Raw genomic sequence first — 61605 nt, 5'->3', positions numbered from 1 at the left:
AGCCAAGCCCCCCACTCCCCCATTGCTCCGGGTGCTGTTCCCGGGCACCCCATGGAGCCCCCCGATTCTCTCGGGGCCAGGTGTGCCCATGGCAGAGGGGCACACCCGGCACACACCCGTGTGCGGGCTCGGCCATGAGCTCTGCAGCGTTTCCCGTCGCAGGGAAAGTTTTCCCGACGGCTCCTCCGGCAGCTGTTTGGTGAAGGCAGCCCCGGCTGCCTCCCGGCTCCTCCCAGGGATCCCTCCCTCTGCTGCGATCACACTGAGGAAAACTTCACTGCAGAAGCAAAATGCGCTTCTGGAACACAATTTGACATAAAGGCGTGTTCTTCTTCTGGCCTGATCCTAGCACAGGCACACACCTGGAGGTGCATCCTGGGATCCACAAGAGCCAGGCTAGGGATTCATTTGCCTTTCCCTGCTTCCTTGCTGGAGCCTCCATTGCCTGGCCCTCAGAGCTCAGCAATTGCTTCCTTCACCTTGCAGAAGCACTGTGGTCTCTAAAATGAAAATTCCCTCCTGAGGAAGAAACTTAAGAGAAGGGGGAAAAGCAAACCAGCCCGCATTAGGTAGAACTTGGATGAATGGCAAGAACCCCTCCCATCCTCCTCCACGGCAAGAGCCACATGGAAAACAAGGGCTCTGCAGAGCTCTGAGGGTCACAGGAAAGGGTTCAAGAGGTTTGTGGGGGTGGCAAGCCAGGGGGGCCCTCACCACCCCAGCTGCAGAATAACTCCCAGCAGCAGCAGAGCAAGCGCTGGGTGGGCAGGAAGGGGGAGCAGCTGCCTCCTGCTGGCTTTGTGAGCTTTTCACGTCCTTTTCTTCGCTGAATCATCGAGATCCTCTCTCATTTCCAGTGCTTCACCTGAGGCTGCTTTTCTCCCTGTGCCCCATGCCTGACCCCATACTGTCCCCTACCCTGATACCAGTGCTGGGCCTGGCCCTGCTGCACTGCCAGGAGCGCTGCCTGCAGCTCCCAGGGCATCCCCACTCCTGCTGGGGGCTCAGGACAAAGAGACCCCAAAATCCCATGGGAAGATGAAAGCAGCTCCAGCAGAGACTGGATCTCAGCCTCCCCTGTGCTGCCTGGCTGCTCATGGGGGCTCCCAGCATGGTTTTAAATCTTCTTGAAGCCGTGCTAGGACTTGGCGGGTCCAGGGGGTCCAGCTCAACAATTTTGGCTCCTTCCCTGCACATGGGGCTGGGCTGTCTCTGGAAAACTCCTCCTAGCACATCTGCAGGGGATGCTCTACAGAAACAGCGCTTGGAGGGGCCAGGGGCTGCGGTAGGGAGAGATGCAGCAGGAGGGGCTGTGCCCAGAGCATCACTCAGGGGGCTTTGGGGGCCGCCTTGTCTCAGAGGAGAGAGCCCGTGGCTCTGGGCAGGGATTTCCGCTCCTGCACCGCCACGGGCACGGCCAGGAGCAGGCGCAGAGAGAGGCAGCTCAGCTCACCCCCTGCCTCCGTGGCCTGCGCTGTGCCTGGTCATGTTTTACACCATTTACCTTAGGCTTAGTCATTTAATTGTAGGAAAGACAGTGATTCTGACAAGTGTATCTTGGACTTGTGTTTTATTTAGGAAGCTCAACTTGAACAATTAAAATTACCTTTTTTTTTTTTTTTTCCCTGCTCCCTTCATAAATTACTGACAAATCCAGCCCTGATGGGCCCTGTGCACTGCCTGGGGATTCATTATCGTCACTTTTAGGGCTGTCACTCCATCCCCCTCCAGTCAGGAATGTGAGGAGCGAAGTGTTAATGATGCTTTCAGGGATGCCAAAGTCACCCCTGGGCTGCGCTCGCTGCACACGGAGGCAGCGATCCGCGAGGGAGTCGGAGAGGTTCCTAATTAGGTGCTTTTGGTGCTCGGAGCCTCCTGTCACATGAGCGGCAGCTCACACGCGGCCGGGGCAGCTCCAGCACTGAGGTGTGGCCGAGCTTCCAGCAGCTTCTCCTGAGGGACAGCGGGATTTGCCATCCACTTTCCTCCCTTTGCTCCCTGGGGGCTCACACCCGCTTTGGTCCTTGCCCAGCCTCACAAACAGCCGTGCCAGGGCGCAGATGAAGCTCTGGTGTCTCCCTGCAGTGTTTCTCACTGTGCTGGGTGCAGGTGGCAGCCGTGGGGCTGGTGGGGGTCGGTGCTGCCCGTCCTGCTCTGGAGGAGGCATCTCATGGGCTGACGAACCTGAGATTGACCCTGATGTTTCACCATTCTCAGGTTAGACAGTCCTCGAGGTGCCCCTCGCTGGGGCAGCTGCCGGACCCCCTGCCTTGTGCCTTGTGCCTCACACCGTGTACTTGCCCAACCTCTGAAGAATTTGGAGGCAACAAAGAAGCAGCCCGTTGGCTCTGCTTTTATGGTGGGGTTGTCTGTGGGACCCACCCAAACATCCTCACATTGTCCTGCATGCTCCCAGGGAATCGAGGAATCACAGAACTATTTGGATTGGAAAAGCCCTCTGAGATCACCAAGCCCAACCATTCCCTCAGCATGGCCAGAACCATCACTAAATCATGTCCCCAAGTGCCACATCCACACTTTTAAATCCCTTCAGGGATGGTGACCCCACTAGTGCCCTGTGCAGCCTGCTCCAGTGCTGGGCAATTCTTGTGGTGAAGAAGTTTTCTCTAATATCCAATATAAACCCTTCCCAGGTGCAGTTTGAGGCTGTTTCCTCTCACCCTGTCACTTGTTACCTGGGAGAGGAGACCACCCCACCTGGCTACACCCTCCTTTCAGGGAGTTGAAGGAAAAAATGAATGTTAAAAGCTTATCAATCAAAATGAATGAACTTAGTACGAAACTGAAAGGAAAGCTTTTCCCACTGACAAGCTCCGTGCAAGAAGTGAGCGAGCTTGGGAAGCTGTCACAAAAATCACAGTGAAAGGAATCTGTAACCTGTTTTCAGCTCCTTTCTGGATTTCTTACTTTGGGTCCAAACATCCTCCCACTTCTGTGGTGGGGACTGAGCCAGATGCAGCTCTGAGTACTCCACACACAACCGAGAGTATTCAATAGAGGCACTCTGGATTTCCTTCAGAGAAAAGGAAGAAAAATCTTTCTGACAGGAGCAAGGGAATTGTAGAACCGCTACCCAGCTTTACCTTCTCTGATACCTCCACTGGAAATCTGAGCAGCTTTGGGGGATTTTAAGGTTGGTACTATGGCCTTGCAAAGATGAAAAAGGAGAGGTAAAAGACAATTAGAATTAGTTTTTTTCCAAACAAGGTGAAGTTTTAGTAAGTTTCATACAGAGAATAAAGTATGGCAGAATCCTCTCAACTGGCCCCAAGAAGAGTGGAAAATACTTCCAAAAATAGTCAGGAATCATTTGCAGAAGGAATAAAAAGAGGGTGCAGGTCAGTGCCTGCCTTACCTGTGAACGTAGGACCAGGTCCCCTGCACCGCTGGCAGCCCTGGCTCCTCTGGCCTGCTCTCCTCCCCCTGCCACCCCCATGCTCTCTTTTATAGCCTTTCTTGTCCCCTGGCTGAGCTGAGCTGGGCCACAGCGAGCTGCCGCGCTCTCTGCTGGCTTCCTGTTTGCTCATCGAGCGCCTGCGGTAAAATTTCCATTACACGCTGGACAGGCAGGGTGGCAGAGAGAAGTGAGGCAAGAAATGGAACCCCAGCACGTATCGATGTTTCAGTGGTTCTCTCAAATCTTTTGAAAATGAGAAAGTGCTGTTAGATGGAGGCAGAAGTGAAAAGGGGTGTCCTGGCTGTGTGGGAACAGAAGGCCGTCCTGCAGTCTCGGTCCAGCTGCTCTGGGTTCCCCCTCCTTGCCCCCAAGGGGATAGAGAAGTCCTGCTCCTCAGTTCAGCAAGAAGATCCTCCTTCCCACCCACCACCCCAAAAAAGTGTTTCCCAAATGCTGCCTCACTGAATGGAACCACAAGACAAAGCTCTGTCCTGCTCTGACCAGAGGTTGTGGGGCTGTCGCCATCCCCCTTCACTCTGTCTCAGCCAGCAGATGCTCCAGCGATTAATAACCCAGAGAGGAAAGATCGGGATGAGAGCAATTCATTTCAATCTTTCATTTATCCTTAGTGTGTGCAGAAGAACAATTTTGGCTGTAAAACAGAGGAGGGCAAAGGGAAAGGAGGAAAGCTGCCTGCCATGAAAATATGGAACCTGTCAAAGTATCCATGCCCATCTGGAACAGCGTGTCTTGGTCTGGAGTGGAAAGACCCCATGGTTGGAACGAGATGAGCTTTAAAGTCCCTTCCAGCTCCTTGTGGGAGTCTATAATTCAACAAACTGAAAATTCACTGCAATGGGCAGGGACACCTTCCACTATCCCAGGTTACTCCCAGCCACACCCAACCTGGCCGTGAACACTTCCAGTTATGGGGCAGCCACAGCTTCTCTGGGCAGCCTGTGCCAGGGCCTTGCCCCTGTGACAAGGAAGTATTTCTTCCCAATGTCCAATATAACCCTGCCCTCTGTCAGTTTGGAGCCATTCTCACTTGGTCCTGTCATCTCATGCCCTTGTTCAAAGGCACTGAGGTCAAATAAAGCTTTTTAAATATCTTTGATGTTTCTGGATGCCTCTGTGAGTGAGTTTAGCCAAGGATGACTCTAAGCAGCAGATGGCTTAGATAAGTTTGATTTAGGGTGCTGCTGAAAAAGTTTCCAGTGGCACCAGGCAGACACTTTCATGTGTGACCTGTCGGATATATCGGCTGATCACTGTGCACAACACTGCTCACTCAACAGCTTCAAAATGCCCCATTTTTTACCACTGTTTCGATATCGACTTCTGAAAACCGCCTCTGCTAACGGAGCAGGGTGTTTGAAGCCAGCCCTGACAAATCTCCTCGTTTATAATACATGGAAATTCAGCATTTTTTAGCAATCGGCCAAGATTGTGCCCTGCAGAGCCATGGGCTGGACATGCCAGCTCTTGAAGGTCTGGAGAGCTGTGACACACTGCTCACCCAGACCAGGTCTGGGAGGTGACCTTCACGGCACAGCCCACTCCTGCAATGAATTGCCAAGTTCTCAGATGAGTGCTGGGGCCAGCACACCGGTTTCAGCCCGCAAGATCTGTTTCTGTACAAATAAGAATCAAGCTGATAATGAGCTCAAAAGGAAATTGAATTTGTCTTCTGACCCATTGTTCCCCTGGTTACTTTCCAGCCCCGAGAAGCCCACAAGGGGGGCAGCCCCCAGCACTGGAGCCCCGCATGCCATTACCTCAGGCGAGGAGAGATTTCATCTGTTTCAGAGAAAAGCGAGCCCATCTGCTGCAGAAAGAGAAAACACAACCCGAAAGTCCTCGTCTCAGGTGTTCCTGCTCAAAATGACTGTGGTTGCTCTTTGATGGTCAAGCAGACATTGTTCTCCTTTTTTCTGTTGGCTTTTTTTTTTCCTGTTGGCTTTTTCTTTCTGTTGGCTTTTTTTTTTTTTTTTTAACCGCTCGGATCTATTTTTAGCCATGAGGGGATGGCGCTCAAGAGGCTCTGCCATGGGTCACCTCAGTGTGGGTTTGGGTCACTCTGGATGCCAGGCAGGAGGGGAAGCACAGCTGCTCCTGGTGGCCCTGCCATGGGCACTGGGACCGTGAAGATGGTGGGGGGCTGCAGGTGCTGCTGAGAGCAGGGGTCCCACACTGGGGGTTTGGGATTGTGATGATGGCAGGTGGATGAAATGGGGCTCCTGCCATGGGAGGTGGAACCCAGCGATAGCAGGATGCTGCAGCTGAGCCCACGGGCACCTCGTGATAGCAATAAATCTAATACTTTTTTTTTGTCTGATTTAATGAGACACCTGGAACTGTGGTTTGCAATGAGAAAAAAGGGGTTTTTTTTCTTTTTCAGTCCTTTTTTCCAGTGTCTCCATGTTATGGAGGAGGCATTAGGGAGTGTCGCCATGTGTCACACACTCCTGGCTGGGCTGTCCGACAGCAGGTAGGGGCTGGAGCAGCACCCATTCTAGTCAGAGTCTGTGCAGGGCTGGGCTCAGCCATGCTCAAAACTCCCCACTTTTGCCCTTTTTACAGCTTGAAACATGGCGTGACCCTGGTGGCGCGGTTTGCGCTGGTGCACAAACCTGCTGCATCCGCCACGCTGCCATGATAAAGCCTCATGGCCGGGGCTGCTCAGAAAGCCTTAGACCAATAGTTTGGCAAGAACAGAGTGGTTTTTGCTGTGTTCCACCACCCCAGCCTGTGGCCAGCGTGGCCTCAGAGCCTGTGGCTGGGGGGGCAGTGAGGCACAGGCAGAGGGGAGGGAGGGAGGGAGCCACCTGCCGCCCACACAGTGTTTCCGACGTGGTAGCTACCAACAGTTTGTCACAAACAAACCAAATTCTGTCTTGTAGCCCTGAATCTAAATTAGGTCTGATAGCGCTGGTGATGGCGGCGGGAGGGAGAGGAAGGTGGCGGGCTGACAGGGAGTGTGAGGGATCCAAGATGGCGGCATGGCGTGAGGGCAATGGTGGCAGCGGGGGCAGAACTCACCAGAAACAGCGTTTGAGGATGGATCGGCCATGGCTGCCTCAAGCAGGTGCAGTGTGGGAGCAGAGAGGATGGCTCCATGTATTCCAGTGGCAGGAGAAGCCCACAGGGCGGGAAGGGAGGTGATGGCTCCATGTTTGCCAGTGGCAGGAGCAGTTGCCCAGTGGGAGCTGGGATAGGCACAGGGCAGGTTTGCTGAAGCAAAATAATCAGAGAAGCACAGAATATGCTGAATTGACCCATCAGGATCATTGAGTGCAACTCCTGGCCATGCACAGGACAAAAAGTCCCACCATGTGGTCAAGAGCCTTATCCAAACCCTTCTCGAATTCAGACAGACTGGGTTGTGCAGATCTGAGCAAAACCATGGCTCTATTGGGGGAAGTGTAGATCTGAGGCAAAAGAAGGATCTACTAAAGAAAAATGGTGACTCCACTACTGCTCTGGGCTGTCTGTTGCAAAGTCTGGGCATCCTTTCAGTGAAGAAATTTTCTGTAATATGCATTCTAAACCTCCCCAGTACAATTGTTTCCTCCTGTCCTGTCACATGTTACCTGAAGGCAGACACCAACAATGCTGGGGGAGAGGACGTGCTTTGCCCCCCAGAGTAAGTGATACGTGGATATCCCATCCCTAGAAGCATTCAAGGCCAGTTTGGATGGGGCTGGGATCAACCTGGTCTAGTGAAGACGTCCCTGTCCATACCATGGACCCAGTGACCCACTGCTGCTGACCTGCTGCTCCAGCTGAAGCCCCCCCATGCCTGCCTGTCCTCTCGTGTTTGTGCTCATGAGCTCTCCTTCCACCCACACAGGGAACTATTTTTAGCAGACACTAATCAAGTGTCAGTGTTGGCTCTGAGTGTGGCTTTCAGTGGAGGGCTCCTTCTTTCACCAAGTGCTGGCAGGAACTGGGGTGTGTTTTCTTTTAAATCTGGTTGAGAATTTGCACAATGTGCTGCAGAGCAGTGGCGGTTATTTCGGGCTCGTCACACCCAAGCCCACACTGAGTGATCACCAGGTGACTCCATTTTGGTGAGGGCTTGGCAGAGCATCCCCCTCCTGATCCTGCGCTGCCAGCAGCACCTGCTGGCCTTGCCTGACCCCTCAGGAGCCAGCTCCAAGTCAGGGAAGCCCAGACAAGAGGTAGCTTTGCTCCTCTTGGGACGTTTGTCTCCTGCACAAAGGTGTTGGGTTGGAACTTTGAATCCTGCAGGTAAGGAAAACTCTCCATGCTCAGCCCTGAAGGTTACAGCCTCCTCTGGCTGAGCCCCCCCCCCATGTGGGGCCAGCTCCCCTTCCACTGAGGTCACCCTGCTCTGTGACAGGTCACATCCTGTTTGCTGTGGCCTGGGTCAGACACAGGACCTGCTCCTCACTATGCCTCGAGCAGCTCTGATTCAGTAAGAGCTGTGGTTGGGGTGAGCTCTGTTTCACTTTGGCTGCTGAACTCACAACAGGCACTTGGTGCTTCTTCATGATCCGAGCTGAACCTCATAGAATCACCTGAGTTAGAAGAGACCCACAAGGATCATCGAGTCCAGCTCCTGGCCCTGCACAGGACAACCCAACAATCCCATCATGTGCCTCATATTCTTGTCTAAATATTCCTTGAGCTCTGGCAGCCTTGGGACTGTGACCACTGCCATGGGGATCTTGTTTAGTGCCCAACCACCCTCTGGGGGGAAGAACCTTTTCCTAATATCCAACCTAAAACATCCCATGACACAGCTCCAGATGTTCCCTCAGGTCCTGTACCTGGTCATATGCAGAGATCAGGGACTGCCCCTCCACCTCCCTCAGGAGGAAGCTGCAGATCATGACAGTTTCTCCCCTCAGTCTCCTCCATTCTGAACAAACCAAGTGACCTCAGCTGCTCCCCATATGGCTTTCCCTCCAGATCCTTCATCATCCTTGTGCAGCTCCTTTGGGCACTTCAGAAGAGCTTTGGTTTCCCTTCAGGCAGGAGGAACTGCCTCTGGCACCAAGTCTTCCTTTGGATTGAAGGTGTGGTATTCTTGACCTCCCACCACTGCTCATGGCATCTCCCCTCCCAGGACTGAAGTCTTGAAGGGTCACAAATACCTCTAGTCACCCATGGGAAATAACAAAGAATGGCTCAGTTCAAGAAAACCAGAGAAAAAATTTATTATTGTTCTTTATAAAATATCTCCAATAAGTTATATAGGCAAATATTTAAATTAAAATAAATTAACTCCGCTCTATGCTGGGACACGCAACTGCCCATAAAGTCAAACTAGGATTTACGTTTCTCTGAAAAAATATGCCCTAGATCTCCGATGTAAGATTTGAAAAAAATATCTATGCTTGGTGAGAGGAAGGAGAAATCTGCACTGGACAGAGGGGTTAAGGTGCGGTGCTGAAGCTGCCTGGTGCCAGAGGCACCTCCACATCCAGCTAAGTGCTGAGAGCATCCTCATCGTCACTCCAGTCAGGAGGAGCGTCCGTCCCAAAGTACCGATCTCCAAAATTCCCTGTGGGGAGACAGAGAGTCAGAGTGCAGCACTGTGGGAGCCTAGAGACCCATCCTGCTGCCTGTCCTCATCACAGCAGGCAAGGGGACCAGAGCAGGTTTATGTGACAGCTTGAGTGGCAGCAAAACTGGAGCAGCCTGTAGGCTGGCTTACCACCCAGTGGAAGGTGTTTCCTGGCACAGTAGAGGTGAGGACAGAACACAGTGAGCTTATTTTGGGTGAACTTGTGGAAGGTGGCAGTTTAGGGAAGGAGTGGGCACAAGGCTGCTCCAGCTGTCCCGGCCTGACTTCTCTGCCTGGGGCTGGAGGAGGCTCATGGCATGGGGAATGGCTCCTGCTGCTGACACAGCAATGGCTGCCCCGCAGCCCCCAGACCCAGCATGGTGATCCTGACACCCAGCTGGCAGCAGGACCCACGAGGGCAGTGGGGCTCTGGGTAATTTGAGGCCAGACCTAAACTGCTGTTGACAACCATGTCCCCTCCCAACCAGCAGCACTGAAATTCCCCTCAGCACAAGTCCTTCCTAGCAGGACACTCACCAATGCCGGGGATTATCCGAAAGAGGTCATTCACCTTCTTGTCCACAGCCGTGGTGATGATCTTCACCCGGGGGAACGCATAGGCCACCGAGTGGACACCCATCTCTGCCATGAGCAGGGACAGCAGGAAGATCTTATCCTCTGGGACATCATGATCCTAAGGAAATGCACAGGGACAGCTCAGGGTGAGTTACCCCAGCCTGTGCTGCGTGCCCTGGCACCCTCCTTCCCACACAGGAGCCGGTTGCAGGCACATCCCCTCAGCTTGGCTGTGGCTGGTGCTTTGCAGGTTGCTCCAGAGCAAACCCCTGCCTGACCCAATCGTACCAGCAGCACCCTCACTGCCATCATGGCTGCAGCGCCCGTGGAGACCGTGCAGTCCATCAGGATGACGTGGTCTTCGCTGATGTCCTTCGGCAGCCGCAGGTAGTGGAGCTGGGTGGAGGAGAGAGAGAGCAGCTTAGAGGCTGCAGGCAAATGGAACAACCTGAGCCCTTCTCTTTGAGGAGTGAAGATCTCTCCTGCCTGGCAGCTCAGAGCCAGCACAAACCAGCCCCTGTGTGCACAAGCCTGCTGGCAAAACCCACCTGAGCAGATTTCAAAGCACTCAACCCTGCCAAGACAAACTGCTGGGTCACTGAAGGGCTGTCAGAAAACACCTGAGCCACAGCCCCACCCCACACAGGTTAACACCAGGAGATGTCCTGAGCAGCCCAGGGCTTTACCTCTGGCTCGCCGGTGTTGCAGTTGGTCTGGATGAGGATGGTGCCGATGCGGACGTCCTTGCACACCGCGCGCAGCGCCGGCTCCATGGTCTCCCCTGCCCGCAGGATGGACACCCCGGTGATCTGCAGCACATGCACGGGGTGGTTACACGGGGTAGGAGCTGCCACCACCCCACACTGGGTCTCAGCAGCGGGGGACTCTAATGGGCAATCTAAAAGCACATCCCTTCCAAGAGGGCTGCGCCACTCCCAGGCCACCCTCAGTGAGAGGGCATGGGCAGCACAGTGACACTGCTGATGGCACCCTTGGTCACCAGCCTGCCTTTCCTGGTGGTACAGGGTGTCATACTCATGATAGCAGGCACCAAACCCAGCCTGATGGCAGCCAGGGCTTCCAGTGCACCCCCACAAGGCAGGTCTCAATGGCTTCCACTTACTTGCTTCCCACTGTATGTCCTCCCTTCGTAGTCGTGTCCCTGAGGGGTCTGGACTGTGCAACTCTACAAAAAACATGTGAGAAGAGTTACCAGGGGCTCTGATGTGGCTCTCATGGGAGCCCTGGAGTCAGCAAGCCACAGGGGCTGGACTCTTGGACACCAAAGCTGTCACCCAGGGCCACAGCATTGCTCCATGGCCTTGGGGAGTCCTGGTGCATTTTAATCTGAGGGTTGAAAGGACTAGTCCATGGGGAAGGTTGGAGGAGCAGCACCAGGACTGTCCTGGCTCCCCAGCAGTTGAGGGTCAGGAATCAGTGAGGAAACCCAGCACCTACAGCCTTGAACCCACCTGGAACGGGAGCAGGGAGAGCGCGTGCTCAATCAGCAACCGCATCAACCTTTTGGAGTAGAAAATGAACTCGTCTCTGCTGGTCTCCTTGTTTCTAGAGGGGAGGGAAAGGAAACGTCAGCTCTGGACCAAAATGTGTTCAGGAGATGCTGGCAGAAGTCTGGCAGTCCCTGCCCCTTCCTGGTCCTTGTTTGCACCATCTAAGCCTGAAACTGTGCTGTCTGTTTCAAAGTAAAAAGCAGAAAAACTGTTGGCAAGATCACTGAGCAGTAACTGCACAGCTCCCCTGTGCAGGGGCCACCACTTGTATCTCCAAGCCATACTGACAGGCAAAAGTGGGATTGGGAAGCCCAAAGACAGGCCAGCCCATCCCATCAGCAGCTGAGCCCCATCCCACCCCAGGAGCCACAGCAGGGGCTTTACCTGATGATGGTGTGCATGCCCCTCACCTGAGGGGTGCTCTTCAGCACACTGAGGGTCTGAGGAAGGGGGTGGCACTGGTGGGCAGAGGCCAGGGCAGCCCTGAAAACCAAACACATGGTCAGAAGGTCTGGGGAAGGCTACCCAAAGGCTGGAGCACAGCACATGGCCAGAGCCATCCTCCCAGATGTCATCTCACACTGCAAACACACACAGAGGCCATCCAGCTGAGCCCAGTGAGCAGCCAGCCCTGCAAAGGGACCTGCACCCACAAACCAGGGCCACTGGAGTTAGGGTGACCTTGCAGCACAAGGACCTGCCCTTCCTGCTGGACAGCTCACCCAGGATCATAGAGTGGTTTGGGTTGGAAAGGACTTTAAAGACCATCTTGTTCCAGCCCTGTGCCATGGGCAGGGATGCCTTCCACTAGACCAGGTTAATCCAGGCCTCATCCAACCTGGCCTTGAACACTTCTAGGGATGGGGCAGCCACAGCTTCTCTGAACGTGGCTGGCCCATCTTGCTTTCCACTGTTTGAGAAAAAAGCAGAAAATAAAATCAAAACCTTCTCCTATTCCAGAGTCTTATCTATTGGTGGATCTTGGACTCATGGGGTGAGGAGGGGCTGTTGTGGCTGTCTCTGACCTACAAGTGCCAGATGCCACGAGGAACTGGACAGGCAGCCAGGCTGGCACATATCTGGAATGTGACTATTTTAGAGACCACTTGGGCCATTCCAAATTGGGAACAGCTTCAAGACTTTATGGCTGGCCAGGACTAGCTCTGTGTGACTCATTCCACATAACGAATAGGGCTGGGAGCTATTCTGGGATCAAGGGAACACCATTCACAGGGAAGTGCACAATGGAGCCCCATTAGTCACTTCTCCCTGTGAGAGTGGCAGTAATGAGAAGAAGGTCACATTTGGCTTCCACAAGGCTGGGCAGGATGGACAAGCAACTTTGTCTGGGAGGAGGGCTGGGGTTGCAAAGCCACACGTCAGATCACACACGTGCCAGTGGCTGCATCCAGCAAAAAACACAGAGATGTCAGGGAGGCAGAGAAGAGAGCAAATGAAAGCACTGCATGATTAAGATTTCAAATCAAGCAGAAACCTGGATTAATGGCACACAAAGGCACGCAAGCAGAGAGGAAGATAGAGAAGATGGACAGGCATGGAGGAGGGCAGAGTTTGAGGCCTCCATCCACACAGCCATCTCCTGGTCTTGGCCAACCAACACCAAATGAGACATTCCCAAGGCCTGTGGGTACTTAAGGGCTCCTTCTTGCTTTACCAGCTCCACTGCTCTGTAGCAGCCAAGAGCCCCATGCAGGGAACACTCCAGCACAGCTGGCAGCCATGCAGAGAGCATGGATGGGTTGTGGTTCCCTCGTGGGCTTGCCTGCTGTGTGCAGACCCCATTGCTGGTTGGGACAAGCAGCCCTCAAGGCCCAGCCCTGCTGTCAGTGAAGCAAGCTCACTCTGTTAGTTGCTGTCTCATGGGTTAGAAGCCCTTGGAGATGCTCCCTGCTGGCAGCACCCACAGCTCTGCCCCCACAGCCCTCCCTTCCCTCTCCTGACAGATCCTAGGGGCACAGCCCTGCCTAAACCCCTCTCAGCCCCCAGGATTCCAATACATGTGGTGGTGAGGGTCTTGTGCAGATGCTGGTGCTGGCATGGGGGCTGCCAGCTCATCTGCTTTAAGGGGCAGAGCCAGGCCCCCAACACAGAGCCACACATCCACACATGGCCCTGGCTGGGTTTGCCCAGGTGACAAACTGCTGCTGCCTAAACCAGAGGAGCTGGTAATTACAGGACTGAGCTTGCCACTGGCACTTTCCCCCTCCATCACTGCCAGGTCCATGTCAGTGGAATGGGCAGCATCCCACCATGCCAGTGGAATGGGCAGCCCCTCTCCTGTCACAGTGTGACCTGACTCCTGCTCCCTGCCACGGATACCAAGGGTTTTCCAACCTCCATGAGCAGTGGGAACTCCTCCCAGCATCCTGAGCTGTCAACAGACCCCCAAGAAATGCTGTCAGCATTCTGTCATCAAGTTTTCCCCACCTCCCCTGCAGTGTGGGGACAGGGAGGTCTGGACACCACCCTGCTTGGAAGCCACTCAGTGTTGTGAGGGTCTCCCCATGGTGCTTTCTGGGGAAACAGCTCCCATTCTTGGGATAAAGCTTCTCTTTCAAGTGCCCCCACCTCTGTCTGGCCCACACACAGCCCCAGCAAAGCAGGACCCCACGAGCTGTGTGCCCCAGGATGCCCTGGCAGGGTTAGCGAGGCAGCTCACCCTGCACAGCCCTCGCCCATCCCTGCTGTTAGTCACAACCAAACACTGCCAAAAGCATTTGTCTCCTCACATATCCCAGCGCAGCTTCCTCTGGTCACCCGGTGGGAGGGATGTTCAGGGGAGACAAGACAGGAGACACCAGAGTTTAAGAGGAGAGGGACAAACATGACATGAAACAGAGGAGAAAGCACTGTCATTAGTCAGAGGGGGAAAAAATCCCCTAATTGATCAATGGCTCGTGGACCTGCACTGTGCAGACACAGCACTCCTCCCCTGGTGACCAAGGCATGTCACCACTGCTCTCCATGGCACTGGCTCCACTCCTGGCTCCATGAGGGAAAGGAACTGTCTGCTCTCAGTGTCCTGGAGCCACAGCAGGGACACTGTCCCACCTGTGTCCCAGGTAGTACCACACTGCAACGGGGGCTCTTGGAGTTTGGAGGGACATAGAACCACAGAATGCTAGAATGATTTGGATGAAAAGGAACCTCAAAGATAGCTCATTCCGCCCTCCCTGCCATGGGCAGGGACAGCTTCCACTAGAGCAGGTTGCTCCAAGCCCCATCCAGCTTGGTTCTCAATACTTCCAGGGCTCATGCCACGCCCTCAACTGAGGGCTCCAATGCAGTCTCAGAGCAAGCACAGGCACTCAAGGCAAAAAACCTTTGTCCAACCTAAAAATCTTTCTTCCAACCTGCCCTGCTCCCAAGAAAAATGCTTGTGGGCTGCCAGGGGGGTCCCCATCCTGCATGATGATGATCCCCAAGCCTTGGAGAATACTGAAAGCCAAGAGCACTGGAAATGTGGAGAGAAACCTGAACAGAACATCACCTGCAGGGACGACTTTCTTTCCCCCTGGGCTCACCTGGACCTGCCCTGGGTCTCCATGACTGGAGAGGGCCTGCAGGCTGAGGAAGAGCTCAGCCCTTCCAGCAGCCATCCCCTCATCTGGGAGGGAAGGAGGGACTGTGATGCCTCCTGTCCCTCCCTGCCAACACCGGACTGTGACGGAACATCCAGACGGGCAGCCATGAGCACGTCAAGAAAACGTCTTATTTTGGAAACTTATTTTTTCCCCCTGAGAACAAAGGCTTTAAAGAGAAAATAAAATAGAAAGAAGAAGAAAGAGAGAAAGAGAGAGAGAGAGGGAGAAAGGGGTGACCATCTCCCAGGAAGGCTTCAGGGAGCATCCTTGGCTCTTTGTGGAACATGCTATCGAGCAGGAAGCAGACAAGAGACATCCAGCTACAAAGGAGATGATGCAGTCAAGGCATTTCAAACACGTACACGGCTGCCTTTCAGGGCTGACATTTCAAACAAGGGCTATTAAACTGCGCCACGGGTTGATATTTAAAGACACAATTGGCAAAGGGCACGCCAAGCTGATCGGGACCTTGGGGGTGGGGAATATTGATTGGCCAGGGGAACGGGCTGCAAAGAGCGGCGGCTCCAGGAGCGGGGCTGGATGCTGAGAGCGTGGCAGGAGGGATGGAGAGCAGGCTGGGCTGGGAGCACTGAGCCTCAGCATGGGCTGGCTGCTCCAGCTCCTGCTGCCAGGCTCCTGGAGGAACACCCACCTGGGAGTGCTGGTATGGAACCACAACTCCAGAGTGAGCACAGTCAAACAGGGGGGAAGCTGGACAAGAAATATCCTAAGAATGCTAAGGTCCAAGCTGTGCTCAGAGGGATTAACTGGGAAGGCAAGCATGCTCCTCAGGAGCCAGTGGCTTCAGAATGAAAAGAAGCCTTGCATGTCCAAGGAAGGCATCACTTGCTTTAAACCCCCCAGAATTCACCCACCTGAGTGGGGAAAAGCACTCCCTGCCTGTCCCAGCCAGTTGCTTGGCAAGGAGAGGCAGCCCTGGAGCACAAGGACCACAGAGACACCTGGGACTGGGGCCAGATCTGAGCATTCAGGGTTTATCCTACCAGCACAAAGCCCTCCCTGTGTCCCCACCACTGCCAAACAGCAGTGACTTCAGAACAACCGTGACATTTAGATGGAGCCATTCCAGACAAGAGGATGGGGAATTGTTTGTGATGAAAAGCCCATGTTTGCCAGGCACATCTCACTCGATGTGATCCTCCATCCACCCCTCTCCTCTTGCAGAGGCAGCAGGGCTGGGGGACACAGCAGCAGTAAAGCACTGGGGCTCCAGCAGCAGCAACAGATTTGGGTTTTAGCAGGAATTTTTTCCCAGATTTTCTGTCAAAGGCATAAATGGAAGCTTTAAACAGAACATAAAACCATCTGTGAGTGTGGTGATCATGGAGGTGTTTCTGGAGGTCAGAGTTACCTTTTCAAACTTGCCATCATAAAACTTCTAATACTTTATGGATATATTAAATACCCAATTTTTAAGTGCAGAAGAATATCACTTGTACTGAGCAACCCTTAGATTAAGGAAGAGAAAGGAAATTTTATGTGTGTTTAAGTACCTATCTGTCTCTGTATACACATATCTATTTGCACACATATTAGTCTCCTCTCTGATGTTATTCCTGCCATTATTAAAGCCACAAATTTCTCTTCATACTAAAGAGCACTTTCCCACCTGGACCTCCAGACACAGAGGGAAGCTTACGTGTCTGTATGGAAATATCAGGCCCCAGGGTGTTAAACAAGCAAAGGGAAATAAAATAAAACATCCACTTGTCTAGTCTAGGAAGTGACTGGCTGAGGCAGAAATAAGTAAAGCAGAGCCCCTTCCATGTTCATCTCAGTTATTTTAAAAGCTCATTGTACGCCAAATGTAAATCTTAAGGTTACTTGAGTGTCTCCATGCAATGATGGAGATCTAAATGGAAACCCATCTTCAGTAATGCATTCCCTCTGCTCCTTGAAAGAATACCTGAAAGCCTAGGTGGCTTCTTAATGGAAGCAGGAGAGCTGAAGTCCCATCTGGGGCCCCATGCTGAAGAGGTTAAGTAATTCAACATATATGTTATAGCATCCAACTGCAGATACTGAGAATTTAGAAATCCAGCTGGACTTAGGCAGCAGGATTTTCTCAGTCCTCCAGAAAAGGTTCTGCATTCTGCAGAAGCTGTGGGAAGTTGGTACCTCTGGCCATGCAAAGGTGCTAAGCTCCTTTGGGTGCCTCCAGGCAGATCCCTGTGCGCAGTGAGGGGCTCAGGGCTCCCACCACCCTCAGAATCAGACTGGTTTGGGCTGGGAGAAACCTCAAAGACCATCTTATTCCAACCCCATGCCAAAGGCAGGGACACCTCCCACTATCCCAAGGTACTCCCAGCCCCATCCAGCCTGGCCTTGGGCACTTCCAGGGATGGGGCAGCCACAGCTTCTGGGGGCACCCTGTGCCAAGGCCTCAGCACCCTCACAGGGGAGAATTCCTTCCTATTACCCAATCTAAATTTCTCCTCCTTTAGTTTAAAACTGGTCCCTATCATACTATCACTATCTGCCCATTTAAAAAGTCACTCTCTATCTTTTTCTCAAGATGCTTTGACTAATCTAATAATTGATATTTAATGATCTTTAATCATCAGGGGTGGAGAGCGGCTCTGAAAATCATTCATTTTAGAGGATGAAGAGAAACAAAAGAGAATCTCAGGATGCAAAGCAGAGACTGGGGACCCCCAGCTACAAACCTGGCCCTGGCCCAGCCTCAGGGGTCTGCACTCAGGCTGGCAGTGCCTCCCTGGGGAGCAGCCCTGTCCCTGCCATCCCACAGCCAAGGGAAGGTGGCCTTTTGTCACCGTGGGGTGACAAGGCCATGCACTCTGCCAGTCCTGCCGTGGGTGGGGGTGAGGCCAAGCAGTGCCTGGCATTGGAAATGCCTGGGCTGCACACACAGGACACAGTGAGGGCTCTTACCTGACACTGAGTTCACGCTGCGGCAGCAACACAAAGACACAACGCAACCGGTATTAAGCATTGTCAACACCAGGGTCGTTTCAAGATAAAAAAAAAGGAAAAATAGGAGTATTTTCCTGAATTCACATGCAGCCTTTTTGCCCTTCTTCCCCTCCCCAGGTCAGGACAGCCCTCCCCAAGCCAACCCCTTGCCTGGCTCGCAGAGGCACCCTGGGGGTGCTGGGCTTGCTCTGGAATTCCCTGGCTGGATCCAGGAGCTGGGGAAACAGCCATTCCCCTCTCCTGCACTCTGCCTCAGGGCTGGGTGCCCTTCTCAGCCTGGCACCAGCACAGATGCTGGGGCTTCCAGCCTTCTTCCTGTGACCGAGGGTTTAGAAACCACCTTCCCAACCAGAGTCTGGTGCTGGGAATTCAGGCAGCCACGTACTCCAGGAGGAGGAAACTGCCAAGACACCTTTGCAAGAGCAGTCCCGCCTGAGCAGGCATGGGAAGCTGGATCCAAGGCATGCCAGCTCCCATCCCAGGGCTGAGCAGCTCCTGCCACCTGGGAGCTCCAAAAAAGACTTGAAAGAATCAAGCCCTTTACTTTCCAGTGCATCTATACCCAGGTCACACTCGCTGCACTTCCCAGGACATCACTCTGAGCGTTTCCATGACTGAAACATCACCAAAGCTACAACTGTGGGATGGGAGGAGACTGTGCTGCTCAGGGACAGCAACACAAAATGCCGTCAGTTCATTGCAGAGTCCCAAACCACTGGTCAGGACTGGCCCAGGATCAACAGGAGAAGACTTAAAGCCAGCAGTGGGGAAGTGATGAAGCACGTGCCTGGACTGGGGCTCAAACATGACAAGACTTTGAGTTTTGAAACCCAGGAGCTGCACACAGCACAGAAGAGAAGTGGGCTCCTGACTGGAAAGACTGTGCAGCAGTGTCTGCATGGGAGGGAAGAGGAGAAGCCCAAGAGCAGTGGAGGGTTTGGGGCAATGCTGGCCCTGGGAGGGCTGCAGGCAGGGGGACACATCCTTTGGGTCACAGGAGGGTGTCTGGTTTGTCCCCTCATGACTTGCTGTCCCAGGGAGGGAAGGAAGCTGCAGCTGGACCACAGCTGGCAGAGGAGCCAGGACTGACCAGAGCACAGGGAGAAGGCAGTTTCCTTCACTGGGCTGGGAGGAGTTCACAGGAACTCCCACACCTGGAGCACAGGAGCAGCCAGGCCATTCCCACCTGGGCACCCAGAGCACAGCAAAGGCTGTGAACCCCCCTCACCCCCCACGGACTGGGCAGCTCTCACCTCTTCCAGCTGGCTGTGGACGTGCTGAACAATCAGGTCGATGGCCACAGTGTTTCCACTCCCTGGAGTGAGCCAAAAGCAAAAAAAAAAAAATCACAGAATCAGATTGTAAAGGTTGGAAAAGCCCTCTAAGATTGAGTCCAACCATTAAATCAGCACTGCCAAGCCCCACCACTAAACCATGTCTGTTAGGGTTACACCTGGGGTTAGGGTTCAGGAAACCACAAAGCCCAGAGTTCCAGGAGCTCTGCAGCTACAAAAGGCATGCCAAGGGGAACACAGGACTGCCACACCATGGCTGCCCCCACATCCATCTGCTTGGCACCAGCCCCATGAGGGCTCCACTGCTCTGCCCATGGTTAGGGTTAGGGGTCAGCAAACCCCAAAGCCCAGAGCTGAGGGCAGGGGGCTGTGGGGTCTCAGTGCTGTCAGGGGTGCCCTGGGCAGTACCTCGGGGCACCACGATGTCTGCCAGCCTCATGGTGGGCTGGATGTACTGGTCGAAGGCAGGCTTGACAAACTTGTTGTACTGCTTGATGACGCCCTCGATGTCGCGGCCCCGCTCGCTGATGTCCCTGCGCAGGCGGCGCACCAGGCGGATGTCCGAGTCTGTGTCCACAAAAATCTTCAGATCCAAGAGCTGGAAGGAGAGAGGAGAGGACAAATCCCACCTGGTCAAGTGTGGGACTCAACCCACCTTTCCCTGTTACCCCAAGCAGGGCTGAGCCCAGCCCAGCACGTGTTTAACAGGGCCTGGTCCTGCTCTGCTTTTCCCTGGTGCTGGTGCTGCTGTGAGCTCCCTGCTGCCCCCTTACTCTTGTGTCCCCTGAGACCTGTCCTGCTCCAAACTCTGCCCCTCCTGCCAACCTAACCCTAACCCTAACCCCTAACCCAGCTCCAACACTTTGGCTGGATGTTATTTAAGAGTGAAGAGGAGATGAGGAGTTACTGTCCGTGACACACACCAAGCACTGGCTTCTCAATCAAAGAATCCTTGGATGGTTTGAATTGGAAAGGACTTTAAAGATCATCTCATTGCAAGCCTCTCCCATAAGCAGGGAATTAATGCTGGAAAGGAGCCCAGCACAGCAGGGCAGCTCATGACTCTGCCCTTAGCTGCAAGAGGCAGGAGTGGGGATGCTGAGTGGAGTCTCCTGGGGGATTCACCCGGCTGTCCACTGGAGGTCATCCTTGCTCCAGGAAAGTGCAAAACCCAAGCTCTCACTTGGCAGGCGAGGAAACTTTTCAGACAAGCTTGGCTAAGCCTGTGTATGGCTCACTGCCTGCTGCAGCATTTGTCAGGGCTGCAAAGATGCTCTGAGGGATGGAGACAGACTGAGAGAGCTGTACAGCCTGGAGAAGAGAAGGCTCTGGAGAGACTCAGAGCCCCTTCCAGTATCCAAAGAAGCTCCAAGAGAGCTGGAGAAGGACTTTGGACAAGGGCTTGCAATGACAGAACAAGGGGAAGTGGCTTCACAACGCCAGAGGGAAGGGTTAGATGGGATATTGAGAGGAAATATGTCCCTGTGAAGGTGGTGAGGCCCTGGCACAGAGTGCCCAGAGAAACTGTGGCTGCCCCATCCCTGGAACTGTTCATGGCCAGGTTGGACAGGGCTTGGAGCAACCTGGTCTCGTGGAAGTTGTCCCTGCCCATGGCAGGGGGTGGAACAAGATGAGCATTAAGGTCCCTTCCAACCCAAACCATTCTGTGATCCTATGATATATCCAAATAATCCTCAAGAGAGCCTGAAGTGCTGGATGATTCCATGCTAGGAACACCAGGCTCTGTGCAGCAGAAGTTCAGCAGACTTTGCCTCTCTGGCTGTGCAAGCTGCAGCATGCAGTGGAGGTGGGCTGTTTCTAGCTGTGTTTGTGCACCAGCTGAGATTGAGGCATTTGCTGAAACACTTGACCTCTGCCAGGGGCTCTTTCCCAGCTGCTGAGAGTCAAACCCTATTTCTCCTACCTGGGGAAGTGCTGCAGCATCTGGTGTAACCTGGAAGAGAAGATTCCACCCTCTCTCCCTGGAACTGCCACAAAACCTTTCCTCACCTTCAGGAGCTCCTTGTCTGCAAATGCCATGATGCCTTCAAAGATGATCACATTGGCGCCATACAGGGTTTTCTGTGGAGTCAAAATGGATGTGGTTAGGCACAGAACATCTGGTCAGAGGTGCCCTGTGCCAGGAGATCTCTCTGGGTTGTGACTGTGACAGCTCACCCAAAAAACCACCCAGGCAGAGAGCAGGGGGTGACAGCACCAATCAGACTGCACAGGCCAGGGGCTGGAGGGGGGCAGTTGGCTCCTCTCGGTCCTGCCCTGGCCATCCCCATCCTGTCCCACCCCCCTCAGTGTCCCATACCCATTCCTTCTTCCTGCTGTGGGTGGTGAAGTCGTAGATGGGGATCTTGACACTCTTGCCTTGCTTCAGCTTCTTCAGGGTGGCGATGATGAGGTCGAAGTCGAAGGCGTCGGGGTGGTCAAAGTTGAAGTCGTTGCTGGCTGCCTGCTCCTGCTGCTGCTTGGTCAGCACCTGCCACAGAGCACAGCTTGGGGCACATGGCAGGGCAGCTCCCTCCCCTCTGCTGTGCCCAGTCACTCTTCCCTGCCCCACAAGAGCCACTGGAAGGGAGAACCACATGGCTGTGCCTAAATCTACAACGTGTTTCCTCACCAGGGTTACCACATAATCCCAGATTGGTATGGGTTGGAAGGAGCCTTAAAACTGATCTCATTCTGACCCCCCTGCCATAGACAGGGACAACTTCCACTAGAACAGATTGCTCTAGGCCCTGCCAAACATGGTCTTGAACATCTCCAGGAATGGGGCAACCACAGATTCCCTGGGCAGCAGCAAATTGAGGAGCCTGGCCAGGCCAACAGGGGTGCAGCCTCACCTTGTAGAAGGAGTCCATGGACAGCAGAACCACCCATGGCACATCAAGAGCTTCAATGATCATGGTGGCCACTGTGGTCTTCCCAGAGGCGCTGCCTCCTCCCAGGCCTGCCAGGGAAAAGGTGATGAAGCCACCAAGCCCAGGCACAGCCCTTCCCTTCCCACCACAGGCTGGAGCCCAGGTCCTGCCAGGGAAAAGGTGATGAAGCCACCAAGCCCAGGCACAGCCCTTCCCTTCCCACCACAGGCTGGAGCCCAGGTCCTGCATGGTTGCACTAAGCTGGAGGGACCTCCAAAGAGGGAAGTCACAGGCACTCCAAGATATTATCCTGGAAAATGTCAAATGGAATGTATTGGAACTGCCAGCAACGTGCCCAGCAAAAGCCGGGAAACCCATTGTTAGGTGGTTATGTAACATGGGGAGTGCTGGCATGGGATCCAGTCCAGAATCCCTAGGAACCTGTGACAGATCAGGCAACAGGAGCTGAGGGAACAAGAAGCAGAGCAAGATCTCCTACAACCCATGCACACTCTGGGCTTCAGCCCCCCCAGTCAATGCAGGCCTAACCCACAGGCACTCCCCTGCTCCTCTCCAGCCTGGAGCCAACCTCCGATTCCCAAGGATGTGGTGGGGCAGGACTCGTACTGAGACCTCCAGGAGAGCCGTGGGGCAGGTGGCAGGTGCAGAGGGGACCCACCTATGACAAAGGCCTCCTTGGACTGCGTGCCATGCTCATTGTACCAGGGGGGCCGGCCTGCAGTGTAGATGGTTCTCTTGCTGGTGCGCAGCAGCGGCGGCTCCGACTTGCACTGGCTGGTGGTGCGCTTGCGGGGCGGCTTGGAGGAGCCCACGGCGGGGTACAGCCTGTCCAGGGACTCTGCACTGCTGCTGCTGCGTGGGGAGAGAGGGGAAAATTACCCTGTGGGGGGAGGATACACCTGCCTGGGTGTGGGAGCGGGGTCTTGGAGGGTTCTGAGTTGTGCAGGTGAAGTCAGCCAAGCACAGCCCCACTACCAGCACCCACAGCCTCGGACAACACCAAGGAATTCTCACACAGAAGCAATATGAACCTGGAAGAGGTGCCATGCAAACATCCATGCCTAAAGTCCTGCTGTCTGAGGAATGTCTGTATGAAAGAAATCCCCCAGTGAGCTCCCAAAGCATTGAGGGGTGTGTTCCAGGGGGCAACAACCCACTCTGGTGTGCCCAGGGTTAGCAGTTAAACACATGGGTTACAGCACAACCATCCTCATCCTCCCATCCCCAATCCCTTTCCTCTGCCCACTCTGAGGGCTCCACTCACACCCTAGACATAGCTCTCCCAAGCTTCTGGAGCCCCCAGGGACAAGCCTGCAAGCTGGGCAGAGCCATCAGCTTTGCCTTGGGAGCTGAGAGAGCTCTGAGCTCACCCAAAGCCCTGAACTGCTGAACACTCTCCCTTATCTTCCCCGCAGGAGAGGAACAAGGCACCCTCCAGAGCCCTTTCCAGCTTGGCAGGAGGAGAGCTGTGGCCTGGAGGTGATAAGTGGCCTCTGGCCAGGAGATAAGCTGCAGCCGCTGCCTGGCCAGCCAAGGGACAGGGAGGATTATTTATACCAGCGCCTGCTCCTCCCTGCTCCTGTTCTGCTGCCCCAGAGGGATGTCTGCTCCCTGGGAGAAAGTGCAAAGGGCTCTCCTGGCTCCTGCTGCTCCTCTCCCCAGCCATGACTGGGCACTGAAAGGGAAATCAATAGATCTGGGCACCACTGGCTCCAAGCCGTCACTGTTTGGTACGGCCCAGCCAGCAGGGCTTTGCTGCTGCTCTGTTATGGCTTGCTCTGGAAAGGGCTTAAACTGCAGGGCTTTACAGATTTTGGGTTAATTTTAAGCTGTTTTGGTATGAAGATTAATTCCCTTCCCTCCCCCAGCCCTTTTCAGAACAATTTTAGATAAAGATCAAAATTTCAGAAGGGCCAGCTGTGTGTGAAGTGACACGGCAACCCCCAACCCTGCATGGCACACAAACCCCCCGGGCACTGCAGGATCCCCCTAGCATGGCAGGATGCTCAGAGCACACCATCCGTACCCCTGGCACATCCCTGTGGGGCAGGCAAGGAGACAGGGATTTGCCTGGCTTTGCTCCTGCTGGCAAAAGCCAGGCTGCAGCTCCTGCCCATGACAGGAGCTCTCCCACCGATGCCCACCCTGAGCTGGGCACTCATGGAGCTCCCCACAAGAGCTCAGGACACAAACACCCCATCCCTGGCACACAGAGCCAGCTCCAAGCACTGCCAGGCTCAGACTCAACCAGGAGCCCAAAACATCCCAAGTACAACTCTTTAAAAGCAACCTCAGGAGATGACACCCATCAGGAAACAGAAAAAATGGCTCCTTCTATGAGGAGAAGCAAACCCGGGGGGATGTCTGGGTCTCCTGTCCCACGGGTGATGCTGCAGCAGCTGCTGCCCACCGGGGCTGCCAGCAGGGGCTGGTGCTGGGGCACAAACAACGTCACTTCAGCTGGATGAAAGCAGAGGTGACACAAACACAGTTGTTTACCACAGCAGGAAGCGGCTCCTTTCATCCACATCCCAGCCCCTCCCCTGGGACCGTGCTCACTCCAGAGCCCGAGCTCGGCTGCTGCTCCTGTGGGACTGCACGTCAGCCTCCGTGAGACAGGAGAGCCCCTGGGGCTGCTCTGCCCCTTGGCTGGTGCCACACAGCACCCAGCTCTGCTGTGCCAGCCTGCACATCCTGACCCAGGCCACCAGCCCCAAAGTGACTCCAAGGTGGATGAAGTTCTGCTTTTCAGAGGTGGAGCCCTGCTCCCAGAAGCATCAACATCACCCACACAGGGAGGAAGAGGCTTGGACTCCAACAGCTCCACCAGGGCCCAGAATTACAGCCACAGCCCCACCTTGCCTTCCCATCATCTCTCCATTCTGCTCTCAGTGCCTGCAGCACACCCAGAGAGGGACATTGCTGCAGGATGCAGGGACACACATCTGGAGAGGAGTGGAGTCATCCTCCCCCTGCACAGCTGGGGCTCCAGCACCTGAATCCCATCCCAAGAGTTGGTGCTCTGCCTTATCTCATCCATATAATTCTGGACTTTCACCAAAATTCTACACATTTCTATCAGTATCACCTAAACCTGTACCTCTATGCCTCATCCACATCTGTATCCTCTACAGGCAGATGATATTCTACACCTCTCAAGTCCACAATTCTCATGATTTATTTGGGAGAAGTATGGCTGTGGGACTGAAGGGCTGCCCTGGAGTTCTCCAAAGGTCATGCCTTTTCTCCTAATGTTACACTTCAAGATTTGTAGATGTTTTCCATGGCTGCCTTTGCCAGGAAGGGGCTCTTCTTGCTCCAAGGGTTTGGCTGATTTCAGCCATCCCCACTGGCCATTCCTCCCTACTCCTTTTCAGAAATTCCCTGCAGCAGTGCTGGAGCCCCTGCAATGCCCTGTACCCACAAGGTGAAGCCCCCAGAATATGGGACTCTGTTTAGAGCTGGAGCCAATGCCATTGCTCTGCCAGAGGAGGGTCCTGGTCCCACATGGACCCTCCCCAGCAGAGCAAACCCCTGGGCTGCCAAAGCCACACAAACAGAAGAGGAAACATCACCAGGGCTTGGCAACCCCTCTTCTGCCAAGCCTTCTTGCGGGGCTTGGCTGCCACCAGCTCTCTCCATGCTGTCCCCACATTTTGGGGATGCTTTTGTCTTCCCTGCAAGGGCTGCACCCTTGCTAGAGCGTCGTAGGAGAAGGAATTACAGGAAACCTTCACCTGGATAAGCCACAGCTGTGCTAATTACCAAAACCAGCCTTGCCCTTAATGGGTCACAGGTGTGACCAATAAGGATGAGCTGGCTGGGGGAGGTCTGACCAAAGGGGAGAGAGAATTGCTGCTGTGAGGGGTCTGCTGTGAGCTCAGTCTGAGCCTGCAAGGGAAGCCCACAGTGGAAGCCTGCTGTAGCTGAAGTCTGCTGGCTGAGCTGTGAGGAAGAATAAAGCGGGACCTTGCCTGATGAACCAGAGTGTGCATCTCGGCTCATTTCTATCTCTAATGTGGGGTCTGCTGTGCCAGAATGTCCCAGAGGAAGCCTGGGGGGTCCTGCTCCTGAGAAGGGCTCTCCAGCTCTGATGTTGTGCAGAAGGAAGGAAGGAAGCATTTTGCTCCTGCTCAGTGCAAGCACAGATTTACTGACACCCCTCTCCTTCCCACTGCGCTCCCATCACCATCCCTGTGTTCAGGCTCTCTGCATCCCACTGCCTCCAGAGACCCCTGAGCACCCTGGGCTGGCACAGCAAAGGCAGCAGGTCATAAAAGCACCCACAGCAGCAAGGAAAGATGGCACAGCCCCAAACCTGAGCTTGGCAGCAGACAGGAGAGCATGTCCTGGGCTCTGCACCCTGTAAACAACCCCACTGACAGAGCTCCCAGCCTATGGACCCCCAGCAGCCCCCACAGCCTGCTGAGGTGCCCAGCTGGCTGCAGCCACGTCCCATGGGAAGCCAATCTTTTCAGGCAGGAATTGGGGCTGAGGGACTGGGACAGGAGCCACCAAGAGTTCACTCCAGCAAACAAACAGACAAAACCCAGCAAATTCCACCCAAAACCAAAGCAAAACTCACCCTCCATCTGGCCCAAGGGCCCAGCAGCCGGAGATGCGGACGCTGGAGAAGGCTGGGGGGCTGCTCATGTCCCCCTGCTGCCAGCCCAGGGCTGATCCTGGACTGAGGGTGCCACCCCCTGTCCCTGCCCACACTTCAGCCCCTGTCCCACAGCCTCTGGCACTACCAGGGCGAGGCAGGGGCTGTGCCAGCGGGGCTCCCGGGGTGATTCTCGGGGCACAGAGCCATGGAGGGAGTGAACCCCTGGAAGGGGCACTGAAGGGTCCCACGGGGCCGGGCTGAGGGCTGGAAGATGGCGGCAGGAGAAGGGAGCAGAGCAGGGGGAGTGTCTGCGCCCGGTCAGCAGCATAAGAGGATAGCTTAACCTCCAGATTACGTTCATTACCTGATATTAATAGCACTGGCTTGATTAAAGAAAAAGAGGGGGGCTGGGGATGAGGTGACACCTCCCCTCACCGCCCCCAGCACAGGCAATAAACACCAGCCCAGCGCCTCTGCTCCTGGCACTGGGGGTGCTCGGCTCTCCTGGACCGTGGGCTCGGCAGGGAGGGCACCTGGACAGTGACATCCACGTCCCCCAGCACTGGTGAGTTCCCAGGGACTCCTGCACACCTCTGGGGAGGGGGCTGCAGGGGGGATGAGCCCAGGGCAGGGGGTACCCAGCCAGCCCCCCTCATGCAGCTGGTGGGGCAGCTGGGGCTGGGGGCCAGGGCCTGCTGGCCATGTATGGCTTTTTGGTTTGGGATTCTCACCCCTCACCCCTCTCCCCTGGCTCCCATTGATTGGGGGTCTGGCTGAGGGTCCCCCCTGGTCACTCAGCTTCCCCAAGAGCTGCCCCTCAGCCCTGGAGTAAACAAGTGGGTGAAACTCAACACCCCGGGGCTGCTGGTGGCTAAGAATAACATCCCATGGGCTGTGCCCTCCATCCAGCACCCCCTCCCTGCCAGCTGCCCTTGCCCCCCCAGCCAGCCAGCTCCTCTTCCAGCATCAGCCTCTCCAGGGAGGGCAGGCAGCCTGGGCAAGCTGCAGGAAGCCCAGGGAGCCAGGAGGCTGCCCAAGGGTGGGAGATGGTGGGCACCAGGCAGGGGGGTCCAGGCCAGCCCTGGAGCACAGACTGGGGCAGAGCAGCTCTCAGCCCACAGCCTCTGGCTGCCAAGGAAGGGAGGAGGTGGCACAGGGCACACTGGAGGGCAGCCAGGCTCTGCAGGGGCACAGAGCACCCGGACAAAGTCCCATGGCCACCGAGTGAGACGCCAGCATGGTGAGACAGGGGCTGCACACCCACTGCAGAGGGGCTCCAGGGAGGGAGCTCCCTCCTGCTTAGTACCTGGAGATGGGGCCAGACATGGAAAAAGACCCTTTCCTCCTCCTCCTCGAGGCATCAAGGTTCTGCACACTGCCTCACAGATTATCAGGACACCCCTCCTGCTCCTGCTCACCAATGGGACCTGCAGAGCATCATCTCAAAAGATGGAAACCTGATGGGAACCAGAAATGAGGGGCTGGTCCTGAGGCAGGGGACAGGGACAGGAGGGTTTTGGGGTAACCTGTCCCCAGCATGAGCTGCAGCTGCTGCCCCAAAGTCAGGGAAGGGAGCGATGATCAAAGAAACTTTTCCATCCCTGGTCTCTGCCTGGACTCCCCTCTTTGCTGTAAAAGCTGTCTCAGAAGTTTAAAAATAAAATTCTCTTCCGGAGCCACTTCTGTTCCTTCTCATTAAAGAAGCAGAAAAGCAAAGGGACATGGGACACGGGCGAGGAGCCCTCGCCCAGGGACATTGTTCCTTATCTCCTGCTCCTGCTGCCACTTTTCCTGCCTTTGTTAAATGTCCAGGCCACAGGAGCAACCCTCCCAGCATCCCACCCGCCATTCACTGGGCTCCCAGGTGGGACACCCTGGCTCCAAAGCCAGCTGGGACTGAACCTTCCTGCTGGCACAAATCTCTGCTTCCCAAGCCCCTTCCCAGCTTCTGAGCTCTTGCACAAGTTGAAATTCCTGGGTTTTCCTGGTGATTTTTAAGCAAATCCCTCCTCTAATGGCAGACTTAAAATATGGCAAAAGAGGAAGGCAGGCACAAAGGCCAGGATCCCCTTTTCCTTCTGGTGCTGGCAGCTGCTGGGTGGGTTTCCCCTGGGATTTAAGGATGGAAGCTGGACTGCACGTGGATTTTCCTCATTTGGTCACAAGTACTGTCACTGGATTGGTGTCCCAATCCAGTGCTGCAGGCACACCAAGCCCCCAGTGGAAGGACGCCTGTTCCCAGGAGAGGGTCCTGCTCCCTGATCCCATCCTGGGAGCAGCACCACAGGAGCGTGGAGGTCAAACCTGCTTCCTCCACTACTGAATTGGGCTGGATCCATGTATGCCAGCTCTTGGCTGGGCCTTCCCTGTCCAAGAAACCATCCCAAGGGATGAGGGAACACAGCCAAGGAATGGAGGAAGATGTCCAAGAGATCAAGGAACCCCCCCCATGGGATGGATGAACCTGCCTGAGGAATGAAGGAACCTGCCTGAGGGAAGCAGGAACCCACACAAGGGATGGAGGGACCTGGCTGCCATCCCACTGTCACATGTCAGACCCATGCCCATCCTGGAACCCACAGAACATCATTCCCAGTTTACCCAGCCTTGTACCAAGCTCTGTCCTGGCTGGAGCCATCTGGAGCTGATGGTTCATCTCAGCAGCTCCACGTTCAGAGCTTCCAGCTCTGTTATGGTCTCTGCTCCCTCACCACAAAAGGACAAACATTTCCCTCTGCAAATCCAATTATCCGTTGCTATTTATAGCAAGTGGGAGCCACAGTGGAGGGGCTCTGTTACACAACCCAGTTACTCATCCCTCACTCAACCAGTACAACTCAGGGAGACTCCTTCCTCCCATCCTCATCCTCCCCACTATCCACCACTGACTCACAGGAAGGGCACAGGCAGCTGCCAGCAATGGGCTTAGCTGCTGGACCATGCAGGATGGGAACAGGAAGGATGGAAACAGGAGTGATGGGAACAGGAAGAGTGGGAACAGGAGGGATGGGAACAGGAGGGACAGGAACAGGAGGAACGGGAACAGGAGGGACAGAAACAAGAGGGATGGGAACAGGAGTGATGGGAACAGGAGGGATGGGAACAGGAGGGACAGGAACAGGAGGGATGGGAACAGGAGGGATGCTTTGGCACTGACTCCAGGGTTGTTGGGGTGTTGGTACCCTACAAGCAGGGACACAGGGATGCTCCATCCCTGTAAGCTTTGCCACATCCCCAAAGCACCACTGATACTCCAAATGCAATTCCCAGATAATTGATGTTTGGGAGCAGTCAGTCCCCTGAGGTTTGTGCTGGAAAAGGGGGTGGAAAATAGAGGGGAAACATGAGTGTTGGGGGTGGGGGGCTGAAGGCAATCACCCTGTATGGGGGTTTTGGGTGGAAAAGTTTAGGTTGTCCCACTCTTCATCTTGATGGAGAGGATGCAAGTGCGAGCAAGCTTGGAATATGGGAGGCTGTGGTTTATCAGCTGGGAAATTAAGGGCAAAAACCATAAAATAAGGTAAATAAGGAAAAAGGTAACAACACGAAAGGGAGGGGGAGAAAAGGATGAAAACAAACAAGGGATAAAGCGGGGGTGGGAAGAAATGGCTGGTGGGAAAAGCTCAGGGATTCCGTGGAGCGATGGGCTCGGGGAGGCCCCACTCGCGGAAGTGGCACCAGGGGGGACGGCACCGGCACCGCAAGCCCCGAACCGGCGGCGAACCCGAACCGGGGGCCCCGGGGCGCCGCGGGGCCGGTCCCGTCCCGGAGCGATCATCCCGGGGAAAAGCGAGCGGGGTCCTACCTGTCGTGCGGTTCCACCGGAGCCCCCTCGGGCACCGGGGCCGCGGCCATGGTGCTGCGGGGAGAGGCGGAGCGGGCGGGGAGCGGCGGGGGCGGCGCTGCCGCGGGGATCCCCGGGACTTGTAGTGCGGGATGGGAGGGAGGGGTTCGGGGGGATTGGGCACCCATGGGGGCCCTGCGGGGCACGGAGGGGCGCTGTGCTCGTGGGTAAGAGCTGTGCGGGGAGATGGATCTATATGGGCACGGCTGGGTGCTGTGGGGCACAGGGGGGCGTTGTGGGGTATAGCTGGGTGTTTTGGGCATGGCTGGGTGCTGTGGGGCTCAGGGTGATGCTGTGGGTACCTATGGGTGGCTCCGCAGCAGCATCCCTGCCCACGACGCTGAGGGACGCAGCACAGAGCATCCCCCACCATCCTGCAGCTGGGGGAAAGCGCTGTTTGGGTGAGCCGGGCTCTGACAATGTCGCTGGGGCACTGGGGACAGCTGGGTGGACCCGTGGGGGTCCCGGGGCGCTGGCTGGGATCTGGTTTTACTCAGCATCATCCCGGGGCTGGGGGCGAGCAGCGCTCCCGGGGTCCCCTCCCGTCCCTGGGGAGCCGAGAGCGCCGTGGGGAAAGGCTGCGCTCTCAGCCAGCAGAGAAATCCGTCTAAATCTGTCCTAGCTTTGGGTTCCGTGCCAAAAAAGCCATTAGGGAGCAGAAGAGGATTTATTCCCACGCTGGGAGAGCCGGGGGGTGGCTCCAGGTCCCGCAGAGCTCCCCAGGGTGGAGAAGCCCTGGGCTGGATGTGGCCAGGACACGCTGGATGCTGCTGATGGGATGGGTGTATTGGAAACAGCTTTAAGGGGGATTTCTACCATGGAGTGGGGGGCTGTGGGCATTGGGATCCCCCTGGCACCACCAGCCCTCACCTTCCCATCCCAGTTTTGGGGCACCCCTGGGCTGGTGACCACATGCTCCATCCCCTCAGCCACTGCCAGGAAGGACAAACCCAAACCCCCCGGATCCCTTGTCCAACCCTCCCACCCAAGTGCCCAATAACGGTGCTGACAGTGCTAATAAAAAATCAATAACCATTTATTCGATACAGCTGTTTCATACATACAGTACAGGGAGCGCCTCGGCGCCGCTCGGAGCTGCTCGGACAGTACTCTCCAACTGAGGATTTGTCAATGATTAACAAAAGAACAGATCATCACAAATCGGGAGTTTATTATAAGATAGTTTACCGTTAAAACAATTTTATTTTTTGCAAATAAACACTTTTTAATATATATATTTATATATTTATATATATGGTTACAAGTGATAAATTGAAATTTTTTTTTTCCTTTTTCTGTGTTTTTTTTTTCTGTTTTAATTTTTTCCCCAAAATACACTTATGCACTAATAACTGGCATCGACGAGAAACATTCGGATATGCCGTGGGATGGGTGTCACGAGGAGAGAAAGAAAAGAACAAAATGCTCTCAAGGTTCCTGGGGGTGGGAGATGCTCCAGGCTCGGGCAGCTCCATCCACTGCTGTGACACAGCCAACCTCACCAGGGCAGGTGTTGGAGCTGAGGCTCCCCAGTTCCCCACAATCCAAGCTTTCCATGACTTCCCACAGGCTTGCAGCCCATGCCTGCTCCCATGGAGGTTTAACCCTTTCCTTGGGGAAATGGGTGATGGGATGGTGGGTTTCCCCAACAGTGGAGGTGCAGGACCACAATGTCACAGTGCCCAGGGTGACAAAATCCCCAAATCCCACGGGTGATGGGATGGAAGGGGACAGGACAACTCATTCCCCATCTGGTTCCACAGCCTCTGCCTGTCCCTCTGGATCAAGGTGGATTCCCCTGTGGCACTGCCTCACTGGGAGCACCTGAAGGGGCACAACCTACTGGCCCCAGCAGTGACACTGTGGTGTCCCCTGGCCCTGCCTGCTCACCTGTCGTGGCACTGGCAGGTGCTGGGGATCCCAGCATTGCTCTGGAACCTTCCCTGGACAAGCAGGAGAGTAAAGGATGCCTCATGGAGAAGGTGTGTGTGGGGGGAACATGTTCCTCTCTGAGTGATGACTACTGGGGAAAAAACCCTGAAGATTTCACTTTCTCATAGGAATTCCCTCCTGACCATGGTGCTGCCCTCACTGGGACTGTGAGTGCTCTGAGGGTGACAGGGACAGCCCCAGCACCAGGACTGCTGCTCCCACTGCCTGCCCTGAGACCCCAGATGGTCCCTGGGGTCCCATCCAGGGCTGGTGTCACTCTGTGAGGCCACTGCAGCTGCCCCTGCTCCTGCCAGACACTCATTATGGAAGCAGAGGTGGATTTTGATCTGGACCTCCCAATGACCCCCTGAACCGGCCCTTTCCCATGTCTACCCTGCCCTGAGCAGCTCCCAGGGCTCCCTGCCTGTGGAGCACAGCGCTGCCAGTTAATTTAATCAATGAGAAGCCAATTAATTGCATGTTAATGAGAACAGAGTCCCAGGCCATGCCCAAGGGGAGACACTGAGGATTGTGCGGTGACCATCCAAGCCAGCAGCCCAGGCTACCCAGATCTCCCTTCCCTAGGCCAGGGCATGGAGCCCTCCTGGGGGGCTTCCCTCCATGGCAGGACATGATTTTGGGATCCAGAGGCTCCCTCTGCACCCTCACAGAGATTTCAGTGCCAGACCCAGAGCTCTGCCTGTGCTCCCCCTCCTGCTGCTGCCTGTGAGCTGTTCCAAGCTGTCCTCCCAAAGCTCTCCCTGTTCCCCAGGGAGGCAGGATCTACCCCAGTGACACCATCCAAACATGATCTGATGAAGTGCAGGAGCGACCAGGCTGAGCTGCAGTGACTAATTAAGCTTTCTCACTAATTGCCTTGAGGCCCAGCACAGCCAGCAATGCTCAGGCAGTTCCCTCAGCTGCTCACTGGGCAATGCAGAGGGAGGATCCAGGTGCCAGAGCTGTGGACAGAGCAGGAGCCCTGGACCCTGAGAAGCCACCCTGGCTTCAGCCACCCCTGTCCCCCCTCCCTGGCTGGAATAACCTGCCAGTGGAGGATGTTAATTGTGACTGAGCTGCTGCTCACAGCAGGGAAAGACACCGAGCCTCTGGTGGGCAACAAGGAGCAGTGAAGGAAAGCGAGGACTGAGGTTTGAATTGATTAAAGCAAAAGCAGAAGCTCCCCCTCTGATGCCTCTTTCCTGGCTCTGCATAGGGGAAAAATCAATTTAAGGTTTTCTGTTGTGCTACTGAGAGGATTCGTGCCCATTTCCCAAGGACCGAGGTAGCCTGGTTTTGTCTGGAGATGGGCACACCCCGGTCCAGGGATGGCTCCCCTGGGCTGAGCAAGGTGCGGTGACAGGGTCAGCACAGGGGCAAAGGAGAGCTCCAGGGAAGAGCACAAGCAGGGGTGGCACCACAAGGACCTGCCACCCTGAGAAGGGTGGTCAGGGGCTCAGATGCATCTTTGGAAGCAGAGACTCCTCCTATGGTGGGTCCCAGCCCAAAAGGACAAGGGGAGTGTGAGGTGGCTGGGCAGCAGCTGGGCTCATCCTACAGCAGGACCCATGATTGTCTCTTGATGCTGCCCCATCCCTGTGGCCACAGCTGGGGAACTGAGACTCCATTCCTCCCTTCTGGGTGATGGCACCATCAGGAGGGAGCACAGTGGACCCTGAATCACCCTTAGATGCCCCCAGGCTGGGGGGCAGCTCCTTGGCTGCCATCTCCCCCTGACCCTGGCACTGCCATCGTGTCTCTGCCATCACAGCACTCCAGGCCCGGCACACACAACCCCAGCACTGAGGCACAGCTCCCTCACTGCACCCCCTCCACGGCTGCACTGCCACTCTCACGGTGCCCACAGCATTCCCACAACTTCCCATTAAACCCTCTATAGCCTGACCAGCTGCAGAGCACCCCCTCTCCTGCTCACACTGCCAGTGTGCATCCCTCTCCCTGCTCCTTGCTCTGCCCGTGCCTTGCAGACAAACAAACCAACCCTGCCGAGCCCTCAGAGCCGCTCCCTGCCCAGCACCTTCCCCCGGACCCGCGGCTGCAGGGGAAGCGCTGCCAACCCTCCCACACTGCAGCATCCCCTCCCGGCCGGCTCAAACATCTTTGGAAACACCACCCGGAGCTGGGAGGCTGCTGGACAGCCAGGCAGCTCCCCCTGGAGCCGCTGGGGAGGGTCCCTGCCCACGGACCCCGCTGCTATTGCACTTCTCTTTCGCTCAAGCGTCACCAGGTTGGCGCAGGGGAGGGGAACCACGGGCCGGGGGAGGCAGCGGGGCCCCACCGAGGGCTATGTACATGGGCAAGGGGTGGAGAACGTTCCAGCTTCCTTGATCCTGTTTGTTTTCCAGTGTGAAACAAGGTCCGTGATTTGTTTAAAGTGGTTAACTGGTATTTTCTGTCTCTTTTTTTTTTCTGTCTTTTTTTTTTTTCTTTTTGTAAAAAGAGGGTGAGAGGAGGGTGGGGCGAGAGGAGGTGGGATGGGGAGGAGGGGACATAAAACTGGGAGAGACCCCCACCCTGTTACCCTGGGCTGTAAACGAATCCTCGGAGACGAGTCTCTGAGCTGCTCATTTCTCGGGCATCTTGCTGGCTCCTCCCTTCCGCTGGCTCGGGGGCTTCAGGCCGAGCTCGTCCCCCTCGGGGCTGCCCCGGGAGCCTTCCCAGTGCTCGAGGCTTTTCTTGTGATTAGTCTTTGCTGCCACGCTCTCTCTGCCCTTCGGGGACATTTCCGGAGGCCTCTCCTTGGGTTTTCTCCCCCTTTTCTTCCCGTTTGTGCTTTTCTTTTTCTCCTCTTTGCTGGAAGAAAGCTGTTCCCTGTTTTTCTTTTTCCGGCTGGCCTCTGAGGAGGTTCGGAACCAGTTCTGTGTCCGTGGGGTGACACGGGGGTTAGTGACAGTCCTGGGAGCAGGCACTGGAGCACCAGCACACCCACCCCGAGCCTGGCACATCCCTCACCCCACTGGCATCACCTCTCTGAGGTCAAACTGCTCAGGCTGAGCTGCTGCAATGAGCCTGGGGGTGTCAGGGACACCAAGGGGGACAGGGAAGAATCCCTCAGGCTGACTGGGAGCTGTTAGTCAGCTCTGCTCTTAACAGGCATAGATGGATGGATGGATGGATGGATGGATGGATGGATGGATGGATGGATGGATGGATGGATGGATGGGGACAGCCCAAGGATGTGTGTGTCAGAGCAGCCCAGCCCAGCTCCAGCTGTTTCCTTACCTCCGAGTGAGCCTTGATGATGTGGTACTTGACGCCGCTCTCGGAGCTGAACTCCTTCTGGCACAGGAGGCAGCGGTACTTGCCCACTGAGTGCTCCCCCTGCAAGACACAGCAGCTCCTGCAGAGCCCAAAGCGCCCCAGTGGGTGGCCCTCCCCTGGCCCTGGCCCTCCCACGACCTCAAAGTGACACAAAATAAACAGACACAGGTGGTTCAGACACTCATGACTGAGCCACCAGATCTCTGACAGCCTCAGTGCTGGGTCAGGAGCTCACAGCCACATCCTCTTTCTGAGTTTCAGTCCATGCCACTCGTGCTGCTGCTTGTGTGTCCCCAACATCAGGTGATGGGGCCACTGCCCCCCTGTCCTCACTATCAGCAGATCTGTGATCCCCTGGGACTGAGCCACCATCAGATTTATGTCCAACACTCACCTCATTTTCCTGTTACATTGTCAAAGAGCCAGGGTGAGTGCTGGATTCCTGTCACCAGCGCCCTGGTGGGATGACAGATCTCCTGGCCCTGCTGCAGGTCATAGCACGTGGGAGATAATGGACTCTCTATTGATGAAGGGGTTATGGATGGGCCCTTCTGGGCCATATATTTCCTCCCTGGGAATTTCTCCATAGCTGTAAATCTTGAGTCAGACAGGTCTCTCATTTCAGGAGAGGACAGGCCTGGCTTCACGAATCCTTGTGCAAAATCATGTTGGTGCATCAATCCCCACTGAGGATGGGGTGCTGCCTGGGAGCAGCCTCTGCTCTTGCTAGGGCTCTGTGTATTGCAACCAGTTCTGCAGGATTTTACAGTGGCAATCACAGACCAGTTCTGGAGGGGCTGTGATTTATTTATTTATGCCAAATTTGTTGGCATATGTATTCAAAGTAAATCCTCTCCCTTAAGGGGAAGAATCCTGCTGATGGCAGTGTGGGGGTCACAGAGTAACTTGCCATTGCTGACTCCCAACACCTGGCCCCAGCTGTGCCAGATCCAGAGGGTGCAGCTCTGTGCTTCATGGAAATGTTCATGCAAATCCTAGCTGCTTCCTGTGCATGGAACCAACCAGAAACCACCTCCATTTTCTCTCTGAGAAGGAGCTGTCCTAGTCTTGTGTGTTTGCTCTTTTATCCTGCATAAATCCAGCTTCTCCTGCCGGATCTCTGCAGCCCATTTTCTAAATGATCTCATTAAGGGCTGCTGTTCCAGCTAGCACTGGAGGAGTGCAGGAGTTGGTGTTTTTAATAACCACAGGGTATGTATTGGAGCTGCCTCCTGGAAGCTCCATTCAATGGAAGCTGCAGCTGGAAATGTTTCAGGGTATAAAGCTTTAGCAGCTCTTACTTGGTTCCAATTTGAGGGACCTACACAGATCTCCTGATCCCTCCCCTGGGGCAGCTGCAGGGCACTGGAGCTCAGGGCTGCTCCATCCATCCAGTGGGAGGGCACTGGTCTCTGCACAGACCAGCTTCCAGACCCAGCTTATCCCAGGAGGCACCACACCAGCATCCCTCCAGCTGGGCTTCCAGAGGGGCTGTAGGGCTGCCCAAATTGATGGAAGAAGACTCCTGATTCCCACTTGCCTCAGGAAACATTCAGTTTACAGCACTGAGCTCCTTGGCTCTGAGCTGCTGTGGCTGTGTGTGGTTGTTGTGTGACATGCTGGCCATGCTTAGCCAAGGGCATGTGAATGATCTGGGGGCTGCAGGGACCAGCTGGGCAGGGGTTGCCGTGGGACAGGAGGACAGGAGGCAGGAGTACTGCTGTGGGTCTAAGTGTGTCTGGAGCTCCCTGTGTGTCTTTGTGTGTCAGAGGTTTGGGCTTGGGTGAGAAGCCTGTGTTGTGGGACCTATTCTCCACAACTGGAATAGCAGCTACATCCCCTATATCCCACCTACTCAGCTCAAGCCTCTCTGCTTCCATCTGCCTGATGACAACTCATTGGAGCAGCACTGCCAGCCAGACCTCCAGCACCAGCATCCTTTAACCTGTGCCATTGTCCCTTGCCTTGTTCCTTCCAAACCAGCTGGGGGGGAAGAGAAAACCCACCACCAAAGCCACCTGTGAGAAAAGGGTGTAAAAGGCAGGACCTACCTTGTTGCAGTTGGCCAGGTGAGCTTTCAGCCCCGAGACACTGGAGTAAATGGCTTCACAGCACTGCAGGGAAAAACAAAGCAGGGTTAGCCATGATCCCCCTCATCCCCTGCCTTCCTCTGAGCTGTGGCCAGGAGCCTGCTGAGGCAGCACGGCCACGGGCCCCGGCTGAGCAGTGTGAGGTTAATGCTCTGCGAGGCGCCCGGGGCTCTGGTCACACGTTTCCCATTAACGCTAATGGGAGTCATGTGGCCACATCCCTCTGCAACGGGCTGAGAAACGTCTCCCCTCAATGTCTCCGTGGAAAACCTACATTTGTGAGCTGTCGGGAGGTCCTGCTGGGCTACAGGAGCTCTTGGAGCCGCAGCAGAGGCTTAACAGAGAGGAGAAATCACCCAGGCAGCAGCATGACCAGTTTCTGAGCAACGTCTTTTCCAAGTGCCTGTGTATGACATTAATTAGCCAGCCCGGCTCCCCTGGCCTTGTGGGAACTGCCTCCTTCAGAACTCCCATTAGCAAGGCTTTGTTTGGGACGATAAATCCAGGCTCAGCACCAGGGTGGGGTTCACCTCTCTGTCAGCTCGGGCCAAGGCCGTGTTTCTCAGGGAGATGAGGCACACGCACCATGCCCTGAGGTCTGTGCTTGTCCCAGGGCTTTAAAAAGCTCGGCTTAAATCTATCTCCGTTTAACTCTGAGAAAAGCAGGTTTTCTGCATCAAAAGGCTGAGCAGGATGTGCAGCCTTCACCCTGTCAGGATCTTGGGAGCTTCCCAAAGGCAGCTCCAGAGCTCAAACTGGGCAATGCTGCACTGTCAGCCCAAGGGTAGCCCTGTCCCCAAGCCTGGTGGCTTGATCACACAAGGAGAATCACAAAGGTGGGACATGCTTTAACCAGACACAGCAGCAAGCTCAGGGAAAGGAGGTGAAATGAGTGTCTGAGCATCACTGTGATCAGGGGCCCAATAAGAACCATTTTTGGTTGGTTTCTGCCCCAAAATTTCCCCCTTCCTCCAGCAGATGGAGACCAGCCAGCCCACAGAAGAACAGACAATCCTTACGTTGTTGGGACAGTTGATGCGGCCCTTCTCCTTCACTTCATTCTTCCAGTTTTCCAGCAGCCTGGGATTGAGCTTTGGGAGCCCTGGCCGGGTGTAATTGAGCTGTGAACAATAGCAGTTGATTAGCAGAGCTGCACACCCCAGCCCAGTCCATGGTCCTGCCTCTTCACATGGGTCTTGCCCTGCTCTGAAGGGAATAGGAGCTGAAAACTACTTGGGAGGCTTCCTGAGATGCCATTCTCCCCTTGGGCACACAGAGTAGGGAGGTGGCTCTGCCCACTGCCCTGCCACCAGCGAGGAGTGTCTGGCAAACAGGAGAGGAGAGGCTCCTGCTCCCGGGTCCATGCCCACAGGGCCAGGACTGGACCTGGCCTTTTGGTGCACAGCCCTTCTGCCATGTTTTATAACCAGGGGAATAAACAACCCTGCACACTGGGCAGAGGGGCCTCCATGGCTGCCTTCCATGGATGAATGGGCACAACCCGTTAAACAATGAAAGGCTCTTGTGTCTCTGCCTCTCCTTCTGGCAGGGCTGCTCCTTCCAAGTGCTTTTAATTAGCGCTTTATTAGCGACTTTGAGGGTTAGCATAGCAGGCTGGCCTTCCCAGCTCCAGTTCTGCCTGTTCAGCACAAGCCAAGGCAGCTGTGGCAGCCCCAGGCACCTCCAGGCCTCCCAGCCACTGTGCCTGGCCCTACCTGCAGGGCTGCTCCCAGCCTGACCCTGAGCCCTGTGCCAAGGTCTGCAGGGGACACTGCTGCACAGCCACACCAGCACAACTGCCAGCCCAGCCTGGTGTTGTTGTTGTGGGTGCTGTTTCAGTTCTGAGCCCCAAACCACCTGAGTGGGAGCAATGCATGGTGCAGATGTGGGTACCTGAGCACCTGCCACTCTCCATGGGCACCTCTGAGCACTGGACCCAACTGCATCCATGCTGGATGAGAGGATGCACGGCCACAAGGTGCTTGCAGAGGTGCAAACCCAGGCCAAATATTCCCCGAGGTCCTGGAGCTGGTGGTTTGGAGGCAAAAGGAGGCTGGCTGGATTTCTCTTCCAGCTGTGACTTTTCCTGAACATGCTGATAAAGCTGCAAATCTGCATTTGGCCAACTCACCCCAGCTGCTCCCAAACCTCCCAGCAAAGGGAAGCTGGGGATGTTGCAGGCTCAGATGCCAGCCCCTCCTTTCCACTCAAACTGAAGTGATCCATGTGCCCCTGCAGCCCTCCCCTTGGCACGTGGCAGGGCACGGCTGGGTCAGGGAGCACTGGGCTCCATGTGAGGGGCAGGGGCACAGGGCCTTGTGAAACAGCTCTGTGAACACTGCTGAGGACGGATGTGGATGTGGAAAACTCCCCCGAGCCCCAGCGCTGCAATTCTGTCGTGCTTCGCGGCTGGGGGAGAAGCCAGCAGAGCTCTTTGAAGCTCTGGGATTGTGCATCTACCAAGAGCTTGGTCCCCAGCCCAGGGAGGGCAATGCCACCTCCAGGGTAGAACACAGGAGTCCCTTTTTGCCATTGATACTGAGAGCCAGGATGCCAAACAGCCTCCATAATTAAAACCCAATCAATCCCATGAATGAGCAAACATTAACGGTAACCGCACACAGCCCCAGCAACAACCTCTCCCTCTGCCTGTCCCCGGGGAGGAGGCGAGGGGGGATGTTCAGAGATGTGGACTCTGCTGCTCTGCTTTCCCACTCCAGAGAAAAATCCCTCCCTGCTCTCCTCCAACAGTCCTGCACAATAACATGCAAATCCCATGTCTTCCCAGGGCGCTGCGGTTCTGGGAATGTCAAAGTCATCTTTATGTCTCTATTAAGAGGAAGCCCCAGGCATGGAATATTTTATATTTTTTTTTCTTTTCCATTTATTTTCCTCAAACAGCCTGTAAGTGAAAATTTTCATGGCCAAATCATTAAACGACTACAACTGGTTTTGGCTACAGCCCATCTCTTGTGAACAGTCGAAGGATGCTGGGCTGGGAAGGTTTGTTTCCTCTGACTGACGGTTTTATTTAATTAACTTTCATATTTCAATCCTCTCTGCTCCCTAGACAGCTCTCCCCTTCCCCAAAATATATCACAGTAAATGAGAACCATGCAGGACGTCTCAGCTGACAAGCACCCCTGAAGCCTCACCAGGTCCCCAGCACAAGGTACAGCTCTCCCTTCATCCTGTGGAAGTTGTGGGTGATGCTGTGAAGGCAAAATGCACCCAGGGGTGCTGGGCAGCAGCCAGGTCCCACTGGAGGGTCTGCAGAGCAAGGGAGGAAGGACGGACTCGGCCCCACAGCTGGAGCTGGGATCCGGTTTGGCCCCCAGTGCCACGAGTCTGCAGGGCTCAGCCTGGCTCCTGCCTGCATTGCAGGGCCATTGTTTTGGGGGACAAACCCAAGCCAGCCTCTTCTGCTCTGGAATTTATCCTGGTTCCAGTATAAAACCTCAAGCCTGGAGATGACTTTTCCCCTTTAGCTTTATGACTGGCCTATGGCTGCCGCTTGCTCCAGATCCCTGGCACCCCACGGCACCAAACTCCACAGGGACGTGCAGATTCCATGGCTGCCCCTACTGACACTGAGACCCCCAGCTGTGGGGAGGCAAATGGAGCGTCCATGTATCCCAGAGTGGAGCTGTGCATCCCTCCATGTGTGGCACAGCTCGTGCCTGGGCTGCAGGAGCCCATCACAACCTCCAGCACCTTGAAGCAAGGAACCCCACCTCAAGCTCCACCAAGAAAGTGTCACACTTCTAGACAATGGACTATCCACAGCATTTTCTCCCCTTCTGCCTCTTAGATGCCTCTTCCCTCTGCTCAAGGAGGTTGTTTCTCATCCTCCACTGCATCCCAGAGCCCACTGCCATGAGCTGGGAACCTGCAGCCTCAAGGCTGCTCATGGCAGGCCACAGCCCTAGCAAAGGCCAGAGGAGGGTCAGCATCATCTTCACGGAGCTTCTGCAGAGGGGATTTTTCCCAGAAAAGCAGCAGGGGTGTGCCCTTCCCCATCTGACATCCCCAGCAAGCGGCTGTTGTGAAACACCCCATCTGTTTCAGCTTATCTGGAGGCAAATAAAGATCGGAGCGAGAAAATAAGACTCCAGTGTATATTTAGAAATGCTGGATTTGGTTAGCAGAGACCGAAGGCAGCGCAGGGCCTGGGATGGAGCAGCAATCGTTTATTCTGCTGCCATTGCTTTGGTGTGAAGGAATCCATCCTCCCGGGGAAAGGCGAACGCATCCCACCACAGGCCACCAACGGCATCCAGAGCCAGCATCCCTCTGTCCCTGTCCCCGGCTGGGACCGGCTGCCACGTGGCCCCAGAGCAGGGGCTGCAGTGGGGCTGAGAACCCCTGTGTCCCATCAGCTTGTGCCTTTCCCTGGGAAAAGGTTTTGCTGCCTGGAAAAGCGATGGAGAGGGGTGGCTTTCTTCATCAGCTTCCTTGAAATCAGCACTGACTGCTGGGACCATGGTGGGGAACTGGGGAGTTCAGGGATGGAGCTTGTCCTGTGTTGCAGGGAGTTTGGGTGTATCCATCCATCTCTGGCTACAGACCTGAGCTGGGAAGCATCTGTCCCTCTGGAATCCTGGAAATCCCTAGGACTTGCTGAAAAGGTGAAGGAGCAGCTGCAATCTGCTGACATCCCTGACATCCCACTTCTCTCCGTGTCCAGTACAGGCTCTGCAGGTCCAGCAGTGTACTCCCAATGGCTGGGCATGACTCAGGGGGAAGAAGAGGTGGTGGTGGTGGTGGTGTGGTGGCTTTTCTGGGAATTCCATCAGTTCCCACCAGTCCCATGGTCAAGGTGAACTGGTGTTTATCATCCTCCTGCTGCTTCAGTGGCTCTGGGCTGTCAGCTCCCTCAGGGAGGGCCACCACACACATGTGATAGGGTGGTGGCACGGGGACATGGGGACACTGCTGGCTGCTCTGAGCCTCCCATGTGGCACAAGGCTGTCCCACAGGCAGTTCTGTTTTGGGGCCGTAATGAGGTCAAATTGGGCACTTGCTGGGAGGTTTCTTTCTATCCCCTGAACTGAACCAACTTGTAAAGGCAAAGGAATACTGAGCAATGCAAACTGTGGCTGAGCAGAGCAGCTCAGAGCGTGCTGAAGTCAGCAAGCTCCCACCAGCCTGCCTGGGCAGAACCTGCCTCCCACCTCCTCCCAGCATCGCTCATCGAGAAAAAATGTCATAGACTGAACAGATTATAAAGTGTTGTCAAGGGAACGTGACAGTCACTGCAAGACGTACCCAGAGGCACACGCACGGCTCTGTACGGATTCACCCACTACACTGACTTCCTCCAAAATCCATGTGGGATTTCATGCAGGGCCTGAGGTCTCTTGATCCTCCAACTCAAGAGCCTTGTTTTGCCATCTGGGAGCTGATCCAATTCCCCCCTTTCCCATCTTTAATGCAAAACTGCTTCTGCCAACCTCACAGCAATTCTTTGCTTTTTAGCACCGAGATGGGGCTTGGTTAAACTTAAACAATCAGGCTCTGAACACAAGAAATGTCTCATTAAAAAAGCCCACCAGCACTTCATGGAGCAGTTACACCAGTGCTGGGACCTTTACGATGCCTTTGTCAGCCTGAGCATGTGCCCCTGCTCCAGGCCTGGGGTCCTGGCTGCTCCCTCAATTCAAAAAGAAAATACCCAAAGTCATGAGTAAAGGGAACTATTCCAAGTGGAAAGAGAAGAATGCAAGAGCTGAGGCAGGAGAGGGGAAAAGAGAGAAGCACACCTCTTCTCCCACAGTATCTGATATGAAACAGCTACTTTGGGCTTGGTTTTTTAAAAGTTATTAATGCATTGCAGCTGAAGTCATCTGGAAACAAACAATGGCAACACCAAGCACCGGGGAAATAAAATGTTTGCAAGCAGTTCTGGCCCTGAAATGCCCAGCTCTGCCCCAAGGTGGATAGCAGAGCTGCAGCTGGATCCCCTTCTGTGCCAGTGCCTCACTGGGGTGCCAATGGGGGTAAAGAAGCTGCTGGTTTGTTTCTGGGCTGGTTTTCCAGCTGCCCACCACATGCAGACCAGAGGTGAGCCAGGCCTAGTTTCTCTGGGCCTCTACAGGACCATGGTGGCACTTCTGCTGAGCACACACAGGTGCCAGGACAGCATGGGACAGCCTGTGGGAGCAGGAAGGCATTGTGGTGCAAGCTCTGCTCTCCTGCCACCCCTTTTCCTGGTGACCACCATCACTTCTCCAAGCTGGCTCTGAGACTTGGGCTGGTCTCATGGCTTGGGGTAGGTCCTCTGGGCTGGGCCTGTTCACACTGTCCTGCTGCCCTCTGATCCTCAATTTCATCTTTGCAATGTACCCAGTATCTTTCCAGGGTGAATTTCAGAGCACTGGACAAGAGATGCCCAACTCTTCAGAGCAGGGAACAGGCCTGGCACCTACCTGCAGAGTCACCTGCTCAGGAAACAGGCTGCACCTCATGCAGAGACTGCATTGAGTCCTGGCAAACAAAAAGAACTCCTATTCCCTCTCTTTTTTTTCCCTTTACGCTGAAATGGTTTATGATTTTCTGCTGCTTCATTTCTTTTACAGCCCAGAAGGAGCATACCTGAGGGAATTTTAGCTTTAGTACACCCCCAGGAATAATCAAGCTCTCCCACAGGCAGAAGGGAGGTTTGGTTTAATGTGTACTCACTCCAATGCCTACAAAAAGCTCAAGCCTTTGGGGCCCTGTGCAAACCCCACAGCACTGCTGCTGAGCTCGGGGGGCTCAGTTCTGTCTCCACTCACTGCCTTCCTCTGCTCCCAGCAGCACTGCTCTGGGATGCTGCAGGCCTTTTACCTCCAGGAAAGCATTTCCCAGAAGTTAAGGAAGAGATGTGGAAAGGAGGGAATTCTGCCTGGGGCATCTTTGCTCTCTGACAGCGCAAGGGAGATGGTTTCAGATCTGATCTGCTCTCTTCACGTGCTCCTCTTGGCTGCCAGCCTCTACTTCCCTGCTCAGCATGGACCAGAAATGACCTCTCACCCCAACACTCTCAGGGCCAGACCTTGATCTCTCTTCCCAGTGCACCTCTTCCTCAAAGGGCACAGCTGCCTGTGCTGGGAGCCTCCAGACCACAGCGGCTCAGCCTGAGCTGGGTGGGCTCTTCAGCAATAAATCTGCCATCACAGCTAATTAATTTAAGGCACAGCAAGTGAGACATGTGAGCCCTCAACCAGCTGGGGCCAGGCTGGAATCCTGAAATCTCCGTGTGCAGCTGGAGCCAGGCTAGAATCCTGGGATCTCTGTGTACAGCTAGTGCAAAATCAAAAGGAGAATTAAAAGCTGCTCACCCGCTTTGTTTCAGGCACCAGGTCATCCTTCATCCTCCTTTTGGTCCAATCCCTGGCCAGCTCATCCTCTGCTATCTCCTGGAGGTGGAAGACGGCGACTTGGGCCGACGTCCGGCGGATGCGGCCGCTCGGGGTCCTCTCAAAATCCTCTACAGGAGCAGGCTCTGGCTTCACCTCTGGCTCCTCTGGAGGCTGCAAGAGAGACAGAGTCAGGGAGGGCATGACAAGAGAACAAGTGAGCTCTCCGGCCCCAGGATGGGGATGCTGGGATTGGGGCTGTGTGTTTCCAGGCTTGCTTTGTGCCTCTGCCCTGGAGCATGGGAGCAAGGGGAGCACCCGCCTCCCTGAGCCCAGCAGCAGCCATAGGCTGTGTCCCTCCGTGCTCCCACGGGTATAAATGTCTCCAGTTATTAGATTTAGGGAGTGATTAGCGTTGGATGCACTGTCAGTAGGGATCAACAGAACAGAAAGGGATGCTCCCCAGGGATAGAGCCTGCCACCCCAGCACTGGCAAGCAGCCGGCGCTTGTGAGGGAGCGGCCTGAGGTCTGGCTTTTTATTCCTGCACAGCATAGATGCAGGGTGGGCTGCAGCAAAGCCCTGTGGGCACCGGGGAAAGGCAATGCTGCTGACCACTCCCATAAAACAACATTTTTGAAGGGGTGGAGGAGGGTGCACCCTGTTCCCCACAGCACTGCATGGTACAACACACATCATGGTGATTTGAGGGAGAAAACAACACCGGCCCGACGGCTGCACCTGCCTTGCCCGGCCCGGCCCTGCCCGGCTCGGTCCTGCCCACGGGCTCCGCAGCTCTGCAGTCCCCCCCGGGGGGGGATGGCCCCGCTCCTCGGGCCGCAGGGGCCTCCGGGGGGCTCACCGAGGCCGTGTGCTCTGACCGCACGTGATAGTCGTGGCCAGCCTTGGATTTGTACTTCTTGCCGCAGTGTGGGCAGCTGAACACGGGCTTGTCGGCCTCGGCAAGCTGCTTGCCACACCGCTTCTGGTGGTACTGGTAGCCCATCAGGCTGGAGAAGTTGGCCACGCAGCCCTATGGAGATGGGGAGAAGGGGAGGATTAAGGAGGGCTGGGGTTTCACGTGGCCATAAGGCTGGGGTGCCGTTTCTCCAGAGAGGAACATTCCCGAGGAGCCCACTCTGAAGAGCAGCTCTGCCAACCCATCCCGTCCAAGTACTGGGGAATTCGACAGTTCCCAAAGAGCCAGGCACAAGCACAACAGACAATGCCCTGGAGGGACGGGAGGAGCTGTCCCCGCCCCGGCACTCCCTGCCCAAACACACGGACAGAGCTCTCTGGACAGACACACAGCAGGCAGCAGGAGGGGAAGGCACTGGGGAGGCGCTGCCTGCACGGACAGCAAAGCACACCCGCGGGACAAACCTCTGCCACACGCCTCCCTTACCTGTTCGTGACTTGTCTGCAACCCGCTGGCTCTGCTTTTGGTGTGGTTTGGTTTTATGCTGTGCCCAGGACAGGCTGTGCTCCTTCCTGAGCTCAGGAGGCAGAACTTGCCCTCCAGCACTCCTCAGTCTGCCCTGTGCCCACCCTCCTGCAGGGCTGTCCCGTTGCTGGAGGGCACAGAGCCACTAGGACAGGGATTGGGATGGCTGAGCTAAGGTGGAAACGTTGAGCACATGCCAAGGGATGCCTGCAGAGTACATGTCCCCTTCTGCAAGGGACTCTCTCCTTCCACTTTTTCACAGAACGAGAAACAAGAATTGTTCTCGTACCTCATTGGGGCATTTCAGTTTTCCCATCTGCTTTAGCACTTTCCTCAGCCTTTCCCGCTCTTCCTGTTCACCAAGTCCAGCGGTTTCCACAGGAACAGGCTGGAAACAAGGAAGTAACAGAAGCGACAGAGTCAACCATTTACTCATGTCCTCTGTGCCAGGAGTGGATGGTAAAGCCCTGCCTTGCAGGGAGCTGCCCTGGGCTGGAGGGAACCTCTCATTAGGAGAGCTGGATCTCCCACTGCTTCGTTGGTATGTGCTGGATCTGCTCAGGCCTTTCTTGTGATCACACCCAAAGGGCCAGCTGAGAAACCCAGGAACAGTTCCTGCACAGAGGATTCACCAGCAAGATTGAAGAGCAGGAGATTAAGGCACAGGTAAAAGACAAGTCACAACTGGTAAGCATGGGACATGTAGAAATGTAGTTATGCCTTGCCCTGGTATCTCAGAGATGTACAAAATTTATTCACGATAAATTTTGTGGCTGCTTCTCCCATGCACATTGAAGAGCTAAAGATCAGATTTTGAGATTTGTGCAAGGCAGAACCCATCAGTCCCAGATTTGCAGGCACAATTTTGGAGGCAGAGCTTTGCCACTCAAAATCCACCTCACCATACTCACCAGATCTTCCCCATACTGGGATCTGAAACCCTGTTTTATTTTTCCAGTCCTCTGCTCTACTTATCAGGATCAACAGGAGCCTAACTCACTACCAGAGGAGGAAGGGGGAAGGCCACCATCCTGGCTGAGCAGTGTGTGAAATGCTCCGAAGGTGGATCCCTCCTTTACAAAGATCATGGAGAGAGGAGTTTTGATGGATGGCTTCCTCACCTGCACGGAGAAAGGAGGCACAAGACGAGCACAGCCCAGCTCCCTTACCTTGCTGACGTGTTCAGCCATGGTGTGGTAATTCAGCCCAGCTTTGGACTTGAACTGCTTTTTGCAGTGCTGACACTTCAAGGCATCCTGCAGCTGAAGGAATTAAAGGCAAGTCACCAGACAGGCGACATCCTCCCAAGGGCTGCAGCTGCTGGTCAATAACCCCATGGGTGGCTGTTGCTGCAGCAGTACCCCAGTGGTGGGACCCAGCAGGCAATACAGCACCCCTGTTTTCCATCCCAGGCCCTGTCTGCAGCTCAGAGCTTTCTCTCTGTTGTCCTGGACAATGTTATCAAACCCACATGCCCCAATTTTTGGAAAACATTCCATTTTGGATTTAGATTCAAAGCCTCACTGGCTGAAAACATCTGGATCTGGCGTCTTACTCTTCCTGTTAAAGGGTTAGAGAGAGAAGAAGCTTTGATCTACCAATGCCAGTGGACTGTGCTTTGCAGTCCTGTTAAGTAAGACAGATCCTGGCATACAGTGCAATTTCTGGGTGCCTGGGCTGTGTGAAATTAAGGACACAATCAGAGGAGGATATTTTCTACCTCTCATTGCCCTGCTGTTTGACCCAGCTTGACCTCCTGAGTGTGTGGGGAGATGCATTAACTGCACACCCTGAGGTACAAGGGGCACTTGCACAGTGGGTGAACAGATCTTGGCTTTTACTGAGGCAGGGACCAGAATTTACTGGTTCAGGAGGTTCATGCTCTGGGCACCAGGAGACAGAGTATCTCGACAGGGAGCCAGTGCCTGGCCAGCCGTGGTCATTCCTGCTTCTCCTGCCAGATGATTGAAGGGAGAGTGGTGAAGGTGAAGCAAGACTGAACTAAAAGCTGAAGAGGCAATGAAGATGGATCTGCAAATCTCTCCTCATTATGGAACTCCGGGAAAATGAAGAATAGACTCACTGCAGTCAATTGGGAGTGACTCATGGAACCTGCACTCCCATCAGTTAATCTTGTCCCAGAACCAAGCACTTCATCCTAACAAGGTGGATGCTAACAGCTCCTTGACCCATTATATGCCACTAGCAGCTAACCTGGGATTTACTCCTCTGGTCAACACTTAAACACATACCATGTCCACATTCTAACAAGCTCTCCCACCTGGGATACCAGGAGGATATAACTGCCCTTGCCTCCTTCAGGCCCAAGCACGTTGCAACCCTCTTCATCCCTTATTTCCTTTCCAAAACCAAAGGAAACAAGTCACTAAGCAGACTGCTTAGTGCAGACTGCTCCTTTTTCTTAATAAGAGTTTTGGGAGCCTGCACATCCTTTCCCCATTGTCCAGCTAAGGAATATATCAGTCATTAAAAAGAGGGGGTGCCTCAACCCCAGGCTGGCTCTGATAGGCATCCCACGTGGCTGTAGCAGCAGGGTCTCACTCAGGTTGTGCCACAGGTTCATCTCAGAGATGAAATGCTGAGAGCTGGACCTCTGGCCACACACCTGGAGCTTAGGGACTGTCCTGTCTGGTTTCCATGAAGCATCCTAGCTCCCAGAGCAGCACAGCCAGCTCTGGCAAGGACTCTCCCTCTCAGGAAGTGTGACAGAACACCCACTCCAAGGGCTGGAGCCCGAAATCTTCAGCTGAATATAGGGCTGGCATATTTCCAGCAGGGAAGACACCGCTGACTGCTCCAGCAGAGCCCTGCTCAGCAGGTCATCTGGCTGTGCAGCCTGCACACAGCCAGCCTGGCCTGGGAGATGCTCCAAAGTGGAGGAAATATGACCAATGATGGCCAGGATCCCCACTTCACTGAGGCCAGGAGGATATTGGAGGCGGCAGGATTCTGCCCAGCGTTGCTGTAGGATGGGGTTTGGGAGGGAGAGCAGCCTCCCACTGCTGTATCAACAGCAAGGCAATGGCTGGGGAAGCATTCACAGCAAATGAATGTGGAATCAAAGCCCAGCCACATATTTTCAAAGCAGGAGGCATCGATCCCACGTTGGCTTTCTGTGGCGACGGCTCCGCCAGGTGACGGATGAAGATGTAATCCTGTGCTCTGATGGATGGTGGGGTGGCACAGAGACAATTTTTCACTGCACCATTACTGAACTCCTGCATCCTGACAGCCTGCCTGAGCACATCCAGGCTCAGAGTCTCCCTGAGACACGCTCTCATGCAAACAGTTTATCTGGTCTGATACAAGGTACAGCACACAGTGAAACCCCACAGCCAGGGCTCCAGAGGAGGCCAGATAAGAGACAGCCCCAACAATCTCTCCAACCTTAAAACTATTCCTTTAGCTACTAGAAATACCTGACTCTGTTGAGACACTGGGGCAAAGGGATTCAGAATTGCTGAGAATTAGTGTCCAAATCCCTCTGGGTCAATGCAAGCCAGCCAGCAAGCTGAAGATGACCAACAAGTCTTCTATCAAACACAGTTGAGAAAGGTTTTAGGGGCATCACTGCACATTTATGAGAGGCACACAAACACATCCATTCCCCTTCAAAATTCTTGTGTTTGAATAAAGCAAGGCCTTACTTTCTGGCAGACATCCATGTGTTTCTTGAGTCCCACAATAGTCTTCCTGGTTATAACACTGCAGGTTGGACAGCAAACTTCCCCCTTCTCGCTGATCTCTCGCTGCCACTGGTCCTCGGGGTTTGCTGGTGAGGGAGAGAAGAGAGGTGTCACATCCACCCTGCCTCGGCTGCTTGATTTGATAAGTTGAAAAGCAGTGAAGTGGGGAAGTTCCTGATATTAAAAAAAGAGATAGGCTCTCCCAGGCAAAGCCAAAACTGGACAGGAACCATGCAGCTCTCCCTCTCCCACTCTCCTGCAGCTGCCCAAGTAAACTGGGTCACTGGGTCAATTTTACATGGAGTTACCAGACCTGATGACCTGGGGAAAGACCCAGGTCTTTTCCAACGACTCTGCTATCTTGCACATTGGGAGTTATAAAAAGATGATGATGCCCTCAGCCACCTGATCCTGCCCTGCTTGGAATAACTTCCCCCTGCCAAGTGAAACAATTAGCGGGAGTGAAACAAAGGTGAGCGTCTCAGCTCCATCCGGACGTGTGCCTGGAAAGCTTCCCTGGCAATCCTCTACTGACAGACACGGAGGAAGCTGGGGACTGCTGGCTTCCAGGCATCTGTTTATTTGAATGGCTGTGACTGGTCCTAAAAAAACCCAAAATAAGAGATATGTGGGGCCAAAAGCAGCTCCCAGGCCCAGAGTTCACACTGTGTTCTCAGCAGAGCAGCACTGGCCTTCCAGCAAGGGAAGCCTGGGCTGAATAAAATCCGCCAAGTCTGTTTATTTGGATGCTCTTGCATGGCTGTGAGATCAGAGAGTCGTTTATTTGAATTTGAAAGCAGTGCAAGGCACTGCAGCTGTGTTTATCTTGCACATCCTGCGTTCCTCCTGCTGTCAGAGCTCTCAGGGAAAGCAAGCAACCTGTGCTGGGTGTAGGCTGCACCTCGAGGCTCAGGGAAGGAATAATTATGCTCACAGTTATGCACTGGTGTCATTCATGGGAATGATAGAAAAATGCCATCATCACATGGGTCACATGCTGACTCACAGTGAAGCCAGGTGGAACTTGGCTCTCAACTCCCAGCACTTTCATCACATTGACCTGGCAGTGAACTGAAGGTAAGGTGCTCCTCAACACGTCAGTTGTGGCAGCACCAATATTTTAGCAGCAGTGGCTGTTTCCTCATCTGTGTTATAGCTCAAAAGGGCAGGAGCTGTGTGCTCCTACCTCTGACTTTGTGCTGGTTCTCCTGACAAACCTGACAGAAAACTCACTCAGCAAACAACCCGCTGGGCCAAGAGGGTGTGGGGACCACAAGCTGCAGGTGAAGGTGGGATGGAGACATGAAGGTAGGGGCCATGCAGGCTTGGGGCAGTGCACAGAAAAGGAGCTAAACTGCACACAGAGCTGCTGCCTGTGCTTTGCCCCACCAGCCTCACCTGCTGGTTGATGCACAGGCATTTCCTTCTTCACACCAACTCCTGGAGGTTTCTTTTTCAGCTCCTCCATGCTGGCATTTCCCTCCAGCTTCTTGGCTCGATGAGCTTTTGCTTTGTCCTCTGCTTTGACAAGACCTGTAAAGAAAGAGGATTTTTGTTCACTACTTACTTTAATGCCTTCAGAGCAACTCACATTTAACAGGTAAAAAAATCTCTCCCTCTAAGCCAGGGACACTGAGCTGGCTGCATGTCTGCCAAGGCTGTACATGTAGGCTCAGGTCCATAATTATGACAAGCAATATTCTAACAGCTTGTGGTGTTTTACAAACAGCATCATTTTTCCCAACACAAGTTTATGAACTATGGAAACTCCGTGGCAAAGTGAAGTAGGATCCCTCCAGCCTGGTGGACAGGCTGGGGTGAAGGGAATAGGGTGTTTTGCAACAAACTGAAAGGGGGAATTGGAACAGCAAGTTCAGTTTGTAAAAGGGATGTTCCTGATGTTCCTGTGCTGGAAGGGCTGTTTAACTCCCCTGAATCCCCAAATCCATGTGCAGCTCAGCCCAGTGCCTGTGCTTCCACAGAAGGTGCTGGTGGCAATGAGGGGACTACCAGGGTCAGATCCACATCCCCCTAAACCTGGGGTCTATGACTCTTGCAAACCCAGGGCCTGAATGGAGACAGCACCCCATGACGTGCTGGGGCACCCCGGTCTTTGGGCAGTGACTGCCACATGGAGCTTGGGGAGCACAGGCAGACCCCTGCCCCATCTTCACCTCCCATCTGAGGCACTGGGTCATGGGCACACCTTGTTCCCCAGGAACCCACAGCAGATGGCTCAGTCTCCAGCAGCGCCTCTGTGGGGAGGATAAGGGAAACAAGCCCAGACTTCCCAGGAGCCAGAGGAAAGGAAATCACAGAGACCACATCCAGCCTGCTTGTCAGTGCTCAATTCCTTCAAAGCCATTAGTGCCTCTCCCCCGAGTGCCTCATACTGGAAGGTGCTGCCTCCTGCAGTGCCTGGAAATCTGCTTCCTATTTCTCTGGCTGAACATATCTCATAGTCAGCCTGAATCCAGTTGCTCTCATTCCAGGGATGCTCCAGGATTTCCCCCTCCTTCCCGAGCCCATTTGGGTGTATTTATGGAGCATGACCAAAGTCCCACTTGCTCTTGCTTTGTCAGGCTGCAGCAGCCAATTCCTGGGCCTCCTCTCAGCAAACATCCCGGCAACATGTCTCCTCTGCCTTGGATTCATTCTCCTGAACGTGGGCGACCAGCCCAGGAGATGGAGGCTGAGGGATGGGTGCGTCACGAGCCGCTCTACGCAGCAGAGTTCCTTCTGACGCCGCTGGAAGCGCTGCGGCACGCAGCATGGTAGGATGCTGGTGAGATGATGTTTCTCATATCTCACTGGTGTCAGCAGCTCATTACTCTTGTGTTACACGCGAACATGCCCAGATCCTTTCCTCTGTCCCCTCATTTCCCAGTGCCAAGCTCCAGAGCAGAGCGGACTGGGTTAATCAGTCCCAGCTCTGCTGCTGCTTTTCACTCCCTTTATGGCTATCTCATGGTAAAAGGTGCCAGCTCCTCCAGTGTGAGATCCTCAGGCTTTGGCTCCACCACAAGTAGCCCTTCCCTTGGGAAAGGGACTTCCCTGCAATGCCCAGGGAGAAGGTACAACCTACAGCTGCCCAGAGTTGTCCTGCATTACCTTTCAGTCCAAATGTCCCCGAGATGGATGGCTGCTCCCCCGTAAACTTCTTAGGAGTTTTCTGTTTCCTTCCTGACTCAAAAGAGAGAAACAGAGAGAGAGATTTGGTCAAATAACTGTACTGCCAGGGGGATTCATCAGTCCTGGGGCATGGGGTGGGCACACACTCACTGTTAGGAGTGGGTCAAAGGCTGTCAGATGAAGCACCCACCCACTAAACACCAACAGACTGCTGCTTCCCACTCCACAAAACCAGGATAAGTCTGTTATTCGGGATTAATTCAATGAGTGAAAGTGGTGGCTCTGTCTAGTGCAAAAGCTAAGCAGCTCCCACATGTGGCTATGTGGCTGTGGTGGTTTGCTTTGGTGTTGCAAGCAGTGGAAACCATAGTGGGGACAACCACTGCCCTACACCAGCTCAGCAGTGGCCATGGACAGATAGAGATTCCTCACCCTGCCCCAATCCTTCAGGAAGACGGGTTTGCCAGAACCATCCTGGTTTAACCTCACACACTCAGAGAGGACAGACAGGCTGACACGGCAGCTTGCTGTGCTGCCAGGAATTCAACCCATTTCCAATCCTATCATAGGATTGTTAAGGTTGGAAAGATCTCTAAGATCATTGAATCCAACCATCACACAGGTCCTCTAGAAATATTTCCACCACAGCTACAATGGGGTTTTAACTCCCAGTGAAGCTGCAAGAAACTGGAGAGCAGGGCAAGTTATCAAGGTCTGGAAACAAGGCTTGGCCACCCCTTGCATTCAGAGACACTCTCAGCAGTGTTGGCTGCAGCAGATCCCCTTCCCGTGGGACACCTTCTGAAGCAGCGTAGCCCTGGGCTCTAATCTTACTGTGCTTCATCCTCTCGGGGTCTTCCTCCTGCAGGGAGGCCTGGCTGCCCCGCTGCTGCCCGACATCCTTGCCACTGGAGGACTTGGCCGTGGGGGTGGCAGCTGCCATGGCCTCAGCTGCTGCAATCTGGAATTCCTTGCTCTCCCGGCTCTCCGCCAGGCACTCGCCGTTCTCCGCGTGCTCCTGGGCCACGGCTTTTTCCGTCTTTGCCTGTTTGGGATGGATGGTGGGGCAAGCTGAACTCTCAGCAGGTCTAGGGCAAAGCACAGAGGGCTTGTTTAAAGAGGGCTTGTTAGACAAGTGTCCTGACACCTCTCCCCCCTCGCCAGCCCAGGTTGTAGGAATGGAGGCAGGCATGTTCCCCTTCTCCCAACCATCCCCGTGCCACTGCCACGCAGCCCAGCCACAGCCTGGTACCTTTTCTTTCCACTGCTCTTCCCAATGGCCTTGGGCACTTTGTTTTCTGCTTTGCTGGTTGGCACTGGCCGGTCCAAGTGATTCCAGAGGCGATGCTTTTCCAGCTGGGTTTTGGAGGTGAAGGCAGCTTCACAGTATGAGCACGAGTATGTCAGCTTCTCTGAAATTGCACCCTGAGAGGAACAGGGAGAGGCAGGTGAGCACAGATGTTAGATCACAAAAGAGAGGCTTTTTCTGACATAGGCAGGAACATAAATCATGTGTAATACCCTTCTGCCCTTCCAAATGATTACCCAGAGTCCATGATCCCTCTGGGCCAGACCTCACATTGAGCTGCAGAGAGATCTCAGTCCCTCCCACACACTCACCTCACAAACTGCTCCTGGCCCACCTCTGCCCTCCCCATTTCCTCATTTTAACCTCATGTTTTTCCTGGTGTTTAAGGCCTGAGAGCAGCTTTACCCTGCAGATGGCAATTCAAGAGCCAGCCCCTGGAAAGGACAGACAGTTCTGCAGTCTCCTTACCCCCTGGCAGCGCTGATAGTGGTACTTCAAGCCATAAATGCTGGGGAACTCCAGCCAGCAGCCTGAATTGGGACATTTCACCCTGGAGTGGGCTTTGAATTCGTCCTTCCACTGGTTCATCAGGGGGAGCTGGGAACAGGAGAAACAAGAGATAGCTGAGTGAAGAGCACCCTGTGCCTGTGTGTGTGTGCTGATGCATCCCAAGGGAGCTGGGAGAGCACAGGGGACCTCTGATCTTTCCCATCCATCCTTTCCACCTTCCACCACCAGTCATAAAGAGGACCCCAGAGATGTGTTTCAGTGTATCAGTGCTCACTCCAGTGAGAGCTGCTGGGACAGATGCTGCAGGCTCCACAGGCTAATGATTCCTGCTGAGGCTTTACCTTGCTGTACTTCCCAGAGCACACAAACACACTCCCTACCAGGCTGGGGAATAAATCAGGCCTGAAGTCACCTGGCTGATTTAATCACCCCACATTTCATCTAGTCCGTAAATCACCCCAAGCCCCTGCTCTCATGACAAACTGCTCCATGTGTTGTCCATGCTACCAGGCAGGAATTAAACTGCACAACTCTGCAGGGAATAAATCACTCCCTTGCCATTGCTGCTGGCTCATTAGCCAAGCCTGACATGGCTGTGACAGGATCCAGTCATCTGGACATGGCCCTGGGAAAGTGAAGCTGGAAAGGGGTACAGCTCCTTAACCAGGGCTTTGGAAAGTAATGGAAGCCTGCATGTAGGGTTGAGGGACCAAGATCTTGCTCAGCCCAAGACAAGGCTGTTCTGAAGATTAAACCACAGTGGAATAGGACTGGTTGGAGTGTACAGTGCAGGGCACATCAGACAGAGTGAAGCAGGGAGGGCTCAGGGACTGGAGTGTGTGAGGTCTTACAGGGATGTCTTTCAGCGCCTGGTTCTCAGCCTTGGGTCTTCCTTTCTTCCTGCCTTCAGTTTTGTCACTGGTTGCATTTCCTGCAAACAGACACAGCACAATCACCAGCTGTGCCAGAGGAACTGATGTCCCAATAATTCTGCTGCCCAGCCCCAGCCTCCTGCTCCCTGCCTTGTGCCCTCAGCTCTAGGCTGGCCATTCTCTGTCCTAGCAAGGATGGAGATACCCCTCTGGAAGGCAATGCCAGCTCCCCTGCAAATGAGGTGCTGATAAGATGTGACACAGGGAAAAACAGTCTCCTGAACACAGGCGTGTTCATATTGCGGACAGCTGGAGTTCATTCCCTTTAGCAATAACTTATCCTCCTCTGTTTGCAATTATGGCTTTAATCCCCTCAAGGTAACAGTGGCATCTGGGAAACATTTAGGGCACACGCATTTCCCCACAAAGCCACTGATTTTGGAAGCCCCATCTGAGCTGCATCGCTGGGGTCCAACCCTCTCCAGGGATGCAGGCACCCCTCAGCATCCAGAGGTGCCCTTACCAAGGTAAAGGCAGTGGGACCCTCTCTCATAGAGGGGATCTGCCCAGTATAAAGAGACAGGAGGAAAAATCTCCTTGGGCCTGGAGATTCCTGGATAGAGAAATCAGCCATCCATCAGTGTGACAGCCCTTAGTGTGAGGGTCCCCTGGGGCTTGTACGCCTGCAAGCCTCCATCCCGGGGGCCGCGACACGGGAGGCAGCAGATGGCCTGAACTCATTTAAGCCTTTCCATCCTTTGATGTAGCACTTAGCTACCAACACGATAAATGGGCGGCGAGACACCCATCTCGTTAAGCCAGACACACGCCTCTCCGAAGGGAGAGACCATCTCCATCCCTCCCCTCCTGCTCCCAGCAACCAGCTCTCAGAGCTGGGCTTTTTGGCCAGCACAGCCCTCACTGGTGAGTCAAAGTGAGGAGCAGACACATCGAGATCCAGGCCACTTGTTTTGGCAGCCACTCCTCAGATCCTGCCTCTGGGCTCATCCTCTCTGCCCCATCCACCTCCACTGAAAGGACAAATCAGCTCCTTACCCAGCTTGGGCAGCTCTGCCGGTGGGTTTATCCTTGTCTCTGTCCTGCTTTCTTTGCTGGCAGTGGGTTTGTTAGAGCCTGCAGTTTTCCTTCCACCTTTACAGGTATAGGAATCCGCCATCTCTGAAAGAAGCAGGGGAGGCGTTAAAATTCACTCCTCGGAGCTGGGAACAACACATGGTGAAAGCAAGGAGAGCTGCTGGGGAGGGAGGGAGGGAAATGAGAAAACCATCACGCAGCTTCAACATTCCCACAAAGAGAAGAAACGGGACGTGCTTCCGAGTATTTGTTCTACAGTTGAGGAACGCCACAGACATGGCTGGAAAGCTGCTTTCATTACAGCCTGGCTTCCCCTTCACATACAATGGCAAAGACTTTATTAAAAATTATGGGCTGGCTTTGCCCAGAGAAGGAGTGAATAAATGGCTTTTCCTCTTCGTTTATTTCTCCGCTTTCATTTAAGACACCAAAAGCAAAAAAAAAAATAGTGAGTTTTAATGAACAGATGTAATGATAAATTTCCAATTTTCCTTATTAATGGGAAACTGTTATAAACTGAGAATTGTTAATGTTATCTGAATTTTTCGTATTAATAATTCAATTTGGCTTCTCTATAAATAATGAACGTCAGGAATTATTGCACACGGCCCACTCTCACTCCTGATGGAAGTGGGCAGTAGGACACCCCTCCATTCAGCAGCGCCAAGAGGAAGCCCACGGCATGACTGGCTCTGCCTCCGGCTTCAAGTTCCTTCTTCCCCTCCCAACAGCACAAGCAAAGGCACATCTGAGGATGGGGGCTGCTCTGGGAGATGGATATGGAGATCCATATATGGATTTGGGGAAAAGAAGTCCTCCATGCCTCCACAATGAGAACATGAGGCCCTTGGGAAGAGATTCCTTGGACCACCATGGCCTTGAGATCTTGGCTGGGACGGGATGCTGATGTTCACCCATGCGTTTTTTAAAACACGGATTTGACTCATCACCTGCAATTCCTCCCACATGCTTAGCATCATTTAACTTGAAGGAGCTGATTCCAAAAAGCATCCACACTCATCCTGTCTGTCCTCATGCCTAGAGGATGGAGGAGCATCTCCTGTGTGGCCAGATTGCCAGCCATGCCACCAACATATGGGACAGGAGGGTCCAGCAGTTCTTTCTGAGGTGTCCCCCAGGGACTTTCCGTGTAGGATCAGGGACTTTCCATGAGGGATGCAGCCCACATGCTCCAAGAGCTGGCAAAAGCTTCCAGCATGTGCTTGGCTGGTGACACATATGTGGTTGTTTGCATGGGCACAAAGGTTAATCGGATCAAGTGAGAAATTCCAGCTTGGCAACTGGTTCTGTGGCATTTGGTGCTGAACATCGCTGATTCAACTAATTTGGGCTCTTTTGGTGGGAGAGCTGGGTAGGAGTTTGTAGCCTGCCTGACAGCAGCTCCTCTCTGGAGCAGGCACAGAGAGGAGTCCCTGTGTTCCTTCCCAAACTGCTGCTCCACTCCCACCAGTGTGGGCACTGCTACTGTCCCCAGTCCTCCAGGGACAAAAGAGCCAGTCCCCTTCCTTCCCATGCTGGGTCCTGGCACCTCTGAGCAACCCTCACTCAAGCTGCTCAAAGGAAAAAGGGGAAAAAAAGACTCACGAAAAACCAGTGAAGTGAAAGCTGAAGACAAGATTTCTGTACTTACAATGGGGTGAAAACCGAGGGGAAATCCACACAACTGACACCTCTATCCAGCCAGGGCTAATTCCAAAATGCAATGAGGGATGGAGCACAGAACCTCCCTGCCTGCCTCGCTGGCCAGCTTGAGGTGACACGCAAAGAGTAACAGCCAGGACAGACCCTGTTGACATCTCTGGGGCTCTCCTCCTGCACCTCACGACACTGCACACCAGTGAGCATCCTCCCAACTCTCCCTTCCCAAAACATCCAAAGTGCCCAGCTCAGCCCTGCTCCAGCAGCTGGACACCTCTCATCCCCCTGAACACATCTGTCCCCTCAAAGGAATCCTCTCTGCCCAGCTTAAGAGGTTCTGAATCTTCTGTTTTTCCACACCAAATACTCCTTTGCATTTTCCCCATTATTTTTTAACCAAATGAAAAATAAAAATCTCATAAACCTGTCAGCAAGAGCCAAAATCCACTCCCTGGCCACTGAAACAACCCCAGGGATCACAGAGGAATTGTCCAGGAGACACAGAGCAAAAATCAGCCCATTGTGGGGGTTTCTGGTAATGTTCAAACTTCTCACTCATTTTTGAGTAACACACACTTAAAATAGGCAACAGCCTGTGCTCTTCCACACTTTCCTTAAGGTTTTGTTGAAAACTCTTTTGCAACTGGTAATGGGAAGAGAAGGTATGCACAGGTTCAGGTCATGAGCCAAGGGTGGGATGTGGTGTGGGAAGGCTGGGCTGGGTAGCATCTTATAAGGTCTCCAGCTCTTTCCAGGTAACTTTTTAGAACTTTGTGGCAACATTTTTGAAACATCTCACTCCAGCTCCAGGGAATAAAGCTCCTGTGAACGCTGGCACCAAAATGTGATGAGTGAAGGCCAAGCTGGTATTGCTGGGAACAAGGGTAAGGAGGAAACCATGGCTGTGGGAAAGGGAAAGTGACATTTGGGAATGAAAGGCACTGTTCCCAAGCCACTGGCAGGCCTGTGCAGCTGGAAATATGGCATAGAATGGGAAAGGGGAAATAATTCTATGCAGAAATGCCTGCTCATTAATTTGGATAAGGCCTGAAGGAGCATGTACATAGCCAGGGATGGCTGCGACCCTCTCACAACATCCTTACCAGAAGAAAGTCACCTGCAGACCATGACCACAAGTTTTCCTGCTGGGATTCCCACCTCAGTCCCATCCCTACAGATGGACTTTGCTGCACAACAACTGCCTGGTCACCTGTCAATCTGCAACACCTATCATCAATAATTTACCAACAGCTCCAGAAGTACGGAACACCAAAAACCAAGGGAGCTGCCTGTCCCAGGACAAGCCGTGTGGCAGCACAGATGATGGATGCCAAAGGGCACTGCCATCCCTGTCGCTGTCAGAGGAGATGTGCTCCCTCCCATGAACTCCTGGCAGAACCGGAGATGCTGGGAGAAACTTGCAGGGAATAAAGACAAGGCAGCGGAGGGAGAGACTTCCTTTCCAAGAATCGCCCTCACTGGAGGTTTCCCCGGGAGGGGAGCACGTGGCAGGTGAAGCCAGGCCAGCCGCTGCCTCCCTGGGCACGGCAAGGCAGCCGGGCAGCCCCGGAGGGACACGGCGCATCCCGCCGCTGTCACCCAAACCGAGTGACACCCACCGAGGGAGAGCCTCACCCGAGGCACGCACACCCCGCTCCTGCCGCACATGGCTCTGGCCAGGCGCAGACGAGGCTTTTGAGGGTGTAAAGTTTCTGTTCGAGGCGCGTTATCCCGTCCCTCCCCTCTCCGTCCCCGGGCACTGACACGAAGAAGGGAGAAGCGCCCGCACATGCCTGGCAGACAATGAGCCCGCACGGAGCCGCGGGCACTGGGGTGCCCCCTGTCCCGGGGGTCAGCGGGTGCGGGGAGCTCTGCTCGCTGCCGCTGTCACCTCCTGGGCGCGGGGAGCTCTGCCCTGCCCGCTGCCGCTGTCACCTCCCGGGCAGGGGAACCTCTGTCCTGTCACCTCCCGGCCCGGCCGTGCCGCCCGCGTCCCCTCGCTGCCCCTCCCCGCTGTCACCCCGCGGGCAGCGCCGCCCGGGCCTGTCACCCCGCGGGCCCGCGCCCCATCCCCGGGAGGCGGCCGGGGCTTCCCCGCGGGCCGGGCCCGGCAGCGAGGGGACGGAGGGCCCGGCCCGGCCCGGCCGCGCTCCGGGAGGGGAAGAGCGAGCGGCAAAATGGCGACGCGGCGGCGGGCGGAGCGGAGCGGAGCGGGGCGCGGGGGTCCCCCGCCGCGGGGCCGGGCGGGCCGGGGGCCGCTCGGTGCTTACCTCGGCGGGCCGGGCCGCGGTGCGGGGCGCGCAGGGCCGGCACCCCCCGGCCGGCCAGGCGGTGCCGCCCGCCGCCCCCGGGCCGCCGTGCGGGGCTCCCGGCGCGCCCACACCCGCGGCGGCGCCGCGCTCCGCTGCCGCGCTCCCGCCCGCCCCTCGCCGCCGCCGCCGCCGCCGCCGCCGCCGCGGCTCATGCGCGCTCCCCGCCCCGCCCGGCCCGGCCCGGCCCGCCCCGCGCCCCTCACCGCCGCCACCGGGCCGCTCCGGCCTCGCCTGGTTCCGGGACCGGCACCGGGATCGGCACCGGGAGGACGGGCGGGGGCGCCGCTCCGGGAGGGCGGGACGGGGCAGCGCCCCCCGCACCGGGCTGACCTGGGCAGGTGCGGCCGGAGCCCGGTGCGGGCAGGGCTGCGCTGCGCTGCGCTTCCTCCCCGGGATGCGGGCAGGGTGCCGAGCTGCCCTCCGCACCTCCGGGCTTTTTGGCCTCTGTCACACCCCAGCGTGCGGGCACCGTGTCCTGCCCGCCGTCCTGTCCTGCCCTCCAGGGTGCAGGCGCTGAGTGTCCTGCCTGTCATCTTCCCCTCCAGGGAGCCCTCCCTGCGGTCCTGCCCTCCAGGTCGTAGGCAGGACACCTTTACCCTCTTCTCCAAGATGCAGACAGGATGACCTGCTTGTCATTCTGCCCGGCAAGGTGCCCTGCTCGTTATCCTTTCCTCCAAGGTGT

At 54.9% G+C, this 61605-nt stretch overlaps 2 protein-coding genes across 4 annotated transcripts; both read right to left on the bottom strand.

Moving 5' to 3' along the window:
* Nucleotides 1–8579: 8579 nt before the first annotated feature.
* UCKL1 (uridine-cytidine kinase 1 like 1) lies at nt 8580–30278 on the bottom strand. Its single transcript, XM_064729845.1, has 15 exons — nt 30202–30278; nt 22449–22642; nt 21752–21858; nt 21217–21387; nt 20907–20978; nt 19305–19494; nt 18855–18916; nt 17560–17576; nt 11426–11524; nt 11003–11096; nt 10654–10716; nt 10217–10339; nt 9819–9926; nt 9492–9648; nt 8580–8951 (listed from the first exon to the last, which is right to left on the bottom strand). The coding sequence occupies exons 1-15, from the start codon at nt 30249–30251 to the stop codon at nt 8875–8877; spliced, it is 1584 nt and encodes a 527-aa protein (XP_064585915.1). The 5' UTR covers nt 30252–30278; the 3' UTR covers nt 8580–8874.
* Nucleotides 30279–31258: 980 nt separating this feature from the next.
* On the bottom strand, nt 31259–61253 carry ZNF512B (zinc finger protein 512B). 3 transcript variants are annotated; one of them, XM_064729735.1, is made up of 17 exons: nt 61127–61253; nt 56914–57036; nt 55837–55916; nt 54944–55072; nt 54419–54591; nt 54001–54254; nt 53146–53217; nt 51433–51567; nt 49996–50120; nt 47497–47589; nt 46617–46715; nt 45629–45916; nt 44867–45058; nt 38564–38665; nt 37506–37568; nt 35416–35514; nt 31259–35051 (listed from the first exon to the last, which is right to left on the bottom strand). In XM_064729735.1, the coding sequence occupies exons 2-17, from the start codon at nt 57032–57034 to the stop codon at nt 34758–34760; spliced, it is 2319 nt and encodes a 772-aa protein (XP_064585805.1). In that variant the 5' UTR covers nt 57035–57036; nt 61127–61253; the 3' UTR covers nt 31259–34757. The 3 variants fall into 3 exon arrangements, with proteins under 3 accessions (XP_064585805.1, XP_064585804.1, XP_064585806.1); XM_064729734.1 differs by lacking the exon at nt 61127–61253 and adding an exon at nt 60882–60991; XM_064729736.1 differs by lacking the exons at nt 46617–46715; nt 61127–61253 and adding an exon at nt 60882–60991.
* Nucleotides 61254–61605: the final 352 nt, after the last annotated feature.

The sequence above is a fragment of the Zonotrichia leucophrys genome, chromosome 20, assembly GCF_028769735.1.
Source record: "Zonotrichia leucophrys gambelii isolate GWCS_2022_RI chromosome 20, RI_Zleu_2.0, whole genome shotgun sequence".
Lineage (NCBI taxonomy): Eukaryota > Metazoa > Chordata > Aves > Passeriformes > Passerellidae > Zonotrichia > Zonotrichia leucophrys.
This window is presented reverse-complemented; position numbering and strand designations above follow the sequence as displayed.

Bases quoted from the DNA above. Each gene is read 5' to 3' on its own strand.
- UCKL1 (XM_064729845.1), bottom strand. From the start codon at position 30,251: ATGGCCGCGGCCCCGGTGCCCGAGGGGGCTCCGGTGGAACCGCACGAC. The intron at 22,643-30,201 runs GTAGGACCCCGC...CTCCCCACGCAG, and splicing joins CCGGTGGAACCGCACGACAG to CAGCAGCAGTGCAGAGTCCC. The intron at 10,717-11,002 runs GTGGGTTCAAGG...TGTTTTTTGTAG, and splicing joins TCTCCCTGCTCCCGTTCCAG to AGTTGCACAGTCCAGACCCC.
- ZNF512B (XM_064729735.1), bottom strand. From the start codon at position 57,034: ATGGCGGATTCCTATACCTGTAAAGGTGGAAGGAAAACTGCAGGCTCT. The intron at 55,917-56,913 runs GTAAGGAGCTGA...GTCTGTTTGCAG, and splicing joins GGCAGAGCTGCCCAAGCTGG to GAAATGCAACCAGTGACAAA. The intron at 35,052-35,415 runs GTAAGGAAACAG...CCACGGACACAG, and splicing joins TCATCAAGGCTCACTCGGAG to AACTGGTTCCGAACCTCCTC.